The sequence below is a fragment of the Balaenoptera musculus genome, chromosome 15 (genome assembly GCF_009873245.2).
Source record: "Balaenoptera musculus isolate JJ_BM4_2016_0621 chromosome 15, mBalMus1.pri.v3, whole genome shotgun sequence".
Taxonomy (NCBI): Eukaryota; Metazoa; Chordata; class Mammalia; order Artiodactyla; family Balaenopteridae; genus Balaenoptera; species Balaenoptera musculus.
Window position 1 is genome coordinate 79015834 of NC_045799.1, and position 70875 is coordinate 79086708.

Genomic DNA, 70875 nt, shown 5'->3' on the forward strand with positions numbered 1-70875 from the left:
AGATCTTGATTTCTTAATACCATTCTACAATAAAAGGAATGAGAGCTCCTTGGAGAACTGGCTGATTCTGGGACTAGAACAGGAAATACACCAAATGAGCCTTTAGTATCTTGTAGTGCCAGAAGGCAAGGAAATGCTCAAAACCAGACAAACATGAAAAAAAAAAAAGTACAGTAGTAGAGCCCTGTGAAAAGGATATAGGAGCCAACTGAAAACACTTCCAGTGGCCAAAACAAGAATAATTTGAGCAACAAAGTATTTTGGATTACAGTACACAGTATAAAATAAATACCCCTGAATCCATACTGATATAAATAAATGATTGTTTAATTAAATGGGGGAGAAGAGATAAATCTGTGCAGAAGAATTCCCAGGAATTTACATAGCGAATCCGCCCTCAAGGAGGGGGAGCATAACCCCCCTGCTCCTTAGATGTGGGCTACACATAGTGACTTCTTCCCAGAGAGGACAGAGGGTTACAGAGTAGCTTTACCGTGGAGAAACTGGACAAACACTCCCTCGGCCAGGTGATCAAGGTTAACATCAACACTGATGTCACTTTGGTACTATGTGCCCTTGATCTGATGTAATGAAAATGTCCCTTTACCTGTGGTCTTTCTCCCCAAAACTCATAACCCTAGTCTCATCATTAGAAAAACATCAGACAAGTTCCAAGTGAGGAACGTTCTACAAAATACTGACCAGGACTCCTTAAGGTAATCAAGGTAACCACAAACAAGGGAAGTCCGAGAAACTGTCACAGACAGGAGGAGCCTTGAGAGACATGACTAAATGTAAAGTGGTGTCCTGGATGAGATTCAGGGACAGAAAGGACATCAGGTAAAAACTAAGGAAATCTGAATAAACTGTGGACTTGTATCAATATTGATGTACCTGTTACCCACTCACCTGAAGCAGGGGGGATTGTTTTAGGATGGGTCAACTCTAGTACAGCTGGTTGTCCAGAACCACATCAATTTGTGCTCTGTTCATCCATTCACTCCTTCATTCATTCAACAGATATTTATTAAGTCCATACTGTGAGAAAGACACTGGTCTTGGAGCTAAAGGTAGATGAGTGTCAAGACAGACAAGGATTTGCCCTCATGAAGCCAAATGGAGAGATAGAGAATAAATCATAACCACATATGGAATAGGTGCTATGAAGAAAACAGATGATGTAATTTGATGGGGGAGGAGGAGAGTTCCACTAAAAGATCACTTATGAACCAACCTAGAGTTACAGGAGTGCATTAAACCTTTAAGTGACTCAATGATTTTATTGTAGACTAGAGTCAACCTTCTTGCAAAACGCTTGCTTATGTGCTATTAGTAATACAGAGAATATAGAGGCTGGAATATTCTAGTTCGTGGAGTCCTGTCTACTTGAATGCTTGAGATAAAAGTGTACTGTTTTTTTGTTTTTTGGTTTTTTTTCTTCTCAATCAACCCATTATGTAACCAGTAACCACATGGGTGCTGTAGACCCAAATACCACACAATCCCTGTCCTCCCAGGGGTGGGGCTGGGGAAACGTTCCTATAGATGAATCCTCACTAGGATTGCATAAAAGGCTAGCCATTGGGAAACAAGGAGCCATTTCTCACATCACGTGCCAAACCTAATTCTAAATGGATTTAAGTGTGAAATGATGAAGCCAATGATTTCTATATTGTAGCAGTGTGAAGCCGTTTTCAAGCATGACACCAAAGGCAGAAACCATAAAGGTAAGTATCTTAAAAATGAGAACTCTATGTTGCCCAAAACAACTATAAACCACATTAAAAAGCAACAATAGGGACTTCCCTGGTGGTCCAGTGGTTAGACTCTGTGCTTCCACTGCAGGGTGCGTGGGTTCCATCCCTGGTTGGGGGAACTAGGATCCCGCAGGCTGCGCGGCATGGCCAGAAAACAAAAAAAGGCAACAATAAATTGGACAAAATGGCAAAACCTAAGATAAGAGGTATATATTGTTAATACATAAAGAGCACCAAGGGAAAGATGGAAGAAGAATGAACAAAAGACATCTACATGTCACAACAGAAATACAAATGACCAATAATATATGAAAATATTCAACCTCAATCCCAGAAATTAAAACATCAATAAAATCTCATTGTTTGCCTGTGAAATCGGCAAAGATTGAACGAAAAAAGAGAAGAGCTACTAAGAAGTGGTGAACCGGGCTCCCAGCGTCGGCCTCCACTCCCTGCCAGGCAACTGGCACACGCCCTGGGGATACCTGGATGGGCACTGTGGCTCCCGGATCCGGAACCTCCGTGCCCTTTGACCCCGGAAGTCCGGGCGGGATGGGCGGCGCGGAGCCGGGCGCGCTTTGCGACAGAGCCGTAAAGGCGCACGCGTGGGTGCGGAGTATGGCGCTGTACGCGGCGGCGGCGGCCGTACTGGCCGGCGTGGAGAGTCGCCAGGGCTCCCTCAAGGGGCTGGTGTACGGCAGCAGCTTCCAGGTAGCGGCGTACGGGGTTCGGAGTTCGGACCCGGGAGGGGAGCCTGGCGGGGAGGGGGCCTCCCCCCGGCCCGGCCCCCGCCTCATCTGGGTTCTCTCGGCCGCGCACAGAACGTGAAACAGCTGTACGCGCTGGTGTGCGAGACGCAGCGCTACTCCGCCGTGCTGGACGCCGTGATCGCCAGCGCCGGCCTCCTCCGCGCCGAGAAGAAGCTGCGGCCGCACCTGGCCAAGGTGACGGGTGGGGTGGGGTGCGGTGGGGTGGGGTGCGGTGGGGCGGGGCGGGCGGGGTGAGCCCCTCCTAACCCGGTCCCAGCTCCGCCACCGTGCGCGGTGTGACTCTGTCAAGTCGCTCCTCTGAAATGAGGAGGCGCAGCCCCTAGCTGGGTTATGAATTGAGGTGAGATGAACATGCTTTGCCTTCGAGCCTTGTGTGAAAGGTAAAGAACGGAAGTGCAAAGTAGCGGCGGTAGGGACTCTCTAGGTAAAACAAAACGGTGATGTTGACCAGGGAGGAGGGTTGGGATCCAGAGCTTTCCTGGTGAGAAGCCATGGGGAAAGGGTTCAGGACTGGGAAGCAAGGCACTAGGTTCAAATCGTGTATCTGCCATTAATTTCTTGTGTGACCTTGAATAAGGTATCTCACTTTTACCTGTTACCGTCTTGACAGGTGGTCTGTTTAGCTCTTCCAGTTCCAACACTGTGGCGTTCCAAGATATTCATGCTCAAGGTTTTCTGTCTTCCTTTCCCCATCCCCAGGTGCTAGTATATGAGTTATTGCTGGGAAGAGGCTTTAAAGGGCGCGGGGGCCGATGGAAGCCTCTGCTGGACCGGCACCAGGCAAGGCTGAAGGCCGAGTTGGCCCGGCTCAAGGTTCGCCGAGGTGTGAGCCAGAATGAGGACCTGTTGGAAGGGGGATCCAAACCTGGCCCAGGTGAGCTGGAAGGAGTTGTGGAGGTGGAGATAGCCATTGGGCCCTCAGGAGAGGGCCATCCATGTTCCTGCCCACTCACTGCTGATGGTTTCCTAGCCTCCCAGGTGCCTCGATTTGTGCGAGTGAACACTCTGAAGACCTGCTCGGAGGATGCAGTTGATTATTTTAAGAGACAAGGTTTCTCCTACCAGGGTCGGGCTTCCAGGTGAGTTTAGAACCGTGACTGGCTGCCCTCATCTAGGAAGGAGCCTGGGGAAAGGGGTCGGTGGGGAGAGAGTCAGGGTGGTTGTGACTGCGCCCAGGTTTTCTTCCTACTTTTCCAGCAGTTTCTCCATTTCCTTTCAAGGCCTGTCTTCCTTCACCCTTTAAACAGTGCTTCTCTTGGGAGCCCTGTTTTACTGATACATTTTTCTAAATGTATCCCTCAATTTCTTCTCTGGCTCTGACTCCTATTTCTCACCTGATCATTCTATCTCCCAGTCTAGATTTCTGTCCTGTTTTTCTCCTCTCAGGTTCATGTTACTGCTTCACAGACACCACAGTCGCAGCACGTGTCAAACCAAATTCATCTTTCTTTTGAACTCTGCACTGGTTTTTTTTTTTAATGTTAAGTTATTTATTCAAAATTTAAGATTTAAGAGAAATACTGCCAAAACAGTGTGCTTTATTTTATGCATTATTGGATTATTTTGCAGCATCCTTTTTTAAAATTGACATATAACACGTTATTAGTTTCAGGTGTACAATGTGATGACTTGATATTTGCACGTATTGCGTAATGGTCACTAGAACAAGCCTAGTTAGCATCCGTCACCATACATAGTTGTGAATTTTTTTTCCTTTGGATGAGCACTTTCAACATTTATTCTCTTAGCAGCTTTTAAATATTATTAACCGTAGTCACCATGCTGCACATTACATTCCCGGGACGTATTTTATAACTGGAAATTTGTACCCTATGACAACCTTCACCCATTTCGCTCACCTGTACCCCACCCCCTGTCTCTGGTGACCACAAGTCTGTTCTCTGTATTTATGAGCTTGGTTTTTTGTTTTTGTTTTAGATTCCACATAAAAGTGAAATCATATAATGTATGTCTCTCTGTGTGTGACTTACTTCATTTAGCATAATGCCGTCAGGGTCCATCCATGTTGTCGCAAATGGCAAGATTTTATTCTTTTCAATGGCTAAATAATATTCTGTTGTGTATATGTATCAATTTCTTTATCCACTTCTTCCATTGATGGACACTTATGTTATTTCCATGACTTGGCTGTTGTAAATAGTGCTGCAATGAACATGGGGATGCATGTATCTCTTTGAGTGTTTTTGTGTTCTTTGGATAAACACCCAGAAGTAGAATTGATGGATTGTATGGTAGTGCTATTTTTAATTTTTAAGGCGCCTCCATACTGTTTTCCATAGTGGCTGCACGAATTTATGTTCTAACCAACAGTGCACAAGTGTTCCCTTTTCTCTACATCTTTGCCAACACTTGTTATTTCTTATCTTTTTGATAATAGCCATTCTAACAGGTGTGAAGTGATATTTTGGGTTTTTTTTTTTTTGGTTGTTGTTGTTTTTATACAGCAGGTTCTTATTAGTTATCTGTTTTATACATACTAGTGTATATATGTCAATCCCAATCTCCCAATTCATCACACCACCACCCCCCTCCCCCACGCCACTTTCCCCCCTTGATGTCCATATGTTTGTTCTCTACATCTGTGTCTCAATTTCTGCCCTGCAAACTGGTTCATCTGTACCATTTTTCTAGGTTCCACATATATGTGTTAATATACAATATTTGTTTTTCTTTTTCTGACTTACTTTACTCTGTATGACAGTCTCTAGATCCATCCACATCTCTACAAATGACCCAATTTCGTTCCTTTTTATGGCTGAGTAATACTCCATTGTATACATGTACTACACCTTCTTTATCCATTCGTCTGTCGATGGGCATTTAGGTTGCTTCCATGACCTGGCTATTGTAAATAGTGCTGCAATGAACATTGGGGTGCGTGTGTCTTTTTGAATTATGGTTTTCTCTGTGTATATGCCCAGTAGTGGGATTGCTGGATCATATGGTAGTTCTACTTTTAGTTTTTTAAGGAACCTCCATACTGTTCTCCATAGTGGCTGTATCAATTTACATTCCCAACAGCAATGCAAGAGAGTTCCCTTTTCTCCACACCCTCTCCAGCATTTGTTGTTTGTAGATTTTCTGATGATGCCCATTCTAACTGGTGTGAGATGATACCTCATTGTAGTTTTGATTTGCATTTCTCTAATAATTAGTGATGTTGAGCAGCTTTTCATGTGCTTCTTGGCCACCTGTATGTCTTCTTTGGAGGAATGTCTATTTAGGTCTTCTGCCCATTTTTGGATTGGGTTTGTTTCTTTAATATTGAGCTGCATGAGCTGTTTATATATTTTGGAGATTAATCTTTTGTCCGTTGATTCGTTTGCAAATATTTTCTCCCATTCTGAGGGTTGTCTGTTCATCTTGTTTATGGTTTCCTTTGCTGTGCAAAAGCTTTGAAGTTTCATTAGGTCCCATTTGTTTATTTTCGTTTTTATTTCCATTACTCTAGGAGGTGGATCGAAAAAGATCTTGCTGTGATTTATGTCAAAGAGTGTTGTTCCTGTGTTTTCCTCTAAGAGTTTTATAGTGTCTGGTCTTACATTTAGGTCTCGAATCCATTTTGAGTTTATTTTTATGTATGGTGTTAGGGCGTGTTCTAATTTCATTCTTTTACATGTAGCTGTCCAGTTTTCCCAGCACCACTTATTGAAGAGGCTGTCTTTTCTCCATTGTATATCCTTGCTTCCTTTGTCATAGATTAGTTGACCATAGGTGCGTGGGTTTCTCTCTGGGCTTTCTATCCTGTTCCATTGATCTATGTTTCTGTTTTTGTGCCAGTACCATATTGTCTTGATTACTGTAGCTTTGTAGTATAGTCTGAAGTCAGGGAGTCTGATTCTTCCAGCTCCGTTTTTTTCCCTCAAGACTGCTTTGGCTGTTCGGGGTCTTTTGTGTCTCCATACAAATTTTAAGACTTTTTGTTCTAGTTCCGTAAAGAATGCCATTGGTAATTTGATAGGGATTGCATTGAATCTGTAGATTGCTTTGGGTAGTATAGTCATTTTTACAATGTTGATTCTTCCAGTCCAAGAACATGGTATATCTCTCCATCTGTTGGTATCATCTTTTTTTTTTTTTTTAAATTTATTTTTTATTTTTATTTATTTATTTATTTAATTGATTGATTGATTGATTGATTGCTGTGCTGGGTCTTCGTTTCTGTGAGAGGGCTTTCTCCAGTTGCGGCAAGTGGGGGCCATTCTTCATCGCGGTGCACGGGCCTCTCACTATCGCGGCCTCTCTTGTTGCGGAGCACAGGCTCCAGACGCGCAGGCTCAGTAATTGTGGCTCACAGGCCCAGCTGCTCCGCGGCATGTGGGATCTTCCCAGACCAGGGCACGAACCCATGTCTCCTGCATTAGCAGGCAGATTCTCAACCACTGCACCACCAGGGAAGCCCTGTTGGTATCATCTTTAATTTCTTTCATCAGTGTCTTATAGTTTTCTGCATACAGGTCTTTTGTCTCCCTAGGTAGGTTTATTCCTAGGTATTTTATTCTTTTTGTTGCAATGGTAAATGGAAGTGTTTCCTTAATTTCTCTTTCAGACTTTTCACCATTAGTGTATAGGAATGCAGGAGATTTCTGTGCATTAATTTTGTATCCTGCAACTTTCCCAAATTCATTGATTAGCTCTAGTAGTTTTCTGGTGGCATTTTTAGGATTCTCTATGTATAGTATCATGTCATCTGCAAACAGTGACAGTTTTACTTCTTCTTTTCCAATTTGTATTCCTTTTAATTCTTTTTCTTCTCTGACTGCCGTGGCTAGGACTTCCAAAACTATGTTGAATAATAATGGTGAGAGTGGACATCCTTGTCTTGTTCCTGATCTTAGAGGAAATGCTTTCACTTTTTCACCATTGAGAATGATGTTTGCTGTGGGTTTGTCGTATATGGCCTTTATTATGCTGAGGTAGGTTCCCTCTATGCCCACTTTCTGGAGAGTTTTTATCATAAATGGGTGTTGAATTTTGTCAAAAGCTTTTTCTGCATTTATTGAGATGATCATATGGTTTTTATGCTTCAGTTTGTTAATATGGTGTATCACATTGATTGATTTGCGTATATTGAAGAATCCTTGCATCCCTGGGATAAATCCCACTTGATCATGGTGTATGATCCTTTTAATGTGTTGTTGGATTCTGTTTGCTAGTATTTTGTTGAGGATTTTTGCATCTATATTCATCAGTGATATTGGTCTGTAATTTTCTTTTTTTGTAGTATCTTTGTCTGGTTTTGGTATCAGGGTGATGGTGGCCTCATAGAATGAGTTTGGGAGTGTTCCTTCCTCTGCAATTTTTTGGAAGAGTTTGAGAAGGATGGGTGTTAGCTCTTCTCTAAATGTTTGATAGAATTCACCTGTGAAGCCATCTGGTCCTGGACTTTTGTTTGTTGGAAGATTTTTAACCACAGTTTCAATTTCATTACTTGTGATTGGTCTGTTCATATTTTCTATTTCTTTCTGGTTCAGTCTTGGAAGGTTATATCTTTCTAAGAATTTGTCCATTTCTTCCAGGTTGTCCATTTTATTGGCGTAGAGTTGCTTGTAGTAGTCTCTTAGGATGCTTTGTATTTCTGTGGTGTCTGTTGTAACTTCTCCTTTTTCACTTCTAATTTTATTGATTTGAGTCCTCTCCCTCTTTTTCTTGATGAGTCTGGCTAATGGTTTATCAATTTTGTTTATCTTCTCAAAGAACCAGCTTTTAGTTTTATTGATCTTTGCTATTGTTTTCTTTGTTTCTATTTCATTTATTTCTGATCTGATCTTTATGATTTCTTTCCTTCTGCTAACTTTGGGTTTTCTTTGTTCTTCTTTCTCTAGTTCCTTAGCTGTAAGGTTAGATTGTTTATTTGAGATTTTTCTTGTTTCGTGAGGTAAGCTTGTATAGCTATAAACTTCCCTCTTAGAACTGGTTTTGCTGCATCCCATAGGTTTTGGATTGTTGTGTTTTCATTGTTATTTGTTTCTAGGTATTTTTTGATTTCCTCTTTGGTTTCTTCAGTGATCTCTTGGTTATTTAGTAATGTATTGTTTAGCTTCCATGTGTTTGTGTTTTTTACGTTTTTTTCCCTGTAATTCATTTCTCTCTCTTTTTTTTAAAACGATGTCATTTTATTTATTTATTTATTTAATTTATGGCTGTGTTGGGTCTTCGTTTCTGTGCGAGGGCTTTCTCTAGTTGTGGCAAGTGGGGGCCGCTCCTCATCGCGGTGCGCGGGCCTCTCACTGTCGCGACCTCTCTTGTGGAGCACAGGCTCCAGACGTGCAGGCTCAGTAATTGTGGCTCACGGGCCCAGCTGCTCTGTGGCATGTGGGATCTTCCCTGACCAGGGCTCGAACCCGTGTCGCCTGCGTTGGCAGGCAGACTCTCAACCACTGTGCCACCAGGGAAGCCCTGTAATTCATTTCTAATCTCATAGCATTGTGGTCAGAAAAGATGCTTGATATGATTTCAGTTTTCTTAAATTTACTGTGGCTTGATCTGTGACCCAAGAGGTGATCTATCCTAGAGAATGTTCCATGTGCACTTGAGAAGAAATTGTAATCTGCTGTTTTTGGATGGGATGTCCTATAAATATCAATTAAATCTATCTGGTCTGTTGTATCATTTAAAGCTTCTGTTTCCTTATTTATTTTCATTTTGGATGATCTGTCCATTGGTGTAAGTGAGGTGTTAAAGTCCCCCACTATTATTGTGTTACTGTCGATTTCCTCTTTTAGAGCTGTTAGCAGTTGCCTTATGTATTGAGGTGCTTCTATGTTGGGTGCATATATATTTATAATTGTTATCTCTTCTTCTTGGATTGATCTCTTGATCATTATGTAGTGTCCTTCCTTGTCTCTTGTAACATTCTTTATTTTAAAGTCTATTTTATCTGATATGAGTATTGCTACTCCAGCTTTCTTTTGATTTCCATTTGCATGGAATATCTTTTTCCATCCCCTCACTTTCAGTCTGTATGTGTCCCTAGGTCTGAAGTGGGTCTCTTGTAGACAGCATATATATGGGTCTTGTTTTTGTATCCATTCATCAAGCCTGTGTCTTTTGGTTGGAGCATTTAATCCATTCACGTTTAAGGTAATTATCGATATGTATGTTCCTATGACCATTTTCTTAATTGTTTTGGGTTTGTTTTTGTAGGTCCCTTTATTCTCTTGTGTTTCCCACTTAGAGAAGTTCCTTTAGCATTTGTTGTAGAGCTGGTTTGGTGGTGCTGAATTCTCTTAGCTTTTGCTTGTCTGTAAAGCTTTTGATTTCTCCATTGTCGAATCTGAATGAGATCCCTGTCGGGTAGAGTAATCTTGGTTGTAGGTTCTTTCATCACTTTAAGTATATCATGCCACTCCCTTCTGGCTTGTAGAGTTTCTGCTGAGAAATCAGCTGTTAACCTTATGGGAGTTCCCTTGTATGTTATTTGTCATTTTTCCCTTGCTGCTTTCAATAATTTTTCTTTGTCTTTAATTTTTGCCAGTTTGATTATTATATGTCTTGGCATGTTTCTCCTCGGGTTTATCCTGTATGGGACTCTCTGTGCTTCCTGGACTTGGGTGGCTATTTCCTTTCCCATGTTAGGGAAGTTTTCGACTATAATCTCTTCAAATATTTTCTCTGGTCCTTTCTCTCTCTCTTCTCCTTCTGGGACCCCTATAATGCGAATGTTGTTGCGTTTAATGTTGTCCCAGAGGTCTCTTAGGCTGTCTTCATTTCTTTTCATTCTTTTTTCTTTATTCTGTTCTGCAGCAGTGAATTCCACCATTCTGTCTTCCAGGTCACTTATCCATTCTTCTGCCTCAGTTATTCTGCTGTTGATTCCTTCTAGTGTAGTTTTCATTTCAGTTATTGTATTGTTCATCCCTGTTTGTTTGTTCTGTAATTATTCTAGGTCTTTGTTTTTTGTTTTTTTTTTTTAATTAATTTATTTTTATTTTTGGCTGTGTTGGGTATTCGTTTCTGTGCGAGGGCTTTCTCTAGTTGTGGCAAGCGGGGGCCACTCTTCATCGCAGTGCACGGGCCTCTCACTATCGCGGCCTCTCTTGTTGCAGAGCACAGGCTCCAGACGCACAGGCTCAGTAGTTGTGGCTCACGGGCCTAGTTGCTCCACGGCATGTGGGATCTTCCCAGACCAGGGCTTGAACCCGTGTCCCCTGCATTGGCAGGCAGATTCTCAACCACTGCGCCACCAGGGAAGCCCTCTAGGTCTTTGTTAAACATTTCTTGCATCTTCTCGATCTTTGCCTCCATTCTTTTTCTGAGGTCCTGGATCATCTTTACTATCATTATTCTGAATTCTTTTTCTGGAAGGTTGCCTATCTCCACTTCATTTAGTTGTCTTTCTGGGGTTTTATCTTGTTCCTTCATCTGGTACATAGCCCTCTGCCTTTTCATCTTGTCTATCTTTCCGTGAATGTGGTTTTTGTTCCACAGGCTGCAGGATTGTATTTCTTTTTGCTCCTGCTGTCTGCCCTCTGGTGGATGAGGCTATCTAAGAGGCTTGTGTAAGTTTCCTGATGGGAGGGACTGGTGGTGCATAGAGCTGACTGTTGCTCTGGTGGGCAGAGCTTAGTAAAACTTTAATCCACCTGACTGCTGATTGGTGGGGCTGGGTTCCTTCCCTGTTGGTTGTTTGGCCTGAGGCAACCCAATACTGGAGTCTACCTGGGCTCTTTGGTGGGGCTAATGACAGACTCTGGGAGGGCTCACGCCAAGGAGTACTTACCAGAACTTCTGCTGCCAGTGTCCTTGTCACCAGGTGAGCCACAGCCACCCGCGGCCTCTGGAGGAGACCTTCCAACACTAGCAGGTAGGTCTGGTTCAGTCTCCTATGGGGTCACTGCTCCTTCCCCTGGGTCCCGATGCACACACTACTTTGTGTGTGCCCTCCAAGTGTGGAGTCTCTTCTTTCCCCCAGTCCTGTTGAAGTCCTGCGATCAAATCCCACTAGGCTTCAAAGTCTGACTCTCTAGGAATTCCTCCTCCCGTTGCCGGACCCCCAGGTTGGAAAGCCTGACGTGGGGCTCAGAACCTTCACTCCAGTGGGTGGACTTCTGTGGTATAAGTGTTCTCCAGTCTGTGAGTCACCCACCCAGCAGTTAAGGGATTTGATTTTACTGTGATTGCACCCCTCCTACCGTCTCATTGTGGCTTCTCCTTTGTCTTTGGATGTGGGGTATCTTTTCTGGTGAGTTCCAGTGTCTTCCAGTCAATGATTGTCCAGCAGCTAGTTGTGATTCTGGTGTTCTCACAAGAGGGAGTGAGAGCACGTCCTTCTACTCCACCACCTTAGTTCCTCTCCGATATTTTGGTTTTGATTTGCATTTCCCTGATGATTAGTGATGTAGAATATCTTTTCACATATGTTGGAGGACAGCGGGAACCAAAAGCGCCCATCGAACTGAGAAGGCATCTTGAGACTGAAAACGAGGCAGGCAGCTCCAGATAATCAATGGATCCGTTTATTAGAGGGTAACTTACTCACAGGATGGGATCTGGATCAGGCGGACAGCGATCCGGGAGCATTCACACCTGTACTGTGCACCACCGAGGGGCCATTGGGACAATTTTATAGTTAACTTAGGGTATGGGGGTAGGTGCTTGGAGGCAGGACGTGCGTTCTTACGTCAAGATTCATGAACGGGTAACTAGTCCTGTGGGCACTGGGAATATGTCAGTGAAGGTTTTCATCATTGGGGACTCACAGAGCACAGAGGCCACCTGGTCCTAATGATTATTAACACTATTGACTGCAAAGGCCTTGATGACAGAGAAGTGATTTACTGCACAGTACAGTTCTGGGTAGGATCAGCCAAAGGACAGGAGAAACTGTAAGGGCCCAAGATTGTGGCAGTTATGTTAACCGCCATATACTCCACCCCTGACATCTTGACGAGAGGTGGCTTTTGTATCCCTAGCCCAAAGCAACAGTTATAAGAAGTAGCAAGAACAAAGGGTTCCTAATAAACAAAAGTATACTAAGAACTATGGTTCTCCATTTACCTGGGAGAGAAGTAAGCCAGTGGGTAAAGCATCAGCAAAGGGGATTTCATCCATTCGATTAATGACTGTTTTCATATGGGAGTGTTAATCAGTTATGTTGGATTCACGTGAAGGTGTAAATGCAGCATTCTTGCCCAGTTAAGGTGCATGTCCTTCCCTGTGAGGCTGTCAGCATATCTAAGGCCATATGGTTTTGTAGCACCACCTTTCTCGTTTGAGTGGTTTTCTGGTTTCATGGAGAGATGGGAGTCATTCAAAGCTGATGGGGTAAATTGCTAACACCTGGGTTTCTAGTTTAACACTTACACTGGTTTTCTCGTTTGTCCGCCATTCCCACCATGACATACTATGATGGGCCCACCACCTGGACTTAATAGCAGGAAGGTTATAGGGAACTCCTGGTAAAGAGGTGTATGTACGGCCCAGAAGGGAAGGCGCATTGGCCCGTTCACTCATAGGGCAAGTAAGGCCACAAATAAGCTCCACATTTCCAGATCCCTTGTTTGGGAGCCGTGAAGTTGCCTGTTCTGTAGGAAGCTGCTTCCGTTCCTGTCCATTCATCATTTAATATGTTGTGAGTTCCTCAGCAGACTTAAAAGGGAAGCCCCCCATACGTCTGTGATTTGTTTGGGTGTGATTGGTCCTTCCTATGCAGGTGGGGGCTCTGGACATCAAGACTCCGTGTGCAGCCCCCAGCCACACTAAGCCATCCCAATATAAGCTGTGGGAATCCAGGGATTACTTGACCGGTTTTGCACCAGGGAAAAAACAGATTGTTTAGAGTCACTATAATCAAAAAGAACTTTCATGTATAGGAACCGGATCACCAAGGGGATTTTGGTCACCAAGCCATTGTTCCGTTCTGTGGGACAGATGAACTGTCCACAGCATCTCCTCTGCATTGGAGACAGGCCGCAGACCCAGCACTCAGAGCGATTGTGGACCTTCGCATATGTTGAGGCCCAGGAGAGGAGGACATTTCCGGTAACCAGATCCAGGGAGTCTATGAGGCAAACACTATGAGTGATAAGACAGATGTTTCAGGGGTGAAAGGTAGGCAGATCCTCATTTGTGAGTAGCACTGTAGCTGTTTGATCACCATTGGCCAAAACCACCCCTGGTTTTGGCCTTTTTCCTGGCAGGTGGTATGACACATTTTGTCCTTTAATGTTTTCAGGACCTGGGGCCTCAGCAGGAACCCACATGAGCAAACCCACTTCAGCTCATTGTGCTAATGCTTTGGAGAGGAGATTTGGGTCTGTGTGGGGCCCATTCCCATATAAAAGGCCTGATTGAAGGAAGGCAATACCCAGGCAAGTCCCAAGCCCCAAGGGATTAGGATACCAAGCCACCTGGGAGGGGGAGGCCAATTTAAATGCTAATGAATTACAGTAACACTAGGTTAGAGGTCCTGTGGCAGTGTTGAAAGGAGACCTTCCTCCAGGGTAGGCTTAAGGCCTCCCTGCTGAGCCTGCACTCTCAGGCTCTTGGCTTCTGGTCAGGTAGCCATTCATCTGCAGGTTGTCATCCTGGGGGCAGCATTTAATCGTCTGATAGTTTCAGACCTCAACGTGGAGGGGGTGGGGAGGGACCAACCTCTTCACGTGCAGTCAGGAGATGGGGCTTTTAACGTGGCTTCTGACATGTCATTGACATGCTCTATAAGGCCAGCTGCGGTGGGATTGTATGGTAGATGGAAAATTCAAAGTATTTCTCGGGGTTTCTGCCCACTCTTGTATTTCACGTCCAGTGAAATGATTCCTTGTTCATGTCAGTTTGGGCTGGTGTTCCATACATAACTTCCAATTTTGACAGGCCTTTGATTGTTGCAGCCTAGTAGGTTTTCTTACTGGTAAAGGTTTGCATCAGTCCAGTGGCTGTGTCAGCACAGGTTGGAGTATATTTATGTCCTTCTGACACTGGCAAAGGCCCTATGTAGTCCGCTTGTCATCTGGTAACTGGACGGTCAGAGAGTCCAGTGTACCCTGGGGTGTGTCGAAGAGGGTGGCACTTCAAAGGACACTGAGGGCCATCCTTATCTGTGACTCGGCGGAGGTCCGTGTATTGGAGAGGCAAATGCCGCTTTTTTACTATTTCCCAAGTTTTGGGGCCTCTGTGTCCCGACTTTCGACGGAGCCAGTCCGCCATGTCAGAGGGGGTCTGTAATTCTTCCAGCAACAAAGCTCTTGCTAATGCAGCTGCTTCGTGATGACCAGGCCGAGTTGACGAGTGCCATAAGGTCACGCTGGCACCTGGTTGCGCGCAGGCAGTCCAGATATCAGCCCTCAATTCAGCCCCCCACAGAGGTTTATTTAATATTTTCCGATTATTTTTATGCCAAGTGGCAAGCTTGAGGGGCATGGGTTTGTGGGTAATCGCCAGCCACGCGGCTCTGGGTTCTGCCCACTGACTACTTTGTTCAGTGTCTTGAACCAGATGACATCCGGAGCCAAACAAACAGCTGTGGAGGACCACCGAGTGGCTCGGCCCTACAGCTGACATCGTGTATCATGTATCAGCAGGGGGCATCCCGGTATCTCCCTGTACCTGTGGTAGAGGGGGTGCAGCAGGTGATGTTGCGGGGGTCTTTGGTGGGTCGCTGTAGGTCACTGGCCCTAATCAGGCATGCACCTCCCGGGAGAGGGTGCTTTTCTGCTGAAGGTAGCCTTGCACTTTGTAAGGTGCTCAGTCGCACACAGGCAGGAATTCTGTATGTCAGCCGGTAGGTCGGTGGTCAGACCCTTGGTTTGTCGTAAGGCTAGATAAACTGCTGACAGTTGTTTTTCTTTAGGACCATACCGGTTCTCTGCCCCTTTCCGTTATTGAGACCAAACTCCTAGTGGGACTTATTTCCCATTTTGTTGCTGCCAGAGCCTCCACCCAAACCCATCTGGATATATACTTAAATCCAATTCGCAACTTGCATCTGGCATTAACACCCTAGTCCTTGGACAATCAGCTTGGCCTTTGCAGAAGCCTCTTGTGGGGTATTCCAGTCCCAGATTGTTCTCTTTTTCATTAAAGCATATAGTGGTTTTAATATCTGGGCAAGGTGGGGAATAGAAGGGTGCCAGTACCCTAGTAGACCTATAAAGACCTGTAGTTCTTTTACATGTCAGGGCATGGGATACACCTGTGTTTTATCAAAACAGCCTCAGGCATCACTTTAGTCTTGCCAGACCAGGTAACTCCTAAGAGCTTTACTGACTGTCTCCGTCTTTGCACCTTGTTGGTGTCTGCCTCCCATCCCTGTGCTTTTAAATGTTCCTGAAGAGGCGTAGTGGCTTGGGGAAGAGAGCGCAAGACATCACAGCTTGACATGTCATCGATGTAATGATAGAGAACTAAAGAGGGAGGGAAAGCCCAGTTCTCCAAATCCCAGGCCACCATCCCATGACATACAGCAGGACGATGCAGACAACCTTGGGGTAAGACAGTAAAAGTCTGTTGTCTCCCATCCCACGTGAAGGCGAACTGGTCCTGGGACTCCTTATCTAAGGGTGTGCTGAAAAAGGTATTAGACAAACCTAAGACACAGTGATCTGTCTAAAGGGAAGAGGAATTGGATCCAGGAGTTGGGGTGTTTGGAACTGCTGCATAGATAGGGGGGTGTTGCCTTGTTTAATTCTCTGTAATCTACTATCATGCGCCAGGTTTGGTTTTTCCACCAGCCACATGGGGCTATTTAGCGGGCTTTGTGCCGGTCTTTTAACCTCCACCTTCCCTAATTCCTTGACGGTAGCTGTTATTTTTTCCTGTCCCCCAGGTAGGTGGTATTGTTTTCTTGCCACCACTCTCCACGGGATAGGCAACTTTACAGGGTCCCGTTTACCGTGATCCGCCATTGCAGGCTTGACTGCTCGGATCCATAAGTGGAACTCGCTCATGGTGGTGATGAGGTCCAGGTCCTGCAGGGCATCCACACCCGAAATATACTCGGGTATGGGGAAAATATAAACCAGAAAGGGACGAGCAGGGTCCGGGGGGTGGGGGGTCTTCCAGTTTATAGATACAGGCTCACTTGTTTCATCCTCACCTCTGGCCTCCATGTCCATCAGTGGCTCGTTATTTCCCCTTGGAACTTGGATGGATTCCCATAAATCAGGGTGCACTTGGCACAGTGTCTGTTAAAGCCAGGACAGTCTGTTTATTGGTGCGGGACTAATAAATAGTTCAATATGGGACCTCCAGTTGCCCCCTGTGGCCTGCACCAAGGAGCAACCTTAACTTCACCCCTAACCCCTAGGAGTGGGGGGTATGCACCCCTGTTCTTTATCTTCCTGCCCCTGTGGAGCATAGGCTTAAGCCTGTTCCTCTTTTTCTTTTGCTGTCAGAAGAGTAATGCTTTCCATGAGGTTAAAAGGATCGGATTAGGTTATCTATATTCTCCTTAGGGGTTCCACTAATAACCAGGTCTTGCCATAATTGTGGGAAATTCTAGTTGGGCCCCTTTGTTTAGTTTCCTCACTTTTTGGTTTTTTTCTCTTTGCCTTTATCTCCCCTTCTATTTCCCTTATGCCAGATCTTTTCAGTTTTGCTTAGATCAGCTATCATGGCCGCCCCGTCTGAATGAGTCGATTCACCATTGGGGCCAAAACTGAAACTAAGGTCCCGTACCAAGCTCCTAGAGTAGACTGCAGGATACCATCCTTTATGCCTGTTGTAAATAACTCCTCATCAAGTTCTCGGAAATTAGGAGCATAGATAGCATGCTTTGTTCCCAATTCCCCTCGCTATTTCTTGTAACTCTTGCGTAGATGCCCATCTTCAGGGTGGGGACGGCACATCCCCCTCATGTGGCCCAGCCTTGTGTATACCTGCACGTATCTAGTCAATCAAGGTGGCTATAGCCACCCTTGGGTTTCTCCCAACCCAGCTGCACACAGATGTTGCTGGACGGTGGGCTGTGCTGTGACCAAGGCCATTTTTGACATTTCTGACTCATTTAACATAATACCATTTCTCCCAGTATCCCATGAGCAGAGCACCCAGGCTGCAATTCCTTTCCTACTCTTTTGTTTAAACCTGCCAGTGAATTCTAACTCAGTGGAGAAATATCCCCGCACAGTTGTGTCTTGGCTTCTAGGGACCTCCTCTCGGTTATCTCCTGGCTCCCTAGTGGCCTGTGTTGTAGTTTGGATCAGAGGTTGTGCCTGCAGGTCTTCCTCCTCTAGAGTTATGCCCACATTTTCTGACATGTAGTTATCCCAAGGATCCCACCTCTGGGAGTCCCAGTTCTCCTGTGAAAAGGTCCTCACGTTTGAATGGAGCAGCCTGTGGCCCTGCATTTTAGGCATCTTACGTGTTATCACTTCAACATGTTCTTCCTGTTGTATTTTCTTTAACATATGTCTGAAGTGGTGGAACATGCCATCTGGACATCCCTTTCGAATGCCGGCGCCTCTTTAGTCTTCCTTAGTTCCCTGTTGAGCTGTAATTCTTTTTCTGTGCCAATCCTTAGAGCGCATAACAAAGGTCATGCAATGCAGTAGCTTACTTTGTTTTTCCACTTTTTGCTTTCCCACCACTTCAGTTGATACACCTGATAAGCCCTTTGGTGTTTGGGGGCATCCCTGTACTCACACACTGGCTGCAAGTGTTCCCTAGGCCTAGCCAGATCACTGCACGTGGAAGTGGCTGGCCAGACTGGGATTTCCCCTACCATCAGTGGGCTTTACTGCCCCTTTACCCATTCCTGTGTCGTTTTCAGTTTCCTGACTGGCTTGCCAATTGTTGGAGGATGGAGGGAATGAAAAGTGCCCACTGAACTGAGAAGGCATCTTGAGGCCAAAAAATGAGGCCGGCAGGTCTAGATAATCAATGGATCAGTTTATTATAGGGTAACTTACAGGATGGGATTGGTCAGACAACAATCTGGAAGCATTCGTTGCTGCACTCTGCACAGCAGAGGGGCCAGTGGGACAATTTTATAGTTAACCTAGGGTATGCGGGTAGGTCCTTGGAAACAGGGCGTGCATTCCTAAGTCAAGATTTATAAATCGGTAATGAGTCTCACGGGTGCTGGGAATACACCAGCGAAGGTTTTCATCATTGTTTGGGGACTAACAGAGCATAGAGGCCACCTGGTCCTAATGATTATTAAACACTATCTATTAACTACAAAGCCCTTGACGGCAGAGATGATTTACTGCACAGTACAGTCCTGAGTAGAGTCAGCAGGACAGGAGAGACTGTCCTGACTTATGATGGTGTCACTTATGCTAACAACCATACAGTGTACCTGTTGGCCATCTGTATGTCTTCTTTGGAAAAATGTCTCTTTAGAGGCTCTGCCCATTTTTTAATTGGGTGTTTTTTTTATAAACTATTGAGTTGTATGAGTTCGCTATGTATTTTGGATATTAAGCCCTTATCAGATACATGATTTGCAAATATTTTCCCCCATTCCATAGATTGCCTTTTCATTTTGTTGATGGTTTCCTTTGCTGTGCAGAAGCTTTGAGGTAGTGTCACTTGGTTTTTGTGTTTGTTTGTTTTGTTTGCTTTTGTTGCCTTTGCTTTTGGTGTCAAATCCAAGAAATCATTGCCCAGAATGATGTAAAGGAGCTTACACCTGTTTTCTTCTAGGCATTTTATGGTTTCAGGTTTTACATACAAGTCTTTTATTTTCCTTTCAGTTTTATTGAGATGTGATTGACATACAGCACAGTAGAAGTCTGAGGTGTACAGCATAATGATTTCACTTATATACATCATGAAATGGTGACCACAGCAAGTTTAGTGAACATCTATCATCTAACATAGATACAGAGTGAAAGAGATGGAAAAGAAATATATTTTTCCTTGTGATGAGAACTCTTAGGATTTATTCTCTTAACAACTTTCATATATAACATATATCAGTATTAGTTATATTTATCATGGTGTATGTTACGTTCCTAATACTTTATTTATTGTATAACTGGAAGTTTGTACCTTTTGACTACCTTCATCCAGTTCCCCCTCATCTCTGGTAACTGCAAATCTGATCTCATTTTCTATGAGTTGGTTTGTTTGTTTTTGAAGTAATTCAAAAACACGTGTAATTCATGTTACACAGCATAGCGATTTGATATTTCTATACATTTCAAAACGATCACCACAATTGATAAGTCTAGTTACCATCCATCACCATACAAAGATATTACATAGTTATTGACTATATTTCCCATACTGTACATTTCATACCCATGACTCATTTTTTTAAAAAATTTATTTATTTAATTTATTTATTTTTGGCTGCATTGGGTCTTCGTTGCTGCACGCGGGCTTTCTCTAGTTGCAGCAAGCAGGGGCTACTCTTCGTTGCGGTGCACGGGCTTCTTGTTGCAGTGGTTTCTCTTGTTGTGGGGCATGGGCTCTAGGCACGCGGGCTTCAGTAGTTGTGGCATGTGGGCTCAGTAGTTGTGGCTCGTGGGCTCTAAAGTGCAGGCTCAGTAGTTGTGGCACACAGGCTTAGTTGCACCGCGGCGTGTGGGATCTTCCCGGACCAGGGCTCGAACCCGTGTCCCCTGCATTGGCAGGCGGATTCTTAACCACTGTGCCACCAGGGAAGACCGACTCATTTTTTTTGTAACTGGAAGCTTGTACCTCTTAATCTCCCTCACCTATTTCTCTCCTCCCTGCCACCCTCCTCCCCTCTGGCAATCACCTGTTCTCGGTATCTGTAACTCTGTTTCTGTTTTGTTATGTTTATTCATTTGGTTTTTTTTCTACATTCCACATATAAGTGAAATCATATAGTATTTTTCTTTCTCTGTCTGACTTATTTCACTTAGTATAATAACCCCTAGGTCCATCCATGTTGTCAACAAATGGCAAGATTTCATTCTTTTTTATAGCTGAGTAATATGCTGCATACATTCAAGTCTTTAATCCATTTTGAGTTAGTTTATTGTATGCGGTGTAAGATAGTGGTCCAGTTTCATTCTTTTATTTGCAGCTGTCCAGTTTTCTCAATGCCATCTATTGAGGAGACTGTCCTTTCCTCATTGTATATTCTTGGCTCCTTAACTGTATACTTGACCATATATTTGTGGGTTAATTTCTGGGTTCTCTATTCTGATTCGTTGATCTGTGTCTGTATTCATGCCAATACCGTACTGGTTTTTTTTTCCTAAGTTGAAGTGTAGTCAATTTACAATATTATATTAGTTTCAGATACACAACATAGTGATTCAATATTTTTATAGATTATACTCCATTTAAAGTTATTATAAAATATTGGCTACATTATCTGTACCGTACCTCTTAATCCCCTACCTCTATCTTGCCCCTCCCTCCTTCCCCCTCCCCACTGGTAACCACTGTGGTGTTCTCTATATCTGTGAATCTGTTTCTGTTTTGTTGTATTTGTTAATTTATTTTCACATTCCACATGTAAGTGATAACATACAGAATTTGTCTTTCTCTATTTCACTAAGCATAATACCCTCCAAGTTTGTCCACGTTGTTGCAAATGGCAGAATTTCATTCTTTATGGCAGAGTAATAGTCCATTGTGTATGTATGCCACATTTTCTTTATCCATTCATCTATCGATGGACACTGAGGTTGCTTCAGTATCTTGGCTATTGTAAATAATGCTGCTATGAACATTGGAGTGCACATATCTTTTCAAATTAGTGTTACTTCATTTTCTTCACATATATACCCAGGAGTAGAATTGCTGGATCATATGGTAGTTATATTTTTAGTTTTTTGAGTGACCTTCATACTGTTTTTCCATAGTGGCTGCACCAATTTACATTCCCACCAGCAGTGTACTAGAGTTCCCTTTTCTCCACATCCTTGCCAACATTTGTTATTTGTGTTCTTTTTGATGATGGCCTTTCTGACGGCTGATGGGTGTGAGGTGATATCTCATTGTGGTTTTGATTTGCATGTCTCTGATTAGCAATGTTGAGCATCTTTTCATATGCCTGTTGGCCATCTGTATGTCTTCTTTGGAAAAATGTCTATTCATGCCTTCTCCCCGTTTTTTTAATCGGGTTGTTTGTATTTTTGATGTTGAGTTGTCTTAGCTGTTTATATGTTTTTGGATATTAATCCCTATCAGTCATATCATTTGTGAATATTTTCTGTCATTCAGTAGGTTGTCTTTTCATTTTGTCAGTGGTTTCCTTTGCTGTGCCAAAGCTTTTAAGTTTAACTAGTCCTGTTTATTTATTTTTTATTTTGTTTCCTTTGCCGTAGGAGACAGATCAAAAAAAAAAATTGCTAGTTTTTTTTTTTTTTTTTGGCTTTGCTACGCAGCTTGTAGAATCTTTGTTCGTTCCCTGACCAGGGATTGAACCCGTGCCCCCTGCAGTGGAAGGACAGAGTCCTAACCACTGGACCGCCAGCAAATTCCCCTACAATTTATGTCAAAGAGTGTTCTGCCTATGTTTTCTTCTAGGAGTTTTTTGGTTTCTCGTCTTACATGTAGGTCTTTAATTGATTTGAGTTTATTTTTGTATATGGTGTGAGAAAATGTTCTAATTTCATTCTTTTACATATAGCTGTCTGGTTTTCCTAGCACCACCTATTGAAGAGACTTTGTCTTTTCCCTTTTGTATATTCTTGCCTCTGTTGTCATAGATTAATTGACCATAAGTTTGTGGGTTTATTTCTGGGCTCTCTGTTCTGTTTCATTGATCTATGTGTCTGTTTTTTGGCCAGTACCTTACTGTTTTGATTAGTGTAGCTTTGTAGTAGAGTCTGAAGTCTGGGAGCTTCATATCTCCAGCTTTGTTCTTTTTTCTCAAGATTGCTTTGGCTATTCAGGGTCTTTTGTGGTTCCATATAAACTTTAAGATTATTTGTTCTAGTTCTATGAAAAATGTCATGGGTATTTTGATAGGGATTGCATTAATTCTGGAGATTGTTTTGGATAGTCTGGATATTTTAACAATTTTAATTCTTCCAATCCCTTAGTATGGGTATCTTTCCATTTCTTTGTATCATCTCAGTTTCCTTCATCAGTGTCATAGTTTTCACAGTATAGGTCTTTTACCTCTGTGGTTAAGTTTATTCCTAGGTATTTAATTCTTTTTGATGCACTTTTGAACAGGATTGTTTTCTTGCTTTCTCTTTCTAATAGTTCATTATTAGTGCACAGAAAAGTGTATAATGATAATCTTATACCCTGCAACTTTACTGGATTCATTATTTAGTTCTAATGAATAGTTTTTTTGTGGCAACTTTAGGGTTTTCTTTATCTTGTCATCTGTAAATAGTGATAGTTTTACTTCCCTTCCAATTTGGATGCATTTTTATTTCTTTTTCTTGTCTGATTGCTTTGGATAGGACTTCCAGTACTGTGTTAAATAGAAGTGGCTAGAGTGGGCATCCTTGTCTTATTCCTGATTTTAGAGGAAAAGCTTTCAGCTTTTCCCCATTGAGTATGATATACTCAATGGGTTTGTCATATACAGACTTTGTTATGTTGAGATATGTTCCTTTAATACCAACTTTGATGAGAGTTTTCATCATGAATAGATGTTGAATTTTTTCAGATGCTTTTTCTGCATTTATTGAGATGGTCTTGTGATTTTTATCCTTCCTTTTGTTGATGTGGTGTATCACATTGATTGATTTGGGGATATTGAACCATCCCTGGAATAAATACCACTTGATTATGGTGTATGATCCTTTTTATATATTGTTGAATTCAGCTTGCGAATATTTTGTTGAGGATTTTTGCATCCATATTAATCAGAGATATTGGCCTGTAATTTTCTCTTTTTTTTGGAGTGTTTCTTTGTCTGGTTTTGGTAGCAGGGTAATGGTGACCTTGTAGAATGAATATGGGAGTGTTCTGTCTTCAGTTTTTCGTAATAGTTTGAGAAGGATAGGTATTAGCTCTTCCTTATATATTTGGTAGAATTCCCCTGTGAAACCATCTGGTCCTGGACTTTTGTTTGCTGGGAGTTTTTTGATTACTGATTCAATTTTACTACTAGTGATTGGTCTCTTCAGATTGTCTGTTTCTTCCTGATTCAGTCTTGTAGGAGTGTATGTTTTTAGAAGTTTATCCATTTCTTCTAGGTTGTCTTTTGTTGGCATGTAACTGTTTGTTCATAGTATTCTCTTATGTTGTTTTTTCAGATTGATTTTTTTAAATTAGTTTTTATTGGAGTATAGTTGCTTTACAATGTGTGTTAGCCTCCACTGCACAACAGAATGAAATCAGCCATACACATACAGATATCCCCTCCCTTTGGACTTCCTTCCCATTTAGGTTACCACAGTGCATTAGGTAGAGTTCCTTGTGCTATACAGTATGTTCTCACCAGTTGTCTGTTTTATACATAGTATCAATAATGTATATGTGTCAATCCCAGTCTCTCACTTCCTCCCACCCCACCCCTTTCCCCCTTGCTATCCATACATTTGTTCTCAACGTCTGTGTCTCTATTTCTGCTTTGCAAGCACCTATACCATTTTCTGGATCCCACATATATGCGTTATTATAAGATATTTGGTTTTCTCTTTCTGACTTCACTCTGTATGACATTCTCTAGGTCCATCCACGTCTCTACAAATGACCCAATTTCATTCCTTTTTATGGCTGAGTAATATTCCATTGTATATATGTACCACATCTTCTTTATCCTTTCCTCTGTTGATGGACATTTAGGTTGCGTCCATGTCCTGGCTGTTGTAAATAGTGCTGAAATGAACATTGGGGTGCATATGTTTTTTTGAATTACGGTTTTCTGTGGGTATATGCCCAGTAGTGGGATTGTTGGGTCATATGATAGTTCTGTTTTTAGTTTTTTAAGGAAACTCCATACTGTTTTCCATTGTGGCTGAATCAATTTACATTCCCAACAACAGTGCATGAGGGTTCCGTTTTCTCAACACCCTCTCCAGCATTTATTGTTTGTAGGTTTTTTGATGATGGCCATTCTGACCAGTGTGAGGTGGTACCTCGTAATTTTGATTTGCATTTCTCTAATAGTGATGTTGAGCGTCTTTTCATGTGTTTGTTGGCCATCTGTATGTCTTCTTTAGAAAAATGTCTATTTAGGTCTTCTGCCCATTTTTTGATTGGGTTGTTTGTTTTTTTGATATTGAGTTGTATGAGCTGCTTGTATATTTTAGAGAGCAGTCCTTTGTCAGTTGCTTCACTTGCAAATATTTTCTCCCATTCTGAGGGTTGTCTTCTCGTCTTATTTATGGTTTCCTTTGAGACCTCGAATAGCCAAAGCAATCTTGAGAAACAAAAATGGAGCTGGAGGAATCAGGCTCCCTGACTTCAGACTATACTACAAAGCTACAGTAATCAAGACAGTATGGTACTGGCACAAAAACAGAAATATAGATCAATGGAAAAGGATAGCCCAGAGATAAACACACACACCTGTGGTCACCTAATCTACGACAGAGGAGGCCAGAATATACAATAGAGCAAAGATAGCCTCTTCAATAAGTGGTGCTGGGAAAACTGGACAGCTGCATGTAAAAGAATGAGATTGGAACACTCCCTAACACCATACACAAAAATAAACTCAAAATGGATTAAAGACCTAAATGTAAGGCCAGATACTATAAAACTCTTAGAGGCAAACAGGCAGAACACTCTATGACATAAATCACAGCAACATCTTTTTTGACCCACCTCCTAGAGTAATGAAAATTAAAAATGAACAAATGGGATCTTAAATTTTTTTAATCTCTATGATATTGGTTGTAATATTTCCTTTTTCATTTCTTTTATTTGGGTCCGCTCTCTTTTTTTCTTGATGAGCCTGGTTAAAGGCTTATCAATTTTATCCTTTCAAAAAAAAAATCAGGTTTTGGTTTCATTGATCTTTTCTACGTTTTTTTGTTTGTTTTTTGGTCTCTATTTTATTTCTTCTCTTTATTATTTTCTTCTTTCTGCTTACATTGGGCTTTGTTCTTCTTTTTCTGATTCTTTTAGATGATAGGTTAGGTTGATCATTTGAAAGTTTTCTTGTTTCTTGAGGTAGGCCTGTATTGCTATAAACTGCTCTCTTAGAACTGCTTTTGCTGCATCGTATAGGTTTTGGAAAGTTGCGTTTTTATTTTTGTTTGTCCTAAGGTATTTTCTGATTTCCTTTTTGAGTTCTTCATTGACCCATTGGGGCTTTTTTGTAGTGTATTGTTTAGTTTCCATGTGTTTGTGTTTTTCCCATTTTTCTTCCTGTGATTGATTTCTAGTTTCATACTGTTGTAGTTGGAAAAAATGTTTGATATAGTCTCTTAAATTTGGTGAGACTTGTTTTGTGGCCTAGCATGTGATTTATCTGGAGAATATTCCATGTGCACTTGAATGTGTATTCTGCTGTTCTGGGATGAAACGTCCTGTAGATATCGATTAAGTCCAACTGGTGTAATGTGTAATTGAAGACCACTGTTTCTTTTTTTAAAAATTTATTTATTTATTTATTTATTTTTTTGGCTGTGTTGGGTCTTCGTTTCTGTGCGAGGGCTTTCTCCAGTTGCGGCAAGCGGGGGCCACTCCTCATCGCGGTGCGCGGGCCTCTCACTATCGTGGCCTCTCCTGTTGCGGAGCACAGGCTCCAGACGCGCAGGCTCAGCAGTTGTGGCTCACGGGCCCAGCCGCTCCACGGCATGCGGGATCCTCCCAGACCAGGGCTCGAACCCGTGTCCCCTGCATTAGCAGGCAGACTCTCAACCACTGCGCCACCAGGGAAGCCCCAGACCACTGTTTCTTTATTGATTTTCTGTCTGTCTGGACAATATGTCCCTTGATGTAAGTGTGGTGCTAAAGTTACCTAGTGTTGTTGTATTACTGTCTGTTTCTCCCTTTATGTTTGTTAATATTTGCTTTATATATTTAGATGCTTCTATATTAGATAAATATATGTTATTGAGTGCAATATTCTCTTATTGATCCCTTCATCATTATATAATGCCCTTCTTTGTGTTTTGTTACAGACTGGTTTTTTTAAAAATTTTTTTGATGTGGACCATTCTTAAATTTATTTATTTATTTATTTATGGCTGTGTTGGGTCTTCGTTTCTGTGTGAGGGCTTTCTCCAGTTGTGGCAAGCAGGGGCCACTCTTCATCGCGGTGCACGGGCCTCTCACTATCGTGGCCTCTCCCGTTGCGGAGCACAGGCTCCAGACGCGCAGGCTCAGTATTTGTGGCTCACGGACCCAGCCGCTCCGCGGCATGTGGGATCCTCCCAGACCAGGGCTCAAACCCGTGTCCCCTGCATTGGCAGGTAGACTCTCAACCACTGCGCCACCAGGGAAGCCCTACAGACTGTTTTAAAGTCTACTTTGTCTGATACGAATATTGCTATCCCAGCTTCCTTGTCATTTCCATTTACATGAAATACCTTTTTTCATCCCCTCACTTGTCTGTGTGTGTCTTTAGCTCTGAAGTGAGTCTCTTGTAAGCAGCATTTAGATGGGTCTTATTTTTTTTAAATCCAGTCAGCTACCTTATGTCTTTTGATTGAGGCATTTAGTCCATTGACATTTAAAGTGATTGTTGATAGGTATGTACCATTTTGTTGCTTGCTTTCTGGGTGTTTTTGTAGTTCTTCTCTGTTCTTAGTTTCTTCCCTTGTGGTTTGATGATTTTTCTTAAGTGGTATGCTTGTGCTCCTTTCTCTCTGATTTTTGTGTATCTACTGTAGGTTTTGATTTGTAGTTACCATGGGGTTCATGTATGTTGATCTGTAACTGTATCTACTTGTTTTAAACTGATAGCCATTTAAGGTCAGACACATTCTAAAAGATGTACGTTTTTTCACTGTTCTCCCTATGTTTTGTGTTTTTGATGTCATGTTTTATATCTTCATGTTTATCCTTTAACTGTTTATTGTAGTTATAGTTGATTTTACAATTTTTGTCTTTTAATCTTCATACTGGCTTATTTAAGTGGTTGATCCACAATCTTTACTATATATTTGTCTTTACGAGCGAGATTTTTCCTTTCCTATGAATTCTTACTTCTTGTTATAGCCTTTTCTTTTCCACTTAGAGAAAACCTTTTAACATTTCTTTTAGAGTTGGTTTAGTAGTGATGAGCTCTTTTAGTTTTTGCTTCACTGAGAGGTTCTTTCTCTCTTCTTTAATTCTAAATGATAATCTTGGTGGATAGAGTATCCTAGGTTGTAGGTTTTTCCCTTTCAGCACCTTAAATATATCATGCCACTCCATTCTTGCCTGCAAAGTTTCTGCAGAGAAATCAGCTGGTAGCCTTCTGGGTATTCCCTTGTATGTCGCTCTTTGTTTTTCTCTTGCTGCCTTTAGAAGTCTCTCTTTATCTTTAACTTTTGCCATTTTAATTATGATGTCTTGGTGTGGGTCTCTTTGGGTTCATCTTGTTTGGGACTCTCTGGGATTCCTATACCTGGATATTTGTTTCCTTCTTCGGGTTTGGGAAGTTTTCAACCATAATTTCACCAAATACATTTTTGACCTCTCTCTCTCTCCCCTCCTTCTGGGACCGCTATAATGTGAATATTAGTACACTTGATGTTGTCCCAGAGATCCCTTGGTCTCATTTTTTTAAGATTTTTTTGTTGTTCTGATTGGGTAGTTTCCATTATTCTGTTTTGCAGATCAAATGTGTGTTCTTCTGTATCACTTGATCTGATGTTAATTCCTTCTAGTGTGTTTTTCATTTCACTTACTGTATTCTTCAGCATTGACTTGGTTCTTTTTTATATTTTCTAGTTCCTTGTAAAAATTTTCACTGTGTCCGTCTATTTCCCCTAGTTCAGTTAGCACTCTTACTACTAATGCTTTGAACACTTTATCTAGTAAATTTTTTTTAAAAATATTTATTTATTTATTTATTTTTGGCTGTGTTGGGTCTTCGTTTCTGTGCGAGGGCTTTCTCTAGTTGTGGCAAGCGGGGGCCACTCTTCATCGCGGTGCGCGGGCCTCTCACTATCGCGGCCTCTCTTGTTGCGGAGCACAGGCTCCAGACGCGCAGGCTCAGTAGTTGTGGCTCACGGGCCCAGCTGCTCCACGGCATGTGGGATCTTCCCAGACCAGGGCTCGAACCCGTGTCCCCTGCATTGGCAGGCAGATTCTCAACCACTGCGCCACCAGGGAAGCCCTCTAGTAAATTATTTATCTGTTTCATTAGTTGTTTTTTTCAGGTTTTTTCCCTGGTTTTTTTGTTTGGAACAAATTCCTCTGCTTATTTTGCTTAATTTCATCTCTATGAAATTAGGTGAAAAAGTTACCTATCCCAGTCTTGAAGGGGTGTCCTTGTGTGGGAGCATCACTATGCAGTCTCTGTGTGCCCAGTGCCTTTGGTGGGAGAGCTGGATCTAAAGTAAGCACAGGTCATCTTTCCCCAGGGTGTGCTGGCAGCTATCACCTTGGTGGGAGGTGGGGCTGGAGGTGGAGGGGCTAGAGCTAGAGCCAGAGCCAGGTGTGAGCCAGGGCTTCTCCTATTCTCAGTGGCTGTCACTGCCCTACTGAGAGTGGCGTCTGGTCCCAGGATACTGGAGCAGAAGCCGAGGTTTGGGTCTGAGCTGGTTCTGTTTCCTCTAAGTGTGCTTTCTACCCTGCTCCCAGCAATGGCACCTTTGCCCCAGAGGGGGCAGTGCTGGAGCAAGAGGGGCTGGAGTGGGTGCTTGGCATGGGCTGGGGCACACTCTGGGGCAGTCCTGGCACGCCAGTCAGAGCTCCAGACCACTCCTGATCTGTTGCTTCTGCGAATGCCAGTAATGGCCGCCCTTGCCCCAACTGGATGCCATGCCAGGTCTGAGCTGGCTTCATCCCCACCCCCACCACCCCCAAACTGTGCACTCTCCTCGGCACCGGCAGCCTTCTCCCTAGAGTGGAGCTGTGCCAGAGCCAGGGAATCAGTGCAGCTGCTTGACGTGGGCTGGGGTGTGCACTGGGCTGGGGCATTTGCAGGAAACCAGCCAGAGTCCCAGGCTGTTTCAGTCAGCTTCCTGCACCTTGTTCCCTGGAGTAAGCAAGCATGTGCTTGTTTTTCATGAGTGAAATCTAGGCTTCTAACAGCTGTTCTCTAAATCCTACTGGTTTTCAAACCAGCTAAGGGGATTCATCTTCCTGGTGTCAGACCCTAGGGCTGTGGTGCCTGATAATGTGGTTTGAACCACTAACCTGTGCACCCTTTCTTTTTTAAAATTTAATTAATTGATTAATTTATTTTTGGCTGCGTTTGGTCTTTGTTGCTGCGCACAGGCTTTCTCTAGTTGTGGTGAGTGGGGGGGGCTACTCTTCGTTGTGGTGCGCGGGCTTCTCATTGTGGTGGCTTCTCTTGTTGCAGAGCATGGGCTCTAGGCACACAGGCTTTAGTAGTTGTGGCATGTGGGCTCAGTAGTTGTGGCTCGCGGGCTCTAGAGCACAGGCTCAGTATTTGTGGCACACGGGCTTAGTTGCTCCGCGGCATGTGGGATCTTCCCGGACCAGGGCTTGAACCCATGTCCCCTGCATTGGCAGGCGGATTCTTAACCACTGCGCCACCAGGGAAGCCCTGTGCGCCCTTTTTGAGCAATTTTGCTTTTAGTCATTTATCGTTAGATTGTGCTTCTGAAATGTTCTTCATAATTTTGTTTCGAATAGGGGAAAATTGGGCTCAATCTACATTTATTCTAAAATATCCCAACAATATGTACTTGGTTCAGTAAATTTTGGTTTTATCCAGACTGTGAAATATCAGGGAGCTGCTTACATTGATGGTGTGAATGTTTATTGACAATATAGCAAATGGGAAAACAAGTCATGGAGTCATATGTTAAGTATGAGCTCCATTTTTTCCCTGGTTGTTAATAAATACTGATTTTTTAAAAGTCTACAAGTATTACACCACAGTATCAATAGGAGTTCCTCTTGGTGAAGAATAGTGAGGGTGTCTGTGGCGGGGAATCAGTTTCCATGTGGTCCTTCAGGTGATGCCACCCGGATGGTGCCAGCATCCTGAAACCCAAGGAGGATTGTGTAATCCCTCTCTTCTTTGTCCCCTCCTAGGGGCACAGGTCCTGACCTGATTGCTTCTCTTCCTACCCATATTCCATGTGGATTTTTCTTTACACCCTTGGTTGTATAAGAGTCTTTCTGCCAGTCTCCAGTTTGTTGTCAGTGGGAATTGCTCCACATTGTAGATGTACTTTTGATATGTTCATTGCAGGGGAGGTGAGCTCAGTGTCCTCCTAGTCTGCCACCTTGATCTTCTCCTTGATGCCATACTGTTTTGATTACTGTGGTTTTGCAGTATAGGTTTTGCAATATAGTTTGAAATCAGGGAGCATGATGCTTCAGCTTTTTTCTTCCTTTCTCAAGATTGCCTTGGCTATTCACGGTCTTCTGGGCTTCCATACAAATTTTAGGATTGTTCGTTCTGTTTCTGTGAAAAGTGCTATTGGAATTTTGATAGGGATTGTGTTGAATCTGTAGATTTCTTTGGGTAGTATGGACATTTTAACAGTATTCTTCCAATCCACGAGCACAGAATATCTTTCCATTTATTTGTGTTATCTTCAGTTTTTTTTTTTCATTAATGTCTTATAGTTTTCAATGTGCAGGTCTTTCACCTCCTTGGTTAAATTTATTCTTAGGTATTTTTTTCTTTTTGATGCAATTGTAAATGGGATTGTTTTCTTAATTTTTTTTCTGATAGTTCATTATTAGTGTATAGAAATGTAACAGATTTTTGTATATTGTTTTTTTTTTTTTTTTTTTCCCTTTGGGCCAAGCCACACGGCTTGTGGGATCTTAGTTCCCTGACCAGGGATTGAACCCGCGCCCTTGGCAGTGAAAGCGCGGAGTCCTAATTACTGGTCTGCCATGGAATTCCCTGTATATTGATTTTGTATCCTGCAGCCTTACTGAATTTATTAGTTCTAATAGTTTTTTGGTGGATTCTTTATATAAAATCATGTCATCTGCATATAGTGACAGTTTTACTTCTTCCTTTCCAATTTGGATGCTTTTTATTTTTATTGCCTGACTGCTCTGACTAGGACTTCCAATACTAGGTTGAATGAAAGTGGCGAGAGTGGGCATCCTTGCCTTGTGTTTGATCTTAGAGGAAAAGCTTTCAGCTTTTCACCACTGAGTATGATTTCAGCTGTGGACTTGTCATATATGGCCTGTATTATGTTGAGGTGCGTTCCCTCTATACCCAGTTTGTTGAGAGTTTTTATGAGTGGATGTTGAATTTTTTCAAATGCTTTTTCTGCATCTGTTGAGATGGTCATGTGATTTTTATCCTTTTTGTTAATTGTGTGTATCACATTGATTACTTTGTGGGTGTTGAACCATCCTTGCATCCCTGACATTGGCATCTTGTGCATTCCCTGTTTTAACCTAACAGATATCACCATTATGCACCCATTTGGTCAAGGCAGAAACTGAGTCATCATAGATGCTTCCCTCCTCTCCTTCCAGTCATTTACTACTGTGCCTTCGGCATCTTTCCTTTTGTCCTCCTGGATACTGCCTGGGTTTAAGCATCATATCCTATCATGATTGGCAGAAGAATCTCCTAAACTGGTCTCCCCACTTCCAGACTTTCTTGTCATGTTTGTCCTCCTTGTGTTGGCTGCAGAGAGATCTGCAACCCGATCTGATGCTTTACTACCCTACTGAAAACCCTTGGCTCTCCATTGTGCCGTGCCCCCTGCTTCCTTTCCAGGCCCATCTGCCATGCACTCTGTGCACCTGTGTTATCACAGTGGTTGCTGCTCCTCATGCCAGGCTTCCCTGCACTCACCTACCTCCTGGTCTGTCCTTTGACAGCTCTGGGAAGCTGCCTCTTCTCCCTCCCTTTCTCTCCGTCTGTTGTAGATGTTCCCCCAACTGCCTCTAGCATGCTGCTTAGTGACCAGGGTGGTAGAGAATGGTTGTGTTTGGGTTTGAATTCCAGCTCTGCTACTTCATAGCTTTCTGAGTTGTTATTCTCTAGGCCTGTTTTCTACGTGGGTCATGTGAATGAACAATGCTCCTTTGCAGTGTGGAGAATACAGTTTTCACCTCACCTCCTCAGGTTACTTATTCAATCCATCAGGAATCAGCTCAGCATTTACCTCCCTGAACCAGGCCCCTCTCCCCAGGGTTATGTTTTTTTTTTTTTTCAAACTGTATCCAGCTTTATTAAAGATACTTTTCATAAACAATCATGGTATTTCAGGCAGGACATGGGCAGACAATCGTTAACAGTATACAACAACTTTCAAACTCCCTTTTGCAATGGACTACCAAAATCAGAAAGCCACTATAAAACCCAATGAAGTCTTCATGTGATGCTCTGGACAGGGAAAGTTTAGAGTGAGGGCTGACATTTCACATTTAGTATGTTGTTTAACAACTTTTCACAAGCCGACCCTGACTTTCAGAAAATGGAAATGAAAATGGCAAAAGTATCAATCTGAAGATCCACAATCTAAAAAAGGAACCGCTGCTCTTTTGAGGGACGCCATCTCATTGGTGACAATGCAAAGTCCAGATTGCCTGACATACTGGTAACCAATTTTGGGGGGTCAGGTTCCAACAGGTCTCTGGGTTTAAGGGAGTCAAGTCTATGCTGAAGGTGGAGAGGGAGAAGAGGACATAAAAACTAATTTTAGTTTTTCCACACCACAAGGCGTTTGTGCCAAGGTGGCTACTGTGTGTCAACACCAAGGAACCCCTCCTTCCTGGGAACCACGAGGAAGTCTCTCAAAACCAGAAGGGAAAGGTGTTTTTTTCCCACATCAATCCAGCTTCAGAGACAATCTATTAGTGACATGTGCTCTTCCCCCAAAAAACAACAATGAAGTGTTCTGTATGCTAACAACATAGCTTAAAAAAAAAAAAAGTAAAACAAAATTCTGCATTTTTATAAAACTTGATAAAAAATAGTATTTCAAACTGTACAGTCACCAGAAGTACACAGTTATCAAAAATGCACACTTCACTTGGCATCTCCAGCACCTTCAGCTTTCTGTGCCTGGTCTGTTTTGGCATCTCCGTTTTCTGCAGGGTTATTCCCATCCTTGCCAGCATCAGCTTTCCCCTTTTTCCCTTTGGGTACCTTCTCTCCCTTCTTTGCAGGGGCCTTTTTAGGCTTGGGCTCTGGCTTTGGAGGAGCAGGTTTAGCAGATAACCTGGCAGATCTTCTCTGTGGTTCATCCTTCACCTTGGTTTTATCTCCTTTAGCATCCCCTTCAGCCTTTCTCTTGGGCATGGTGGCGACGGCGGCGGGACGTAGGCGCTGGACACGGGGATGCAGTGGCGCGCGGCTTTGGCCAGTCCAGGGGTCGCTCTCGCCTCTTCTTCACACTGCTCCCAGGGTTATGTTTTAATAGTACTGGCTAGTGCGTGTCTAATTTGTGCAAAATATTTTCCTAAGTATTTTGCATGTCATTTAATCCTCACATCTACCGTTTTCCAGAAGTGTAGACAGAGGCTGACGTGCCAATGCTCCCGCCACTGGTAAATGATGGAGGTGGGATCCTGAACCTAGAGTCTGGCCTGAGAAGCCTGTTCTCTTAACTGCTGCCTCTATCTTTATCAGCTTGTTAATTTACTCATAGCAGTTTTTTAACTGTTTGTTGCATAAATAAGCAGTTAGGTGACATGTGAAATGTCTGGCTCGCTGCCTGGCATGGAGGGATTCAGAAAATGTGGAATGAACAGTTCTTATTCCCTGGCAGCCTCGAGGACATAAGGGCCCTCAAAGGGAAGTGTTTTCTTCTGGATTCCTTGCTGCCGGAGTTGCTTGTGTTTCCTGCCCGAACAGATCTGCATGAACACCCACTGTACCAAGCTGGTCACCTCATCCTACAAGACAAGGTAGGGTGGATGGGTAGAAAAGGGAGGAGCGGGAGGCGAGTGATCAGCCTGGGGTCCCTTTCAGCCAGCCCCTGTGCTCTGCGCCGCCAGGCGAGCTCTCTCCCGGCCATGCTGCTGGCTCCACCTCCAGGTTCCCATGTCATCGACGCATGCGCTGCCCCAGGCAATAAGACCAGTCACTTGGCTGCTCTTCTGAAGAACCAAGGGTGAGTGCCATGGTCAGACAGAGGAGTGGGGTGGGGTCTGACCCTATATTTTGTAAGAAGAAATAAGGAACTCTTAACTCCAGTAGGTCACGAAGGCTGAAAGGAGGCCTCCCCTTTAAATATTTCCTCCTGGACCTAGGGTAGTTCCCTAAGCTTCCCAGTGGGTTACACGTGTGAGATGTGAATCCCTTAGCCCTTTGGGGCACAGTGCCCTGGGCAGTTATTTCTAACCACTGACCTTTATTTTTTTTAACTTTGTTTTAAACTTCACGTGACTCACTTTAATTTTTTTTTTTTTTAATTTATTTTTGGCTGTGTCGGGTCTTAGTTGCGGCACACAGGGTCTTGGTTGAGGCGTGCAGGATCTTTCGTTGCAGCGCGGGCTCTGTAGTGTGAGGCACGCGGGCTCTCGTTGAGGTGCGCGAGCTTAGTTGCCCCGCAGCATGTGCGACCTTAGTTCCCTGACCCCGGATCGAACCCACGTCCCCTGCATTGGAAGGTGGAATCTTTACCACTGGACTGCCAGGGAAGCCCCCCACTGACCCTTTTAAATATTAATTGAGAATTTAAAGACATTTAAGTATGATTTTCTGTGTGTCCTGACTTCAAGTACGTGTTACTGTGTCAGACCTGTGGGCTCTTACGTGTTGCGTAAATTCTCAGTTCACCTCAACTCTGCCCTCCTCTCTAGGAAGATCTTTGCCTTTGACCTGGATGCCAAGCGGCTGGCTTCTATGGCTACCCTGCTGGCCCGGGCCGGGGTTTCTTGCTGCGAGCTGGCTGAGCGGGACTTCCTGGAGGTCTCGCCCTCAGACCAGCGTTATCGTCGGGTCCAGTACATCTTGCTGGATCCTTCTTGTAGTGGCTCTGGTGAGATGGGGGAAAACGCGGCCGAGGGCCCCACAGATCCAGAGCAGCCTTAGAGCGGGGATGGGGGCGTGTGGCGGTCGTCGTTCGTTTTGGCCTCGGGTTTGGTTCTGGCTCAGACTATCCTGTGAATGGTCAGACGTGCTCATCTGTATGTGGGGATTTCATACGAAATCAGGCAGCGTGTGGCGAAAGCACTCTTCCCTAGGGATGCTGACCAGACAGCTGGAGGAGCCCGGGCCCGGCGTACCGAGCCAGGAGCGCCTGCGAGCGCTGGCTGCCTTCCAGCAGCGGGCGCTGAGCCACGCGCTCACGTTCCCCGCCCTGCGGCGCCTCGTCTACTCCACGTGCTCCCTCTACCAGGAGGAGAACGAAGACGTGGTGCGAGCCGCCCTGCAGCGGAGCCCGGCAGCCTTCAGGTAGTGGGTGTCCACCAGGGTCTGGGCCGGGGGCCGCCCTCTTACCGAGAAGCCCGTTCCATTTCCTCTCTGCAGGCTGGCTCCTGTCCTCCCCTCCTGGCCGCACCGAGGCCTTGGCACTTTTCCAGGCGCTGAGCACTGCCTCCGGGCCTCCCCTGAGACCACGCTCACTGGTGGCTTCTTCGTTGCTGTACTGGAACGGGTAGAGGTGCCAAGGTGAGTGAGCAGGGGGCCTGCTTGGAAGACGCTGGAGGATTGGGGCACATCTAACTCACTCTTCTTTTCTTCCAGCTCCGTCTCACAGGCTGAAGCATCAGCCCCAGAAGTTACACCCAACCCAGCCCCAAAGAGAAAGAAGAGGCGGCGAAAGGCAACAGCTGCCCCCAGCTCACAGCCTGACGTGTAGCAGGTGCTCAGAGCTTTGACTCCTCAGGTCCTCCTCTCAAGCTTAGTCTCGGGCCCTCAGCCCCAGGCAGCAGTTTTTTTGAAAGGGCTCTTTTATGGCTGGAGAAAGAAAACCAGTAACCCCGTTTCTCCAGCTGGAAAAAGCGGATATCCCTGTGCTGTGGGTCCCTTCCCTGGGCTCTGTTCTTGCTGGTGAGACGCACTGCTTCCCACAAAAATAAAAGGCAGGACATGGTCTACGATAGATCACAGTTTTTTTTAATGACACAAGCAAGGAGAACAATCTCACGTTCATACGTGAGAACAATCTCACGTTCATACTAAAAATTCCAACTAGACTCACAGGAATTCAGTCTTTATTTGTAATGGAAAGTCCCAGCCTCCCGTCCCTGTCCAGTGCACGTCCACGTCCACACCCGCACTCATGCGCTCACACTCAGGCTGCGCCAGGACGCCCGCTTCAGGGGGCTCCTGGATCAACTGTCCTGCCTGTGGAACTGAGGTAAACTAGCTGCGAGTACTAAGCTGAGAGGGGCTACCTTACGTAAGGTATAGGTAGAAGCTTGATTTCTAGACCCGCGCCCCACCCCCCTCCAATCCCAGCAGGTATCTGAGGCTTGGGTCCCTCCTCAGCTCCACACACAACAGTTAAGTACTAACAGAGCTCTCCTTGGGGCGGGGGTGGGGCGCAGTCCCTGCCACAAAACATTCACCCTCGTTCACCAAGGGGAGGGGGACTAGTTACATCTACATCACGTTATTTATAAAATAAGAATTACATTTTGTGTTTCCGGAAGGAGCTCTAGTCCCTCAGGAAAGCTGCCTGGGACAGCATTTGAGCCTCTTCTTCACACAGGCATAACTTAACTATACAGCTAAATTTCTAGTCAATAGCATTTATACTTAACCACCTCAATGAACCAAGCTTGAAGGAATTTAAAAGGCAATTTAGCTTAAATACAAAAATAAATTTTTATTTTGTTAAAAAATGTTTAAATATTTTTCCTTTTAATTTAGACACACGCATTCATACTTCTTCCAAAGAGGATGGGCACGGCAGCAAGGCTTTTGGGCCTGGGGTATGTGGTTTTGGAACCAAGGAAGAAGGAAGGAAGGGGTGGAGCAAGTAAGATACAATTTTAAAATGTGGTTCATTAATTTAGGTTTTCTAACATACACTACAAGTGATCTAGCCTACAGTGAAGTTAGGCAGGTGGGAAACAAACAGCAGAGGGAAGAGGCCTTTGCTTCCCCTCAGACCCATCCTCCTCGGGCTGCCAGCCCTTAAAGTCAAAACACCATTTGAAAATTCAAGACTCGGCACTTGTAGCCGTAAAGTGGTGCTACTTTCCACATTCAATTAGCGAGGCCCCAGGAACTTGAGAAACAGTTAAGTCCGGCACTACCAACATGCCGCCACTCATACAATTCAGTTCTTCCTCCAAACTCGATTCAAAGAGCAATAGACACGAGCATCAGACAAAATAACACAGGACAAGGCTTTAGACATACAATCCCGGAGAGGCAGATGAGCCCAATGAGGCCAACGGGGACGGTGGGCGAGGAGGCAGCTGAAAGCAGCGGGGGCGTCCTGCCTGCTCCAGGAGCTTCCCTCTCCTGGGGAAGGTATCACCCCTGGGTCTGCCAGGCTAACAGTCTTGAGCCACCAAGCTTTTAGGGGCCAAACTGGCAGAGAGGGTCGGGGATGAAACACCGGCTCGGACTTGGTGGGAGGAAGTGGAACGGCAGGAGCAGCACCCGCTGGGGCCTCCAAAGGCAAAGCCAGAGTCAGGATCATTTTAAAAGGAATCGATCCTGCGAGGAACCAGTAAGGGATGAAGCAGCAAGAAATGGGGAAACAACAGAGTCCCCTAATGGGACCAGAGGGGGAGAACCACTTTTTATAGCCAAGCCAAGCAAGGTGAAGTTTTAGGGATAATCCATCCCCCAATCCCATCAAATGCATATCAGAGATGCAAGTGGGCGAGGGCTCCTCCTGCTACCCTCCGGCAAAGATGGCTCTCAGGGAAAAGGCGGGAAGGGAGGCCGCCTGACCAAGCTCATACACTAAATGAGAGTCAGGGAAGGCAGTGGACGATATGTACAGATGTTTCTTTAGTTCTCTCCAGCCTCACCAGTGGAACTGTTCAAGTAAGGTAGTAATAGGCTTCTGCCCTGCCACATCCTGCCTCCCCCTCCCTCGAGAGGCCCGAGGCTTCTGCTTCCTGGAAGAGGGAAACAGCCCCTGGGGCTGCCACCACCTCCCTGGTGGCCGAAGCCAGAGGTCTGGGGCAGGTCTGCGTTACGGAACTGGAAGGGTCAGAGGCTCTTCCTAGCAGGTGCTGAGGTCCAGATTTGGGCAAGGGTGGCGGGGGTGTGGGGGGCAGGGGCAAACGCTATTTCTTGCGGGTGTGCTGCCTTCGGGCCTGCAGTCGCTGTCGAGCCCCTGGGGTCTTGGATCCCGCACCAATGGAAAAGGAGGGGGCCGCCGATCCTGGAAAGATTCAACAAGATCTCGTCAGGGTAGCTGCTACCTGAGAGCAGTCTCTAAAGAACACCGGGAGCTGGGAGAAAGCCTCGCCAAGCTCTAGCAGTCCTTCCAGGGGAGGGCTGATTAAAAAGGCAAAATCCCAAGACCACAGATAGGCTGGGAGCAAGGCCCAGGAAAGCATGTTTACCTGGCGTCCCAGCAGTCTGGCTCCTTCTCATCTCCGCTGCCCAACTCCAAACCTGGCTTGTGCTGGACTCCCAGACGGGCCTCGGAGAGCCGGAGCTGCCAGCCCACCCCACCCCTCTTCAGAGAGGAGACACGCAGGTCACACTGGCAACAAGGAGACTGGCCGCTTACCGAAAGGTCCAACTCCGACAAAGCCTTGGGCGGGTGTTGAGGACACCCCAAAGGAGAGGCTGCTGCCTGATGCGCCCACCCCAGGGGCAGGGGTGTTCTGACCAAAGGCGGGTGTGGAGGTGCCTAGGAAGAAGAGACAGCAGAGAACTGTAGACACCAGGCTGGAGAGCAGAGGGCCTCAAAGCAGAGGGTAATGAGCCTAGTGGGGAGGTCCGCTCCCGGCAGGTCCTTCCCCGCAGGGCCCCTTAGCTCCCATTCAGCCCCCCGGAAGGAGGCCTTAACACGCGTTGCCCCAGGTGGGCCTCCCAGCCTGCTAACAGCTGTGCCGCAGTGGAGACAAGCCCCTCAGGTTGCCTTCTGACCCCTACGGAGTAGGGCCTCTGCAGTCCCTTGGCCACCAAACACAGCAGCAGATGACCGTCAGCGGACCGCCACCTCTAGCCTGACCGGGTTACCTCCCTTCCACCAGGCCTAGAAGCGTTATGCCTCTTCTCCTTGTTCACCTGTCTCCTCCCTTCCACCCTGTGGGTCCCCTGATCTCCCCCCGGGGCCCACTGGGACTCAGCCGCCAGCAAACGCCCTGCCCTCACTGAGTGCTGCCATTGTGCCCGCTGCAGCCCCGCGGGGAGGGCTGCCTACTCTCACGGCTCTTCCTCGTCCCGGGGGCCAGGGTGGGGCAGGCATCTTTCTCGCTTCCTGGGGCCCGGCCTTGCCCCCCGTCTCTCCCTCTACTCCCCACTCCCGCCTCGTCCCCACAGCCGCGCCAGCTCCCCCACCTCCCTTGCAGGCACTACACTGGCTCCCCGCTCGCCATCGCTGCAACTCCGGCTCCTGCTTCTGCTTTTCCTCAGCCTCAGAGGACCTCCCGGCCACTGCCCCTCCTGCTTTACTTGGTGAGTTTCAACAGGCTGGCCTTGCCGGCTACCACTTATTTTAGGCCTGTATCTCGTAACTGAACGTCGCTGGGGAAAAAGAACAGGGCTGCCTAGCCTCACTGTAACTTCACAAGCACACTTTTCCAGCCTCAAAGCTGCCTGCGATCCCATCCCATCTTCTCCCCAGCTCCAAAGCGACTACTTTCAACGGGCCCTGCGGTGCCCTCTCACACACCTCCCCGCAGCCACACCCCAAACTCTTCTTGTCACAGTCTCGGAGATTAAATTTGTTACTTCCTCAGAAAGGCATTCCTCCACGGTCATTAATCACATACTTTATCAAGACATTTATTGCTACCTGACACTCTACTTACACATTTAATACCTGTTTCTTCACTACCACAATGTAAAGCTCCACAAGAGCAGATGCTGCACAGCTGACCAAGTCAACCCCTGACCTTACCTCCAAACACAGGTTTGCTGTCCGGCGTGCTGGCCACGTTGAAGGCAAAGGGTGTGCTCTGGCTGGGCGCGCCCAAGCTGTTCTGACTCAAGCCTCCCCCGAAAGGGGTCGTGCTGCCAGTGGTCCCACTCTGTCCTGCTCCAAAGCCGAACGCTCCAGAGGCAGAGCTGGTGCCTGGGGTGGCCGCACTGATCCCAAAGCCCCCGCCGCTGGCTGGGGCTGCCGATCCCCCAAACGTGAAGGGCGATGGTGTCGTGCTGCCGAACACTGAGCTACTGGTCCCACTGCTGGCGGTCTGGGTTGTAGCGCCAAAGCCAGAGGTGGTGGCTGCACCGAAGGAGAAGGCAGCTGTGGTGCCGCCAAAGGCTGGCTGGGTGCTGGCAGGGGTGCCGAAGGCAGAGGCCGTGGCCTTCAGACCACTGAAGGCCGACTGCGCGGTGCCGCCAAAGGCTGGCTGGGCCGGGGTTGGCGCTGGGGCCGCAGTCGGGGCCGGGGCTGCAGAGTTTCCAAAAGTGAAAGAGCTGCCGAAGCTGGGGACGAGCGCCGACTTGGCAGCCCCCTGCTGCTGCCCCTCCACAGCCCCGAAGGCGGGTTGGGGGTCGGCTCCTGGGTAGGACGGGAGAGGCGGCTTGGCGCTCGAGCCGAAGGGAATGTTGAACGCTGGGGCGGTGGTGCTACTGAACGTCAGCGTGGGCTGGCTGCCGGTGACCGGGGCTGAGGCGGTGAGGGTGCCGCCAAAGCCACTAAAGCTGGACGTGCTGCTGCCGCTGGGGGCTGTCTGGGCGGCACTGGGAAGGGACTGGCCAAAGGTGGCAACTGCTGTTGAAGCGGGCATGGCGGGAGGCTTGCCAAATTGGAATATGGGGCCCACGGCGGGGGCGAAGCTGGCACCGGAAGCAGGGGGAGTCCCAAAGAGGAAGGGCTGGGAGGCGGAAGCGGTGGTGCTAGTCACGCTGCCCAGGGTGCTGGTCACGGTGCACACACCGAAGCTGAACGCGGGCTTCGGAGCGGAGTCCGCGGAGGTGCTGGCTGTGGTCATGGACACCACTGCGGAGGTGGCGCTGGCCTGGCCGCTGAAGAGAGAGGCGCTCGTGCTAGTGGCTGGAGTAGCTGTTTGCTTGAAGGAGAAGGGTGTTAACATGGGCATGGATGCAGGCGGCCCCATGTTGCTAAAGATAGGCTTGAAAGTGAGGGGTGGGCTGCTGGTCGTCGTGGGGATGGCTGAGCTGGAAGATGCTGCGGCTGTGACCTTGGAAGGGCTAGAGGGCAAGGGGCCCTCATTCTCGCTTTTAGGTGGGACCACAAAAATGGGCTTGAACATGGGAGATGCTGAAGACACAGCAGGGGCCACAGAGGCAGGAGGGTTAGCAGGTGGGGTGCTCAGCATTCCAAACAGAATACTCTGCTTGGGGCTGGGAGACGGGGCGGACGGGGCTTGGGATTTGGCAGATGTCTCAGCCTGAGGGTCTGGAGGTGACTTGGTGGCGTCAGTGACTGGTCCTGGGGAAGCAGCAGGGGTCAGCCCCAAGAAAGTGGTGGTGGATTTGGAGTCTGAGGAGGTGCCTGGAAGGGGTGCTGACTCTGAAGAGCCCGGAGGGGCCAGAGGGCTGGGTGTCTTCGGAGGCGAATGGGCCACAGTGGTTGCCACACCAGCAGATTCTGGGAAGAAGAGTAGAGAAAGTGAATTTGGAATATCTCAAACGTGATGCAGTGTTCAATGCCTAGCACAGTGCTAGGGATTCAACAGTCAACAATTATGACTAAATCTATATCACAGGCCTTTAAACTGTTCATTCCTGAAAGTCAAGGAAGTGTTCATAATTTCTACCCTTCACAGGTCATAAGAAAGATAGACGAGGATAAAACTTGGCCCAGTTGGGGGTTAAATGTGTAGAAACTAAGAAAAATCCAATTACCTGAACTCAAGTCCAATTAATTATGTAGATATACCTTATTCATCTAACAAAGATGTACTATACGGCATTCACCCACCAGGCGCTGAGTACAGAGCATATGACCATGAATGAATGGCCTCTGCCCATGAGGCCTGGGAGAGGCTGAGTACCTAATATTTTCTACACTAGGATGAAGCGTGGTAGAGGAGTGTGTATGTATGCAGTGCCAAGAAGGCAAAGGCGCTGGAACAGCCGGCAGGTCCTTGGAAGCCTGTTACCTTGTGCCTGCGGTCTAGCAAGCATGTGACAAGACACCTTAACCACGCGACCGTTTATACTTCAGGGACACCTCATGAGGTGAGCACTGTTCTTATTTTACAGATGAAGACGACAAGGCTCAGGGCAGCTAAGGGACTGGGTTTCAAATCAAGAGCTGTTTGACTACCAAAGCTAAGCTGCCTTCCCCAGCTTTAAGTGTTGCAGCCCTTCCCTAAAATGTCCTGATTACAGATTTCTAAAGCTCTTAAGCTTGCACCAGCTCAGGCTTGGGAAGTTAGAATAGGTTCAATCTTTACAGCAATTTCCAGCAACTGATGGGCATGGTGCTTTTACTTCCACCTAAACAAAGGCTGATGTCATTACGTGCTCCAAAGTAAGCTCTCCCACTCACCGGGGAGGGATGGTAGGCCCGGGGAATTCTGCATCTTCTTCAAGCTCTCCAGCAGTGGGTTCGTGCTTGGGGCTGGGAGGGAGGTTGGGGATGAAGCAGTCCCAGCAGCAGGCAGGGTAAAAGTGAAAGAAGACTGACTGGTAGGTGGGTTCTCCGTGACAGAGTCTGAGGCAGCATCTAGGGAAGAAAGAAAAGATGACATTGTCCTCCCTTGTTTGGGAATCCTTTCCAGTGGCATATCATGGAGCACGGGGAGTTCAGGGCCTCAGGACAACTCATTTAGAAAGGCTTCCCTTCAATCTCAATGCTCACTGTTCTCCAGATTCCACTGAGGACCCAAATGGATTTCCCAGATGAGAAAGACCAAAATAAAACCAAAGGAAACAAACCCTCTCTGGGGTGTGAAACTGATCTACATTCCTTACCGGTCTTATCCTCCAAGACCTTGTTAAACCACTGTAAAGAAGCTTTCTTTTCCAAGTCTAAGTCTTCAGCAGTGATTGAATAACCAAGCTGGGGAGGTGGAGGCTACCAAAGAGAAAAAGAAGTTGTCAATCAGGAGAAACTGGAAGAATCCTATATTTAGCCTTCCTAAGACAGAGTTAAGCTGGGGTGGGCAGAGGTAGATGGACAAGACCATACCAAGGTCAGCTGGTCCCCTCGCCTGGAGGGCAGCAACTGAACCTTCCGTTTACGCTGCCCAGAGCTGCCAGGTGTTGATGGGGAATTCCACGAGTTCTGTTTCTTCCATGTGGTTTTATCTGCAACTAAAAAAAGAAAGACTTGTTTTCTTCCTCCTCTCTGCCAGAAATGGATAGGTTTGTCTATCCCGTTTTTAACATTGAGTTTTCACTGGGTTATCTCTGAAAGATTCGATCTTCCATGATTTGGGCTCTTGGATGGTATCTGCAAGATTATATAGTCAAGAGGATATAAAGGCAGAATTGCTCCAAATGCAGGTATACAACTGCTTGCTGGACAATAATTACCCGGATTGGTCACAGATACCTCAGCCTAAGCTTGTCTGTAGCCCACTGTTACCACACGTTATACTGTACCTGTCTGTGTCACCCTTCTCCCTTACCTGACTATAAATTTCTGAAGGACAGAAACTCCTATCTCTGTATCTAACAGGCCCTTCACAAGGCAACGCTCAACACTTCCACCACCAAAAGCCACTCTAGTGCATTCATCAACTTACCCTTTTCTCCCTGGGACTCCTTGTCTGTTACCAATGGAGTTGAAGAACTAGAATGATGAGAAAGCTCCTCTTCTCTGTAGGAGGAAAAGGCAGAATTAAGTTTAAGGAAGACTTGCTGGCAAAAAGTACTGGATAACTTCTTGTACCTGCTTACCTACCAACTGGTCTAGAACAACCATGATATAAGACCTCAGTATGCCAGGACAAAAAATAAAAGAAGTCAAAAGAAAATTCCAACAGAAAAGAATGGAGGCAGTTCATGGAAACCAAGGAGAAACCTTTGTCTTACAACAAGCACAGATCAATAATCTTCAAAACCTTACTTACAACCCACCAAGTTCCTGAAAGTTCTAGTCACAGATCTGATCCCTAACAGAATGACATTCAACTTGACTGTAGGCACCTAGAAGGTCAGCTGGAGTCAAAAACATGAAGTCCGCTGCCCGATGACATCATTCACTCTGTTCATTCTAGTGTGTGTGGCCCCTACTCTTGCACCCCCGTCACTCACGCTACAGTGTGAGGAAGAGAGCCAGAGGCCTCTACAGTGGGTACAAAAGAACTGTAAGAGATCAGAGCGATTCAGGTGGGCACTTCACTGTCCTCTAGATGTTAATTTCTTTGATCCTCCAAATCAGAGTTGCAGAAAGCCTAAGAGCCAAGTAAATGTCCCTCTTTTCCTGACCTCTCATTAATCCACACAGCAAACAATAATGGATTACCTTATTTTCTTTGCTGGCCTCTCTGGTGTCTGGGAGCGGGATGAGGCTGGGCTAGAGAAGGGAGATGAACTGGGACCACTCCTCTTCCACAGCTAAAAGTCAAACAGAAGTAACATGACTGACCCTAGCTGATAGTTTATCATCTGACCTTCAATATAATGTTGTGGTTCTATTCATCACTGCATATAAAATCTCCTTTTAGGTAACTAAAAAAATACTTCTTTGTGAAGGAAGGCTCCTGAAAAGAAAGTCAATTGCCAGTATTAACTACAGGAGAAAAAGTCTGAAAAACTAATGGAACGCTAACTAATAAATGTAGAAGGAATGAATGTACTTTTGGCGTATATTAAAAAGTGGACTGTCACATTCAGTAATGGTTTAGAGCTATGATGTGCATATATGTTTACTCTATATTGTCTGTGGAAATGATAAAAGTAAAGTAAACTGTTCCAATGGAGATAAGCCAGTAAACTAATTTAGTTTTGCTCTCATTAAATTTTCAGTTTTACTTTATTAACTTTATTTTTTAAAAATATACGATCATGACATCTATGACTTTTGCAGCATCGGTGTTTATCGTTGTAATTATCCATGCATCTGTCTCTTCACCAAGTGGAGTCCCCTGATAGCAAAGGTAGTCTGTTTTCATCTCTGCCTCCTTCGAAGGGGCCTAGCAGCAAAGTACTTGACAAAGAGCAAGCTCTCTGCAAATAGGTTCACTGTCTCTGGCCTATTTACAAAGATACTGAACTGTCACCATAGGCATTTTTCCCATTGAGAAGCTTCTAGTGATTTCTTACTCAGTAAAACTGCATCATATAAGCACAAACAGGGAGGCAACAATGCTTAATAAAAATTTTAAAAAGGTAAAGAGGGTTTTAAATCAAAGACAGGTGGTAAAGCAGTAGAATAGTTCCATAAGACTAATGTCAGGAAACCAAGACTCAGAATGAGCTTGAGAAAAAAGCTGAAATCAATAATAGTTTTTTATGTTATGCTCAGGTAAATAACGAGAAAGGACAGCCATCTGAAAAAACAACAAATGCTTAGGCCTCACACCTGTATTTTTAATGAAGTGCCAAAGGTGATTCTAACCTTTAGCCGGGGTGGAAGACAACCTGGTTCAACAATCGGGAGGAACATGCTCTATGTCCACGTCACAGACTAAACACACACACAGTCCAGGTGTCATAAAGAACTACTGAAAAAACCAAATGAGCTCTTAAATAGCTTGGGGTAGGGAAAAGACTTTCTATTCCAGAAACAAAGGAAAGAAAACTGACAGACTGTCATAGGACCACTAAGAACCTCTCTAAATAAAAATGTCTCCATGTGGGAAGGAGACTTTACTATATACTCTGTACCATCTGAATTTTCAACCACAGTAATGTTTCCATAAACCAGAAATAAAATGTATGTGGACAGGAAACAAAAACACTCCAAAATGAAACAAAAACATAACTAGAAACAAAATTAAAAGGTAGATATATTCAACTAAAGTGGTAAGTTAATATCCTTAACATGTAAAAGTGAAAGTCTTGCAATTCCATATAAACATAATAAACATATCAAATGAGAAGTGGGCAAAGGCTATACCAAGGCAAGTCATAAAAAGAAACAGTCAATCTATGTATCCAGCAGTCAATTTAGTTCTGCACTGTAATTCAATTTTTGTCAAGTTCCTACTTCATAAAGGTACTATCCTTTATACTTTACAAAGAACACAAGGATAAGCAAGACCATTCCCATCATCAAGAAATTTACAATCTAGAAAAGAGACAGGACGGTACACAAATTGACTATAATAGACAAGAGATGAACGAAGTCTCTAAAAAGGAGTCCAAGAAGAGAGAGATTATGCAGAGTTCGGTTAGAAGAATAATAAAGGATGAAGGTGACATTTGTGATGGTCCTTCATCATCTGACAAAAACACCTGAAGAAAGACAAACTTTATAGGCTTGCAGTAGGATGGACACATGATTCCGGGTGGAGAACAGAACAAGAAAAGGAAACAAAGCAGGAAGGAATTAGGTGCTCTTACAAGATAACAAATACGCTGCTTTGGCTTAAATATAGGGTATCTGTAAAGGAATAATAAGGGACAGGGTCAGAAATGCAAGCTAGGGTTTTGAGGTTTTGAAGGCCAGGGTTACTATTCCTACTTTGGAAAATGACAAGTCTTATATAAGACTTATGAAGATATCAATGTCACGCACAACGAGATCTAAGGACAGTTCACTTTCTCTAATTGCCACCAGTCTAATATTTGTAATGATTTTATAATATCAAAGCTAGAACTTCTAGTTTGGGCAGCTGTGCGTTGGGTATATACTACTGCTCCTCTGGAAAAATACAATTAAGTCAAATATCTCTACTACCACTTGCACCAAACAGAAGGGCTGTCATCTCTATTGACTACTCGGGATGTTTACTGCTTCAGTACACATTTCTTTGAAAGAGAAGTTTCAACATAAAGAACTTTCATATTACTCTAATCTCCGCTTCCAAAGACTTCCTTACTTTCCTGATAATTTAAAATAACTCATGCCATGGACCATTTCAAAGATAATTATGATCAAAACTGAAAGTACACTATGCTCTCCGTTCTAGAACTTCTCCTTCTGAGAGCATTATATATTTAAATATCACACACAAACGGGACTGGTAACTACTTACAATAAAACACCCAGAAGCTATTAGTGTCAGTGAGTATATTACTTGCCGTAGGTCACAGGCTCTACCAGGGGTGAGGGTGCTTAAAAAAAAAATCTGACCATGTTTCAGGCTACGGGTTTGTTTGTTTGTTTAATGCATAAGCACCATTTATTTATTTTTTATTGATATATAGTTGATTTATAATGTTTCAGGTGTATAGCAAAGTGATTCAGTTATACATACATATATGTGTGTATACATTCTTTTTCAGATTCTTTTCCATTATAGGTTATTACATATTGACTACGTTGTTTCAGACCAACCCTGCTGTGGAGGACAAATAAAAAGTGCTGAAGAAAATATAAAATACATATGTTTGAAGGTACGGTGGTATGGAGAGCTACCAAGGCAGTGAGACACTGTGGAGGTAAGACAGAGAAGAGGAGCCAGTAGGTGAGAAGCCTCAGGGCGACTGCCCATTCCAAAAGTAAAAGCTGCAGTTGAGAGGCTGAGAAAAGCTTTTGGCAGCCCTGTAGGGCTGGGAAGACAAAAACCGGAATTCAGGGCTTTCCAAAGTAGAGGGGCCCTAATATACACCTTAGGCTTTTGGTTGGAATCCCAAAGGCTACATAGTAGGGTACAGGGCAAATCAGAAATAAACCAGCCCTCACAAGAACTGACAACCAACTCAGAATCATGTCAATTCCAACTGTACAGGGGTAATCTGTCCCTATCCTAGCTGCCTGCCAGAGGCAAAAGACAGACCTCTCTGGAGGAAGATACTACCATTCAGAGCTTCAAGTCATTGTCCCCCCACCCCCCCCAACGTCTGACAGTAAAACAAAACAACAAAAACGTATGTAAGAAGATAATATTCAAGGACTTCCCTGGTGGCGCAGTGGTTAAGAATCTCCCTGCCAATGCAGGGGACATGGGTGAAAGCCCTGGTCCAGGAAGATACCACATGCCGCGGAGCAACTAAGCCCGTGTGCCACAACTACTGAGCCTGCGCTCTAGAGCCCACGTGCCACACCTACTGAAGCCCACATGCCTAGAGCCCGCGCTCCGCAACAAGAAAAACCAACGCAATGAGAAGCCCGTGTACCAAAACGAAGAGTAGCCCCCGCTCACGGCAACTAGAGAAAGCCCGCGTGCAGCAACAAAGACCGAACACAGCCAAAAATAAATAAATTTTAAAAATTAATTTCTAAAAAACTAAAAAGGAAAAAACAATACTAGAATTAAAAAGAAAGAAAAAAACTGTTATTATTGTAGACAACATGATGTACATACAAAAATCCTAAAGAATATACAGATGAATATTCAGAATTTAGCAAATTTTCTGAATACAAAAATCAGTTGTATTACTATACATCAGTAACAAATTTCTAATATGCTATTTATAATAGCATTAAAAACATGTACCTAGGAATAAATGTAATAAAAAATATGTAAAACCACTGCACAGATAAAGATGATGTAAATAACTGAAGACCACCCCATGTGCATGGACTGGATGATTCAATATTGTAAACGTCAGCTCTCTCCAAAATAACTGGCAGATTAAAGGCAATCCCAGTCAATACCTTAGCAAATTTTTTGGTGTGGAAATTGACAAGATGATAAAATTATATAGAAATGCAAAGGGCCAAGATCCAAGACAATTCTGAAGAGGAATGAGAGAAATGAGAAAGTTGGATGACTTACTCTACTAGATATCAAAACTTAAAGACTGTGTGGCACAGGGCAGAAAAACAGACCAGTGCAACAAAACAGAATCTATCAACAGAAATGGATCTACAGATATACTGACACATTATGACAAAGGTGGTGCTGCAGAGCAATAGGAAAAGGACGGGCCTTTCAATAAACGCTGCTGAGTCAAATGGATATTTAGATGGAAAAATACTAATTTTGATCCCTACCTTATATCATACACAAAAATCAATTTCAAGAGGATTATAGATCTAAATGTAAAAAGGAAAAATAATAAAGCTTCTAGAAGGTAGCATAAGAGAATATCATCATGACCTTAGGCAGGCAAAGACTTCCTCAACAGTACACAAAATACACTAACCATAAGTGAAAAGAGTGAAAAGAATGAAATGGTGAGCCACAGAGTAGGACACTTACTTGTTGCAACACATATAATTCACAGAGACCTTGTATCTAGAATATATAAAGACCTTACATAAATCAGTAAGAAAAAGACAGACAACCTAATAGAAAAGAGCCAAGAAACTTGAACAGGCCCTTCATAAAAAAGGACATACAAATGGCCAATGAACAGTTCATACCTCTATTTCACTATTAATCAGAGAAATACAAATTACTACTACTACTACTTCACACTCACTGGAATGGGTAATTAAAGAGACAGGCAACACCAAGTGTTAGTGAAGATGTATAAACACAGGAACAAAATCTCATACTGCACTGGTAGGAGAATCAACTGAAACATCACCTTAAAAAGAATTATACAGGGAATAACCCTAGACCACTGGTGGTCCAGTGGTTAGGACTCTGTGCTTCCAGTGCAGGGGGCACAGGTTCGATTCCTGGTCAGGAAACTAAGATCCCACAAACTGTGCAGTACGGGGGAAAAAAAAAGACTTATACAAACGAGCACTATTCACAACAGCCAAGACATGGAAACAACCTAAATGTCCACCAACAGATGAATGGATAAAGAAGATGTGGTACATACATACAACGGAACACTGCTCAACCATAAAAAAGAACGAAATAATACCATTTGTAGCAACATGGATGCAACTAGAGATTATCATACTAAGTGAAGTCAGAAAGACAAATACCATATGATACCACTTACATGTGGAATCTAAAATATGACACAAATGAACCTATCTATGAAACAGAAACAGAATCACAAACAGAGAACAGACTGGTGGTTGCCAAGGGGGAGGAGGTTGGGGGAGGGATGGAGTGGGAGATTGGGGTTAGCAGATGGAAGCTTTTATATACAGGATGGATAAACAACAAGGTCCTACTGTATAGCACAGAGAACTATATTCAATATTCTATGATAAACCATAACAAAAAAGAATTTTTTTAAAAAAGGATGTATATGTATGTATAATCATCACTTTGCTGTGTAGCAGTAATTAACACAACATTGTAAATCAACTATGCTTAAATTAAAAAAAAAAAAAAGACATACAAGAATGTCCATAGCGGCATTATGCATAACAGCTCCCAACAGGAAACTCAAATGTCCAATGGTAGAATGGATAAATTAATTGTGGTATATTCATATAATGGAACAGTATTCAGCAATGAAAATGAAAGACCTACGACCACATGCAACAACATGAATGAATCTCACAAGTAAAATGTTGAATGAAAGAAGCCAAACACAAAAGAAAGCATATTCTGTTTCCATTTATATAAAATTCAAAAACAGGGAAAACTATATATGATGCTAATATTGAGGAAGGAAGGAGGGAAGAAGTAGTGACTGTGAGTGGGTATGAGAGGGGCTTCTGCATGTTGAAAATGATTTATTACTTGACCTGGGTGGTGGTTACATGGAGCTGTACATCTATATTTGTTTTTCTGCACATTATACTCTAATTTTCAAACAGCCATTAGATAGATTACATGACATGGAATGCTATGCAATATATAATGATTAAAAAAGATGCAGAAAAACCATATATGCTATGATTCCATTTTGTTAAACAGACCAGAAATCTTGTGTATCATCTGTGTTTGCATACATAGTAGGAATGTTAACAGTAGGTACCTATGGGATGGACACTGAGATAGCCAGGACAGGGGAATTTTTACTTAACAGTTACCTATACTTAAAAAAGATTCTGAAGCCAGGAAAGGTAATATTGTAGCACATGTTACAAAATTCCAACAAGAATTCAGTAAAAAGTTTCCTTCCTATCCAATAGTTATTACAGTTTCTAATATATCCTGTCAACATTATTCTATGCACATCAAAAGATTAAAGAAACCAGCAGCATGAATAGAGGACACTATACACACAGTTCTGTACCATGCTTTTTAAATATAATATTTTGAGCTCATTCACATCAGTGCCTATTAAAGCTGCCTTACTGTTTTTAACAGTTACACAGTATTTCAACTTATGGAAATACTGTAAGTCATTCAACCAGCCCCCTAAAAAGGTATGTTTACATTGTTTCCAAGCTTCTGCAAAAATAATGCTACAATCAACATCCTTGTATATGTCTTTGAGTATATGTGTAGGGTTAATTCCTAAAAGTAAACCTGCTGGATCAAAGGGCATGTGCATCTCTAATGCGAATAACAATGGCCACACTGCCCTCTAGGGAACTGTACCAACTGATGCTCCCACTAGCATCCTTTTTTTTTTTTTTTTTTTGCTGCGGGTTGCACGGCTTGTGAGACCTTAGTTCCCCCACCAGGGATCCAACCCAGGGCCCCCGGCAGTGAAAGGGCCGAGTCCTAACCACTGGACCACCAGGGAATTCCAAGAAGCCTGCTTTTGCAAACATTTATTTTTATGGTTTCTATTTTACATTTAAATCTTTAGTTCATTTGGAATATGTTTCTCTAGTACTGTATATGAAAAGCTGCTCAAACTCACTCATAAGAGACACAAATTAAATACTATTCCTCACCTATCAAACTCATCTTTCATTTATATTACTGTAAGAGCCTTCTGGATTGATTAACTTATCTCAAAATTTTTCTCCCCTCGAAAATCTTCCTCCACACATGCTTTATTTTTTCCTAGCTACTATATATTGGGTACCCACTTATTAACAGGCACTGTAATGGGTACTTTTCAAACACTACCTTCAGTCTTTACAATAATGATTTAGAAATGAGACAAAGAGAGTTTAAGTGATTTACTTGCCCAAGGCCCCAGAGCTACTAGGTGTCAGAGCCAAGACTGGAACCCACATCTGTCTGGTAGCAAAGCTTGCTCTGTTCCCTAGGCTATACTACATCCTCTTTCTAAAAAAGAATTACAACCACTTCTTATTTTTAAACACTTTCATTAAATTCTCAATGCCTATAGGATAAATTTCTTTTATGATCCAATGCAATCTGGACTCAATCTACCTTTTGATTAAATTAATATCATTTACTGAATTATTCGTCCTTTGCCCATTTATCTGCAAAAATGCCTCTGTCTTGTATCAGGTTCCCACATATGATTGCTTTACTTTTTGGGCTTTCTATTCTGTTCCACTGGTCTATAGTTATCACTTAAGGGTTTGTATCTTCTGTTAGTGATAATCCCAATATCTGACAGATAGAAGGTATCTACAGATAACCAGGTAGTAAACACTGGCTGATCGATTAATTAATGCTAGGAACCCATTTCTCCCACAGCGCAAGACAAATGTACCTGAGAGAGACCTCGAGTAGAACTGTAGGAACTGGTAATGGCATTGCGGCTGGAGCTAGGGATGCCACCTGTGTATGTGCTTGTCAAGGAGCTCATAGAAGAGGTGCGGGATCTCTTATTCGAGTGATCATCTGAGCTCTGGGAATTGAGACCTCTCTTCAGAGACCCAGGCCTAATAAAAAGGGGAAAAGACAGTTAGATGTATTATTAAAGACATTCTTTTAAGGCTTCGTCCATGGACACAAAATCTTTCTTAAAAAAAAAAACTTAATAAAAGAGCATAATGCTCTTAATTTTATTATTAACAGTTTGGCTAAATATATCTGACAGTCAGGAAGAGAAAGCCAAATATTTTAAAAATCAAATATATGAGTCCACTGATATAATATTCTAGAAAATGCACACTAATCTACAGTGACAGAAAACAGATCAGCAGATACCTGGAGATGGGGACAGGATGGAGGGAGGTATTACTAAGGGGCATGGGGAAACTTTTGGAGGTGATATTTACATTCATTATCTTGACTGTAGTGATGGTTTCACAGGTGTATGCAAGTCAAAACTTATCAAATTGTACACTTTAAACAGGCAGTTTATTATTCGCCAATTATACCTCAATACAACTGTTTTTAAAAAAAATCAGAGTTAAGAGAAACCAACCATTTTTTCTCAGCTTCCAACTGAAACAGAAATTCCCTGTACATCTTTCCTGTAGAATAAGTCATCCAACCCCTGTTATGATACTCAACAACAGACCAGTTTATTCTTATACTGGATGAAAATGTATTTCCTCTAACTTTCACCCATGGATACTATTTGGAGCCAAACTGAGCAAATTGTTTTTCTTTTTTCACGTGACAGTCCTTCCATATTTTGGAGACCATTATCCAAATTTCCTTATTCTCCTTGAGATTTTCCTCCTCTGGGCTAGTATTCATACCCCTTCAAAACTGCCTTACCCACCACCAGCCCATAAAATCTTAGCTGCTCCACTGAGAATGAATTTCAGTTTGTGTACATCCTTACCGTGTAGTACACCAAACCAAACGCACTCCACAGACAATCTGAGAAGAACTAAGAGGAGCAAGACTGCCACTCGCCGGCCTCGTTCTAGTCTTTGTTCTTCATCAGCACAGACTAGGAGCACATTAGCTTTTTTGGCAGCCATATCATACTGCTGACTCAAATTAAGCATATACGTTACCACAAGGCTTTTCACACATATTTCTGAGCCACTTTTCCTCCCAGCCAATTCCTCCTCAAATGTATTTAAACTCAAATGTAGCGATTTAATATTTATCTTAAATTTCATATTGTTGCATTTTATCCATTGCACAAACCTTGTGATCTTTCTGTTTATATACTTGGTTATTAAATATACTTATAAACCCTCTTAGCCTTAGTGTGTTTTATCCATATTAATGAAAAAATATTAAAAGGAATTAGAAGATAGTTATTGTGGCAAGTTACTCAAAATGTTCCTCTCTGACTTCAAAGATTTGAACCTGAACTAATAAAGCAATGCAGAAAAGCAAAGAAAGCCTACAGGACAATAACTCTGATAATTCCCTTTTCCAACAGTCTGTATCTCACCCATGGATTCTCACTTACTTAGGCACAAAAGAAGCAGGGACTCCATTGGCCACCAGGGGCTCAAATGCTGAATGTCCGCTCCCACTGCTATCATGGCGCCTAGACAAATCAAAAAACTCTCAATTAAATGAAGTTACTTTCTTTCCCCTTAAATCATACTCCCATATTCTTGGGACCCTATACTCTTCCTATGGAGCACAGGTTCCATGCTAGACAAGAAGAGGGATGCTTCAACTCCAAAGATTCCAAAAGGTAAATTTACGCTAAGAGCGTCCAGGCAATAAGAAAAGTATGAAAATACTTCAAGACCTTTTGAACTCTTCAGGTGTTATCAATTATTTGCTAACTTCTCACCAAAGTATCAGAATCACAAATTTAACATCCTACCATCCCCAAATTGAAAACAAAAACAACACTTTAGGGATTAACCCACACATCCTATAGTGCTCTAGAGGTTAATATGGCAAGTCTATTAAGGAAAAACTTTACATATCACATACAAGAAGGGCCTATGCATGGTGCACATAATCATTGCTTATTCCCATTATGGGAAAGATAGTACAGAATCCTCAGTTATAGGCTCACTGGGGTCAAGCAAAATTACCACCCTGCAGAACATGAGAAACCTATCTGCACCATAAAAATAGTTATTTCTTCTCCCACCTCCACACCTCCCCACCCCCTGCCACTCCTACTTAGCTAGTTGACATCAGCTCAAATTGCTCACTTGTCAATCCTATCTCTAGTCATGATTACGTGATCTTCCCATTACATACATACACTTGCACTGATTAACATTTCCCTACTCAATTTTGTCACCTACAGTATCAAAGCTGACCAATTTTGAACCTATAGGATATGAACAATCTTCTCTAGGTAATGGGGCCAATGATTTTACGTGTGGGGTCCACTGTCTCCTCAGAGAGCACTTCTTTGCCCATCTTATATAAAGAAGCCCCCTTCTCATTACCCTCTGTTATATCACTCTGTTTTTTATCTCTATACACTTATAATTGATAATTATCTTGCTTATTTTGTTATCCTTATTTTTTGGTCTCTTTTCCTCAAACAAGTCCCATGAGGACTGCGTCTTGTTCAAAGCTCTCTCCGCTGTACCTAGAATAGGCTCTGGCACATAGTGGGTACTCAATTTATTGAATTAGAAAAATGACTGGACTCCTTAACTGACTCCTTTGCAGCCTGTTAAAGCCTTAACACCCATTTTCATTAAGTTATTGAAAACAAAATAATGAAATTGGTTTTACTCTCATTACTGATAAGTCTACCGTACCCTAGTCCTCACTTTTCTTTGCCAAGCACTCCCCTCAGCACGATCACAATACTGCAGCTGGTGGTCACCCAAATAATTAAACAACACGAGACTGTGAGGGGAAGACTTTAAGCATGCTCTCTCACAAATAAAATTTAACACGTTTGTATCAAAAGTATGAAGCTAACATGGCTAATAGTTATTGGCGTATCTCTAGTACTTATGGAAAAGGTAAATTACAAAATTTATCTAACATGTGTCTTAGGAAATGAACAGCATTAAAACCCTTGTTACCAAGCTCTTCCATGAAAGCCAAAGAACAGGACCTACTAAGGGTCACAAACTGGAGCTGGCCTCTACATCTTTTGGAGAGTGATCTATATTTCAACAAATCCCAGGAGCCCACGTGAGAGGCCTGTTACTACTGTTGGGACTGTTACCTTCTTTTATTTTCCTGGCCATCAGCAAATATTTGGTCTTCCTCCTCCACTGTCCTTTTCTTCCTCTCTTTGAGGGCATTCAGTACGGTCTCCTTTGCACATGGGTCTGGGGCACTAGTTGATGGTGAGGACAGTGTTGAGTTGATAACTTGCTCTCGTCTACAATGAAAGATAAGATTCCAGCATCAAGATATTTTAATTACCATGCCATATAGCACAGATTTCAGTCACTGGACATCAGAAGCCAACCAACAAGCAAAAGTATAATTTATACACTCACAGAAATCGCCCTTTGCAATTAAAGCTACAGTCCAAAGCAAACAAAACAAAAAGATGGTTCAATTACTAGAATTTGGGATTTCTCATTCAAATAAACAGCTACTTCTTTTTCTGCTTTGTCACAGGAATAACCAAAGAATAAAGTGGACAAACAGGAGTCTATTCTTTTAACGACAATACTCACATCGGAGAACGAGTCAGTTTGCTATCTGGAGGAGCAATCCTCACTGTCACTGGACTGCACACCATTTTGGAATTACGAGCAGACAGCACAGTCTTCTTGTGATAACCATTCCAGCATACAGTGGGAAGCACCCCCAGCAAGGAATATTGGGTCTGTTGAATTGGATATCTTCTTCGAGGTGTTATTACAAACCGATGTGATAAAGTCCCACAATCCCTGTGAAGAATGGGAGATACCAAAGAAGCTTAAAGGAATGTCAGAAAATTTAAATGACTAAAGAACCACGTGGGTTCAGATATTTTCCAGAGAGTTTAAACCTCTTTCTAAGCAACAAAGAACACATGGTATTTTTATGGCAACTTTCCCCCATTTCGTCTAAGGGCAGAAAGTGACAGCTGCTTAACAGCTGTCCCTACAATGGACTTCAACAATTTGAGAGGGAAATTGAAAACCTTGCCCACACAAGTAAACTACGATGGAAGAAAAGTGTGTGTTAGGATGTGTAAGGAGAAACTTTTCAAGAATGCTTCACTCTTGTATGCTAATCCATCAGTAACATACACTCAAAGTTAAACATTTTTAACACCTAATAACACCTAAACATTCATCTTCTCAAATAAATGTACTTTTCAAGAATCTAATATTTTCACCAAATTTTTGTATTCTTTTGTATCACTCAGCTATTGGGACTAAATGAAACTGTCTCTTTGATTTGATCATCTTTATCTACCAAGTTTTATCAATCAAAGAGGTGTTTCCTGGGAACACCTCTTTGAGCTCAGCTAACCATAGAATTTCTCTTAGTGGTCCAAAGAAAAAAAATCTAACAAAACATACTCTATGACTACACTCGAAAGATAAAGACATTTTCACTAGAAGTAGGGATACTTAATGGTTTATCAAGTATTCTGCTAAATCTATACTGTATGAAAATTCAGACAGGTTTAAGAACTAAAAGGAAGGGAACAGCTGTGGCATCACATCTCATTCCAAAGCCTAAAGGGGGGCAGGAGACGACTGACACGGATCAAGGTGTTTAAGATGACAAAACGACACAGAATCCACTTTGGACTTAATGAAAAAGAAAATCGGATTTGAAAGTCAAGTCCTCAATTCAAAGCCCGTCGACAGAGAGAAGGGTGTGGGAAAGATCACGGTTATCTTACCGGTGGGAAGGCCTCCTAGAGGATCGGAGGAGAGGAGTGGGGAGGAAGGGGTGAACTTGAACGCCACGGGGATGCGCCGAGTGAGCGGGCGGCGCGGTGCGGGCGGGTGGGCGTCGGCCCGGCCTCTCCCGCAGGTCCCTGCTCTCCGGGGCGGGGGCAGGCTGCGGGGGGCCAGGCTTGCCCAGGTAACTGCCCAAGAGGAGCAGTTCAGCGGGGTCGGGTCCTTCCAGCAGGCTCCGCGGCTCTAGAAGATTTCCGTTTACTGCCGACTTGGCCGGAGGCGAGGCGAGCAGTGTTCGCTGACGCCTGGCGTTCCGAACCAGCGAGAAGGCGCGCGAACCCCGGGGTTCGCGGCTCAGTCCCCACCAGGCCGCGGTAGCCCCCACAGCCAGCCAGGCCAGCGCAGCCGCCGCCGGCACCAGGTACAGCACGAGGCCGAGCAGCGACAAGACGAGAAGCGCCGCCCCAGCCGGCCCGCCGCAGCCCCAGCCCCGGCCCCGGCCGTCCCTGACACTCGCTAACGGCCGCCGCCGGTCACCTCCTCCAGCCGCCGAAGCCGGCGGAGACATCGCGGCTCCGCGCCGCGGAGAAGACTTAAATATCCCAGCGTGCACCGCGCCGCGCGCCGCGCGCCGCGTCGCCGCGCGCCGACTGCGTCACTGCGCAAGCGACTCGTACGCGCGACAGCGAAGGGAAACGCTACTACCTGGCGACGCGCTAGACCCGACCCATTTCAGAAAATGCCGCCTCGCTAAACGCCGAGTTGTGATTCTTGTCCCGCGTGTACACCCGCACAGCACCCATCCAGAGGTGAGCCTCTTGGAAGAATCGCGTTAGAAATAAAAGCTCCGGAAAGCGACTACTCACGTAATGCTTATTTTCTAGGGGGCTAAACACCCTAGAAGAGATTATCAGGCACTTTCACAATTGCTACCTGAGGCTGCGAGTTTTTTGTTACTCTGTTTTCTGCCAAACTATAAACTGCTAAAGGGAGTTGACTTCAACAGCAATAGTAAAAATCAAGACCAACCCAAACTATCCACCCTCATTAAATGTGGATCTGGTACTAATAAATTCCCTATCAAACTGCCTAATAGTCTAATAAACTGCAGATCAGACCTGAAGCTGCAATAGAAGTTTGCGTTTCTGCAGTACACATTGATAAAGGGGGGCAATTATCTACCAAATTTCACATTATGCTCCAGAATCGGGTAGATTTTTAGGATTTGTGATCAATTTACCTTTGTTAAGTTTGGTGGCCTGAGAAAGTAGATTAGTGTTTGTCTAGGTCCGGGGAGTGTGTTGGGCATCGGGGGATGGAGAGTGACTGCTAAAGGGTAGAGTTTACTTTCGGCCGGGACAAAAATGTTTAAAAATTAGATTATGGTGACTGTTGCACAACCCTATGAAATTGTATGGTATTTGAATTATATCTTAATAAAACTGTTTAAAAAAAAACTTGGTGGTCTGCTAATTCAGGCTTTGGCCTAGCTCAGCTTCCTTGGCCATTCATTCATTGATTTACTCATTCTATTACTGATACACATTAAAGAGAGTAATGGGGGAAAACACAGGGTCTCTGATCTCTAGAAGCCCTGAGTTTAGTAGGGAAGAAAGATGTGTAAATAGAAAGTTACAATTCATCGTGTTAACTGTGATAACAGAGGCACAAAAAGGGAAGGAATGATAAAGGGGAAGATGGGCTGGGAGATGCTACTTGAGCTAAGAGAACTGGCTTAAAGCAGGTTCAAGGCAGATGAAGAAGGATTTTGCAGAAGCACAGAGATGGAAAGGAGTATGACACAAGAGTCTGCAAACAGTTCGATATGGCTGGAGATTAGGATGTTTGGTGGAATAGGGAGGTTGGAAAGATAGGAAAGGCTCAGAAAAAGATGCCTCTGGAGCAACTGGGAGAGATGAGAAAAACAAACAGTTCTTCTCTTCCCCAACACATTGCCAGGGCAATTCTGCTTCTATCTGTTCAATAGACTGTAATTTCATATCAAACTTCATTCGAAAAGGAAAGGGTATGGGCTGTGTTCCTTAAGAAAAAAATCTTGGGAATTCCCTGGCAGTCCAGTGGTTAGGACTCTGCACTTTCACTGCTGTGGGCTGGGTTCGATCCCTCATCAAGGAACGAAGATCCTGCAAGCTGCGCGGCGCAGTCAAAAAAAAAAAAAAAAAAAAATCTCAAACAGTACTGGTATCAGTGGAATAGTGGGACAAAGCCAAGGTGCAATGGGTTAAAGAGTGAATAGAAGATGAGGAAATGGAGGCAGCGGCTGTGGACGTACCATTCAAGAAACTTCAATAAGGGAAGAAAGAAGATAGTATCTTGCTCAGCAAGGGTCCTTTAAATAATCATATACTACTGGTGTTCAAGAGAGGAGCTAGATGTAAAAGCCATCAGTGTACAGATGCCACAAGACTAAGTAAGATTTCTTGGGAATTAGTGTAGTTAAAGAGGTCCAAGGCCTGAGCCATGGGGCACTCAGTGTTTAGAGGTCAAAGAAATGGATGCAGAAAAAGCACAAATCATTTAGCAAAACAAAGATAAATATGACTACATTAAAATTTAACACTTCTGTATGGGAAAAGACAACACAGGCTGCTAAAAGATAAGCCAGGACTGGGAAAACACGATTCTAACTCATCTAACCAAAAAAGGATTAGTAACTAGAATTTATTAGGAACTCCTAAGAATCAATAACAGAAAGATGACCCAATTGTTAACTGTGTATGTATATGCATGTGTGTATATATATATATGTACATACACATACATATATATTTTAACCTCACCAGTAATCTAGGAATGGTTTATCGATGTAACAAGATAACATTTTGCATTCATTTGCACAAGTAGAAAAATGTAATAGTTCAACAAGATCAAATTTTGGCAAGGATGTGGAACAACTGGAATTCGTGTACTGTATGTGGATATGTAAAATGATATAATTTGGAGAGCAATTTGGCAATATCACAAAGTTGAAGAAATAATGTATCTCATAACCCTGTAGGTACAAAGATAGTCATTGCAGCAGCATTTGTATAATTGACAATTTGAATACATCTAAATGTCTAACGTCTACCAACACAAGAATGGATGAACAGTGGTATAATTCATATAATAAAATACTATAAAAGCAGCTGAAAATTAACAGCCTATCTAGCCATGATTAAGTGATACCAGACTAGTCCTCCTGCCATAAACAACTATACAAATGGACAAAAATTTAAGATGCAACTACTGTGAGAGTGTTTTCTGGATGAAATAAACACTTGAATTGGTAGACTGAGTAAGGAAGATTGCTCTTTCCACAGTGGGTGGGCCTCAACCAATCCATTGAAGGGATGAATAGAACAAAAGGGATGAGTAGGAATTCTCTCTCTCTGCTTGTCTTTGAGCTGGGACATCAGTCTTTTCCTGCTTTTAGACTTGGACTTGGACTAGAAGATAAACATGATACCAAATTTCTTGTTGTAAACAATGCAAGTGAGAAAACAGTAGAGTAAGAACTTTAAAGTACTGAAAGTAAAAAAAAAGTGTAAATCTAGAATTATATCCCAGCAAAAAATATCTTTTAATAAGGTGTCTTCAGACATACAAAAGCTAAAAGAATTCATCACCACCAGACTAACTACAAGAAATGTTAAAGAATGTCCTTCAGGCAGAAGGAAATGATCCCATATGGAAATCTCCATCTGCACAAAGGAATGAAGAGCACTGGAAATGGTAACTACAAAGGTAAATATTTATGACTTTTTTTCTTATTATTTAAATCTTTTAAAAACATGATTGAACAAAACAAAACAGCAGAGTAGGCAGCTTCAAGCTCCCATCCCCCCCCAGAAACATCAAAAAACAAAGCAGTGACTGTTAGAATCCAACTTTATCAGAACTCTGGAAAACAAAAGTTTACAAAAACCAAACAAATGCTAAATCAAAAAAATAGCAATTTAAAAGTGTTAGAAAGCTTTGTGGCATTTTTACTTGCTTTTCTCCCACCCATTCCCAGGCTTGGCAGCAATCTTGAAGACAGAAACCTGCATTCCCAGTGTGGGAACCTGATCCCTGGTTCCATAGGGAGCAGAGCATACCTTATTTGCAAATTATCATGTATTTCTGCTCCAACCTGTATGGAAGCTACCTGAAGGAATAATGCAGGCACTCATCTCTGTTTTGCTGAACTTGGAACTCAGGCCAGAAAAGTAGTGGGCATTGCTTGAAAATATCACAAGGTGAACAAACCACAGATGCCTGGGGCAAAATATGACAGTTGAGATACAGAATGGACTGCTGTTATGGACTGAATTGTGTTCCCCCAAAATGTGAATATTGAACCCCAATCCCCAATGTAATTGTATTTGGAGATAGGGCCTTTAAAGATGTAATTAAGGTTAAATGAGGCCATATGAGTGGGGCCCTAATCCAATATGACTAGTGTCCTTACAAGAAGAGGTAGAGACACCAGGGATGCATGTGTACGGGGAAAAGGCCATGTGAATATACAGCAAGAAGGTGGTCATCTGTAAACCAAGAAGAGAGGACTCAGGAGAAACCAGCCCTACCAACACTTTGATCTTGGATTTCCATCATCCAGAACTGTGAGAAAATAAATTTCTATTGTGTAGGCCACTCAGTCTCTGGTATTTTGTTATGGCAACCCCCTAACAGATTAATGCAGACTGCTTAAAGTCTGGGAGGAAAAGCTGGGGAGAGTTTCTTTGGGTAATCAGAGCATTTATAATCATCTATGTATAAGAGAGAATTTAGAAGGCCACGTGAATGCCCAGGGCAAGACGCACGCTCAGAAAATACCTGACAAAAACAGAAACAGATTCACATATATAGAGAACAAACTAGTGGTTACCAGTGGGGAGAGGGGCAAGATGGGGTAGGAGATTAAGAGGTACAAACTACTATGTATAAAATAAATAAGCTACTGGCTTCCCTGGTGGCACAGTGATTAAGAATCCGCTTGCCAATGCAGGGGACGTGGGTTTGAGCCCTGGTCCGGGAAGATCCCACATGCCGCGAAACAACTAAACCCGTGTGCCACAACTACTGAGCCTGCACTCTAGAGCCCATGAGCCACAACTACTGAGCCCATGCGCCACAACTACTGAAGCCTGTGCCTAGAGACTGTGCTCCGCAACAAGAGAAGCCACCCCAATGAGAAGCCCACGCACCACACCGAAGAGTAGCCCCCACTCGCCGCAACTAGAGAAAGCCCGCGTGCAGCAACAAAGACCCAACGCAGCCAAAAATAAATAAATAAAATAAATTAAAATAAATAAATAAGCTACAAGGATATGTTGTACAGTACATGGAATATAGCCAATATTTGATAGCAACTTATAATAGCAATAAAACATGAAATATTTAGAGATAAATTTAACAATATATGTGCAAGACTTCTGCACTAAAACATTACAGTAAATCTGCAAATAATTTTTTAGAGACATTAAAGAAGATCTAAATAAATGGAGAGATACATGTTCATGGATTGGAATATTCAACATGAAGATAGCCATTTTCCTCATACTGATCTATAGATTCAGTACAATCCCAATGAAAATCTCAGTAGGTTTTTTAACTAGAAATTGACAGGCTGATTTAAAATTTATATGGATATGCAAAGAACCCAGAATAGCCAAGTCAATTTTGACAAAAGAAACAATAATAACAAAATTGGAGGAATTACACTACCTGACTTCAAGACTACAGCAAAAGTTACAGTAATCAAGACAGTATGTTGGCATAAACAAGAGTCTGTCATACAGAGTGAAGTAAGCCAGAAAGAGAAAAACAAGTTATCGTATATTGACACATATATGTGGAATCTAGAAAAATGGTACAGATGAATCCATTTGTAGGGCAGGAATGCAGACGTAGAGAATGGACATGTGGACACGGGGGGAGAGGGGAGGGTGGGACGAATTGGGAAATTAGGTTTGAGATAAATACACTACCATGTGTAAAACAGATGGCTAGTGGGAACTTGCTGTATAGCACAGGGAGCTCAGCTCAATGCTCTGTGATGACCTAGATGGGTGCGATGGGGGCGGGGGGCGGCAGGAGGGAGGTCCAAGAGGGAGGGGATACAGGTATACATATAGCTGATATACTTGGTTGAACAGCAGAAACTAACACGACATTGTAAAGCAATTATACTCCAATTAAAAAAAAAAGAAAAAAAACAGAAAAAAAACCCACAGACATATAGCTTAATGGAACAGAAGAGAATATCCAGAAAAAGACATGTGGTCAACTGATGTTCTATAGTGGCACCACTGTAATCCAATGGGGAAGATGCTGGAACACTGGATGTATTTATCTGTCACTGCATAACAAATTACCCCACAATTTAGTAGCTTAAATCAACAAACCTTTCTTACAGAGCCAGGAATTTGGGAGTGGCCTAAGTGGGTGGTTCTAGCTCAGGATGATGAGGCGGCCGTCAGGACATCAGTGAGGGCCGCAGCCACGTGTAGGATCTGCTTCCAAGACAGCTCACTCGCCTGGTTATTTGGAGGAGGCCTCAGTTCCTTGCCAGCTGTTGGCGGAAGGCCTCAGTTCCCCACTACATGGACCTATCCATAGGATTGTTTAAGTGTCCTCACCACATGGCAGCTGGCTTCCCACGGAGCAAGTAATCCAAGGGAGAGCAAGAAAGGGGGAAGCCACAGTGCCTTTTAGGCCTTAATCTTGTGTCTCACACCACCATTTCTATCATATTCTACTCATTAAAAATCAAGTTTCATTGGAACCAAGACACACTCATTAGATTTTGTATTGTCTGTGGCTGCTTTTCCACCACAAGAGCAGAGTGGAGTCGTTGTGATAGAGACCACATGGCCTCTAAGCCTAAAATATTTATTACCTGGCCCTGATTTACATCATCTACAGTGCTTGGCTTAATGTCTTAAACATAGTAGGCTCTCAAGAAACGTGCTAGTGCTCATAAACAGTGCGTGTTGGTTAGTTTGTTCAATAAGTATTAGTTGAGCTCCTACTAAACGCCAAGTAATATCATAAGTGCTGATTATATATAGTCAACAAGACAGAGCTGGTTCCTACACTAATTTTCTTCACTGCAGAGGTCCAGGTTGCCTCAGGGTGCAATACATATAGGACTTTATTGTGCTGCTTCCCACTAGAGGGCAGCCTGAAGCTCGTCCACAATGGCGCAGAAGTCGTGTTAACTCCAACAACAGTACTATCAGTGAAGAACTGTCAGAAAGGACAAAATACCAAACTACATAAGAGCTGTATTTATTCTCTCAAGACTGTTGTTAACAGAATTAAAAAATGCATCAAGTTTGTCGTTGGAACTCCTAGCCTCCTGTTTCTTCACCATTTCCATCCTGTTCCCTGCAGAGGTGGCGTGAACCATTATAGGCACCACCGGTAAGTTAAAAATGTGGCTGAAACAATCAGGTGCATCTCTCACCAATAGATCAGTCAGGGTGGGGAGAAAGAAGTGATTCCCGGGGAGGGATGGATCAACCTGGTAAGCACAGAACCGCAGGCCAGAAGCAATTCTGGGAGCAGAAACACGTGCCTGGTGTCTGCCACAGGAAGAGAAGAAACACATACCTTCTAGTCATTAGTCCACTATTTACTGTGCACCCACTACCTACTTTGCACTACACAGGATACAGCAATGAGGGCTACAGACATAGTACCAGCCCTCAAGGAGGATGTACTTTGACAGGGAAGTCAGACATTAAACAAATAGTTAGAAAAGCACTGAAACTACCAAAGTAGTAAAGACTGTTTCGGTTACTAATAGCATAAGAAACCAATAAAGAATGCAGTGGCATAAAACAATCATTTTATTATCCTCAGAGACTCTTTGATTCTAGCTTGTTTCTGCTCCGCAACATCTGAGAGCTCAACTAGGAAGACTCAAAGGCTAGGGGTGATTGATGGTAGGGGGTTGGAATCACTTAGAGGCATCTTCACTCACATAGGTAATGGCTGTCAGCTGGGACATCTGCTGAACTGTGGGCCGGGAACATGTACACATTTCTTCTCCATGCTGTCTCTCCACGTGGGTTAGTTTGGGCTTCCCTGGAGTATGGCAGCTTAGTTCTAAGAGCCAGCATTCCCAGATAGAAAACTGGAAGTGCACAGCATTTTGATGACCTAGCCAGGGAAGTACCATAGAGTCACTTCTGTCCTACCTTACTTGGTTAAGGCAATCATAAAGATCTGCATAGGTTCAGGGGGAAGAGACATACCTCCCACCACTCGATGGAAGAAGCTTTAAGGTTATATTGTAAGATGAGCATGTGTGATGGGAAATATTACTGTGGCCATCTTCAGAAAATTCAATCTGCCACAGGCTGTCATGATAGCATAGGAAGGGGGTATAACTTAGCCTAGGGGGTCAGTCAGCAAAGGCCTCTGTGAGGAAGTCTTGTCTTTGGCTGAGGGGGTGAAGTGCTAAGAGGAGCCTTGGAAAGAGCTTTAGGTAGAGGAATCAACAGGTGTAAAGGTTGCAGTCCAAAGAAGCTAGTGTGTTTGAATGCTGCGTTTCGGACTGATGAGGGCCTGGAGGGCAAGGGAAAAGTGCTGCAGGGGAGGATACAGACAGGAGATACCATGTGCCTTGGCTCATGCCCTCCGTGCTGGATCCCCTGCGAAGAGAAGCAGCCTCCAGTCAGCAGTGTCTTAGGAAAAAGGCTGGAGAGGACAGAGCAGGCGTGGGCCGCTCCCAAACCGGTGGAAAGTGGGGAAAAGCGGCATGCTTTAGCAACGATCCTACCCCAGCAGCCCCATCATGGAAAATAAAATTGAATCTGCCCAAGTCTCATACAGATAAAGTAAGGGAAGTCTGTAGAAATAACTATGCCTGAGGTATCTGTGGATAAAAAGAGACCGCACAGGGCATGTCAACAACACAATGGAGGTGGGGAAATCCAGCAAGACTACCGTGAAAGACTTAAGTTGCCATCCCATAAGCATCTGCTGCCCCGTACTCTTTCCCCTCGTCCTCAATTCAGATCAACGACTGAATGTTTTATTTATTTTTTCTCATTTTATACTTTGGATTGAATGTGTTTCCAGCTGCTGGTCTTGTCTCAAGAGTCAGATCCAAGAGGTTTGTAAAGAATGGACACTGTGTATCACTGTGCAGGTATTAATACATTATATCAGATGAAATTATAAATATCTGTATGCACATGACAAGAGAAAAAGCTAGATATGTATGAAATAGATAACCAACAAGGACCTACTGTATAGCATAGGGAACTATCTGAAATAGAATCTAAAAAAGAATAGATATATATATATGTAAAACTGAATCACTTTGCTGTACACCTGAAACTAACATAACATTGTAAATCAACTATACTTCAATTGAAGAAAAACAAAAAGAATAGATTAAAAAAAAAAAGCTAGCAAATTAAGTAGGGACTAGATCATGAAGGACCCTGTAAATCAGGTTAGAGTCTGTCTTGTGTGCTTCTCTAAATGCACAATTTCAGTCCAACTGCAAACATATGACAGATTATGTGGGTACTAAACCACCAGCCACACTGATTTAAGCTTCTGAAATTTTGTTCCTCCTGCTTATGCATGAAATGCCTTTATTCACCAGGGCAAAATCTACTTACCTTCCAAGATTCAGCCTAAGTGTTACCACCTCTGTGAACCCTTCCTCAGCCCCAAACACATGGCCACTCCCACCCTGGTGTCCCCATTATCTTGCACAGACTATTTTCACTGCATTTATTTTTTTATATAAATTTATTTATTTTTATTTATTTTTGGCTGCATTGGGTCTTCATTGCTGCACGCGGGCTTGCGCACCGGCTTTCTCTAGTTGCGGCGATGGGGGCTACTCTTTTTTGCAGTGCACGGGCTTCTCATTGCGGTGGCTTCTCTTGTTGTGGAGCATGGGCTCTAGGCACCCAGGCTTCAGTAGCTGTGGCACGCGGCTCTGTAGTTGTGGCTTCACAGGCTGTAGAGCGCAGGCTCAGTACTTGTGGCACACGGGCTTAGTTGCTCTGCATCATGTGGGATCTTCCCAGACCAGGGCTTGAACCTGTGTCCCCTGCATTGGCAGGTGGATTCCCAACCACTGCACCACCAGGGAAGCCCCTCATTGCATTTATTTACTTAATTGTGCTCATTCACATATACATTACTCCCCACTCTAGTCTCTGGGCTCTTTGAAGACAGGGATTGTGTCTTATTTGTTCATCTTTTGATACTCAACATGGTGAGCATTCAATAAATGTTTGCATGAGTGAATTTCATCCTCAAACTGAAGCTGACAAGAATCTGACTTCCCTACTTTGGTGGGACACCATAGACAGTTTGGGTTTCTTTTACTTAAAGCTGAGGCTATGCCAAATTGAGGGTATAACAACCACTACTATGATTTAAGGACTGCTTATTCTATGCTTGCTGCTGCTTTAAGTGCTTGACATGTATTAGTTTATTTAATCTTCCCAACAGTCCTACCATAAGTTCATCAAGGGTTGAAAGGCTACAGCTGGCCACCTGGAGAAGAGGGCCCAAATGGACAGATGAAACGAGGAAGAAGATCTGGAGAGGTCTCATGAGCCCAGAGTACCAAGGCAGAGGGGCTGAAGAGTAGAGTTCTTTAGGAAGATGGTCTGGGTTGTATACTGGAGTTAGGTTTTTACTGGCTACTGCAGTATGAGACCATGAGACATAATACACAAAATGGATACGATTCTTCATTACACAGGAACAAATGTACTGTTACTAAAATGAGAAGTTACGCTCTAAACCTTATCAAGAAAACAATTTTAAATGCTTTATGTTGTTTCCAGTTCCACAGAAGATGGAGTATGCACATTCCATCATCTTCCTCTTGCTAATTACAACCAAAATTCCTGTTCAAAATACATGATACAACTATCAAAAAACCTCTCAAAAGGTGGAGAAAAGAAGGCAGACTGGCTGGGGCCTCAAGGGACAACTCAGTGGTGAGTTCCCTGGGTGGTCTGTTTGTTTGTTTTGCCTCCTATATATTTTGGCTTGGGTGTTAGAGCAGTCTGCAACTAGAAAAATGCCAATTAAGCCCCTCCCAAAACAAAACAAAACAAAAAAACCATAAAAACCAAGCTCTAAAAAAAGCCCATTCTGGGACTTCCCTGGTGGTCCAATGGTTAAGACTCTGCACTCCCAATGCAGGGGGCCCAGGTTCGATCCCTGGTCAGGGAACTAGATCCCACATGCCGCAACTAAAGATCCTGCATGACACAACGAAGATCCTGCACGTAGCAACGAAGATCCCGAGTGCCATCACTAAGACCCAGCGCAGCTAAATCAATCAATCAATCAATCAATCAATCAATAAATATTAAAAAAAAAAGCCCACTCTCTCCAGCAAATGACCATGAGGAGGGTAGCTCTGCAGGATGCTTACAGCCACCCTACTCTAGGCAAACACCCCAAAAGAACCCATACCTTTCTTCCTCCCCACCTGGTACTGTAGAGACTGTGGGGCAAAGCCCTGTTGACCATCCCCATCTTGTACCAGCAAAGCAGAGGTGGCATCTCTCCCCTCCCCACCAGGTACTGGAGACTGTGGGGAGGAGCCCTGTTGACTATCCACAACCTGCACTAATTGAATAACTGGAAAAAGTGGCACCTCATCCCCTCTCAAATAGAGAGTAGGGAGCTAGAAAAAGGGATTCTCTAAATATGTGTATGAAGTACTGGTCATGCCTTCCCAAGCAGTGCATGTGTGAAACCAACTAGTATCAACACAGAAAAAGCTCTGGGAATTGAACTACAATGTGGAATACTCTGCGGTTTCAAATCCGCCTCGAGGTAGCACGCAAGTGGGGCAGGCCAGAACCGCTCTGCAAAGGCTGTGAAAACAAAATTGATCTTCAAACCAGAGCCCACAAAATTGAACCAGAATGTGCATTCTGAATATAAGCATATTGATATTGACTTCCTGCTAAAATACAAGATTTACATAAAAACTAGAGCCTCATAACATAATATTCAAAATGTCCATGATAAAATAAAAAATTACTCCTCATACTAAGAACCAAGAAAAACAACTCAAATGAGAAAAGACAATCAACAAATGCCACCTGCAAGGTGAAAAAGATATTGGAATTATTGAACAAGGATTTTAGAGCAGCTGTCATAAAAATATTCCAAGAAATAATTATGAACGCTCTTGAAACATATTGAAAAATAGAAAGTCTCATCAAAGAAAAATATCTAACAATCCAGATGGAAATTTCAGAACGAAAAATTAAAATAAGTAAAAAATTTACTGGATGGACTCAATAGCAAAATGGAGATTTAAGAGGAAAGAATCAGTGAACCTAAAGATGTATCAGTAGAAATGATCCAATCTGAACAAAAGAGACAAAACAGAAAAAAAAAAGAATAAGTACCTATGGTACAATAACAAAAGATCTAACACTCATGTTACCGGAGTCCCAGAAGGAGAGGAAAAAGAGTGCAGTGCACAAAAAATATTTGAAGAAATAATGGCTGAAAACTTCCCAAATTTGGCAAAAGACATAAACCTACCAATTCAAAATTCTGAGCAAACCCTAAAAGAATAAACTCAAATAAATCAACACCCAGATACATCATAATCAAATGTCTGAAAATTAAAAATAAAGGAAAAATCTTGAAAGCAGCTAGAGAGAAACAAAGTATTACCTACAGAGAAGGAAAAATTTGAAAAACTACAGATTCCCCATCAGAAACCATGGAGGAGAGAAGAAAGTGGCAAAACATTTTTAAAGTGCTGAAAGAAAAGAATGACAACCCATAATTCTGTATCCAGTGAAAACATCTTTCAGGAATGAAGGTGAAATAAAGACATTAAGAGATGAAGGAAATGAAGTGATTTGCCACTATCAGATCTGCTCTGAAAGAAGTGATAAAGGAGAAGTTCTCCAAATGAAAAGAAAATAACAGCAGCTTGAAACATCAGAAATGAAGAAAAAGCAATTTTTAGGGTAAATATCTGTGTGGATATAATCTCTTGAATTTTTAAGTTATGTGTGATGGATGAAAGCAAAC

The 70875-nt window shown here is 43.6% G+C and overlaps 3 protein-coding genes, 1 long non-coding RNA gene and 1 other non-coding gene across 6 annotated transcripts; 3 read left to right on the forward strand and 2 right to left on the reverse strand.

Annotated features, from left to right (window-relative positions):
- The first annotated feature begins 2312 nt into the window (after positions 1-2312).
- On the forward strand, positions 2313-36426 carry NSUN5 (NOP2/Sun RNA methyltransferase 5). Its single transcript, XM_036824923.1, has 10 exons — positions 2313-2468; positions 2579-2701; positions 3227-3401; positions 3498-3606; positions 34156-34294; positions 34385-34500; positions 35192-35370; positions 35576-35786; positions 35862-36002; positions 36078-36426. Exons 1-10 carry the CDS (start codon positions 2376-2378, stop codon positions 36190-36192), a joined length of 1401 nt encoding a protein of 466 aa, XP_036680818.1. The 5' UTR covers positions 2313-2375; the 3' UTR covers positions 36193-36426.
- Positions 32582-33804, reverse strand: HMGN2 (high mobility group nucleosomal binding domain 2). Its single transcript, XM_036824924.1, has one exon. The coding sequence runs from the start codon at positions 33684-33686 to the stop codon at positions 33414-33416; it is 273 nt and encodes a 90-aa protein (XP_036680819.1). The 5' UTR covers positions 33687-33804; the 3' UTR covers positions 32582-33413.
- A 2-nt stretch (positions 36427-36428) lies between the features above and the next one.
- POM121C (POM121 transmembrane nucleoporin C) lies at positions 36429-59214 on the reverse strand. 2 transcript variants are annotated; one of them, XR_005016405.1, is made up of 13 exons: positions 57828-59214; positions 56662-56877; positions 56199-56357; positions 54507-54587; positions 52896-53067; positions 44866-44957; positions 44144-44217; positions 43585-43709; positions 43368-43470; positions 42943-43119; positions 40378-42036; positions 38870-39162; positions 36429-38685 (listed from the first exon to the last, which is right to left on the reverse strand). XR_005016405.1 is itself a non-coding variant. In XM_036824922.1 (13 exons), the coding sequence occupies exons 1-13, from the start codon at positions 58394-58396 to the stop codon at positions 38588-38590; spliced, it is 3648 nt and encodes a 1215-aa protein (XP_036680817.1). In that variant the 5' UTR covers positions 58397-59214; the 3' UTR covers positions 36429-38587. The 2 variants fall into 2 exon arrangements, 1 of the variants encoding a protein (XP_036680817.1); XM_036824922.1 differs by having other exon boundaries at positions 39040-39162.
- LOC118880842 lies at positions 39169-43361 on the forward strand. The gene is made up of 3 exons (XR_005016406.1): positions 39169-39932; positions 42462-42629; positions 43265-43361. It is a non-coding gene; the product is annotated as an uncharacterized LOC118880842 (long non-coding RNA).
- Positions 59215-68966: 9752 nt separating the features above from the next.
- TRNAG-CCC lies at positions 68967-69039 on the forward strand. Its single transcript has one exon. It is a non-coding gene; the product is annotated as a tRNA-Gly (tRNA).
- Positions 69040-70875: the final 1836 nt, after the last annotated feature.

Bases quoted from the DNA above. Each gene is read 5' to 3' on its own strand.
- HMGN2 (XM_036824924.1), bottom strand. From the start codon at position 33,686: ATGCCCAAGAGAAAGGCTGAAGGGGATGCTAAAGGAGATAAAACCAAG.
- POM121C (XM_036824922.1), bottom strand. From the start codon at position 58,396: ATGTCTCCGCCGGCTTCGGCGGCTGGAGGAGGTGACCGGCGGCGGCCG. The intron at 43,120-43,367 runs GTAAGGAATGTA...TTTCTTCCCTAG, and splicing joins GGTCTTGGAGGATAAGACCG to ATGCTGCCTCAGACTCTGTC. The intron at 39,163-40,377 runs GTAAGGTCAGGG...TCTTCTTCCTAG, and splicing joins CAGCAAACCTGTGTTTGGAG to GCACCTCCACACCCGCCTTT.
- NSUN5 (XM_036824923.1), top strand. From the start codon at position 2,376: ATGGCGCTGTACGCGGCGGCGGCGGCCGTACTGGCCGGCGTGGAGAGT. The intron at 34,501-35,191 runs GTGAGTGCCATG...CCTCCTCTCTAG, and splicing joins GCTCTTCTGAAGAACCAAGG to GAAGATCTTTGCCTTTGACC. The intron at 35,787-35,861 runs GTAGTGGGTGTC...TCCTCTCTGCAG, and splicing joins CGGAGCCCGGCAGCCTTCAG to GCTGGCTCCTGTCCTCCCCT.